The 72,089-nt window shown below is 33.2% G+C and overlaps 1 protein-coding gene and 1 long non-coding RNA gene across 2 annotated transcripts; one reads left to right on the forward strand and one right to left on the reverse strand.

Moving 5' to 3' along the window:
* The first annotated feature begins 41,730 nt into the window (after positions 1-41,730).
* LOC107901919 (heat shock 70 kDa protein, mitochondrial) lies at positions 41,731-45,271 on the forward strand. Its single transcript, XM_041081994.1, has 6 exons — positions 41,731-41,882; positions 42,438-42,511; positions 42,589-42,667; positions 42,790-43,356; positions 43,430-44,050; positions 44,428-45,271. The coding sequence occupies exons 1-6, from the start codon at positions 41,820-41,822 to the stop codon at positions 45,058-45,060; spliced, it is 2,037 nt and encodes a 678-aa protein (XP_040937928.1). The 5' UTR covers positions 41,731-41,819; the 3' UTR covers positions 45,061-45,271.
* Positions 45,272-51,995: 6,724 nt separating this feature from the next.
* Positions 51,996-53,084, reverse strand: LOC107905992 (uncharacterized). Its single transcript, XR_001686645.2, has 3 exons — positions 52,720-53,084; positions 52,372-52,456; positions 51,996-52,256 (listed from the first exon to the last, which is right to left on the reverse strand). It is a non-coding gene; the product is annotated as an uncharacterized lncRNA (long non-coding RNA).
* Between the last annotated feature and the right edge of the window lie 19,005 nt (positions 53,085-72,089).

Below are 72,089 nucleotides of genomic sequence, written 5' to 3' on the forward strand. Positions count from 1 at the left end.
TGAACTATAAAAAGAATCGGCTACCTTGTTATGAGCTAGGGCCGAATGTGAGTTTGGTTGTGTTTGAATATTACATGCTTGGTAGAATGGTGGATGAAGGTGCCGAATGTATGTTGGATTGATAGAGTCTCCAAATTGATTTTATGTGTGTATGCATGATCGAATATACGTGGTCACATGAGTAAGGAAATGAGTTATTTGATATGTGGTAAAAGTTAAGTACTAAATCGAAGGTTGCTAAAATTGCCATTTCTTTAGCCGAATATGTGTTTGATCAATGAAGGAATTGTTGAAGAATATAGGTGAACTTGGTGAGAGTATTCGGCTTAGTGTATAAATGATATAAAGATTTTAGGAAATTGTTTTGGTTAGGTGTATGTATGATTAAGTATATTCGGCAATATACTTAAAGTGGGTACATGATATTACATTATAATTATTGAGCTTAAGTATATGGATATGTGTATATGTGGTCATATAATGACATTTTGGTTTGAAAATTTAATGATATGTGATTGCCGAATGTGATAAATAAATTCATGTTATTGGGTTAAATATTGAATACTCTTATTTGTATTATTTAAGCTCAAGAACCTAAAGGAGAGGCGTCCAACAAGGGGAAATCGAAGGTCATCGAGTAGCCGACTCGGAATTATTTTACCCAACATAAAGTAAGTCATTAAGCATATAGTTGGTATTAATTCAAATGGTCATAACGTTTATGTAATGATGCTGAATGGAATGAATAAATATATATATATATATATGCATGTACGTATGTGATGATGAAAGTGTTGAATGAAAAGAAAAGAGGTGAGATGTATTGAGTTGTTGATCTCGGCACTAAATGTGCGGGTATAAACATTTATGACCATGAGATTGGCGCTAAGTGTGCGGGTTTAAATTGTGCAGCACTAAGTGTGCGAATTGACTATGTAGCACTAAGTGTGCGAGTTTGACTATGTAGCACTAAGTGTGCGAATTGACTATGTAGCACTAAGTGTGCGAGTTTGACTATGTAGCACTAAGTGTGCGAGTTGACTATGTAGCACTAAGTGTGCGAGTCTGATTATGTAGCACTAAGTGTGCGAGTTGATTATATAGCACTGAGTGTGCGGACTTAATATATATTCTTGAATTATTATATAGCCTGAGCTCGTTGAGTTGAGTTCGAGTTCGCTTATGGGCAGGTTACATGATTGCTTGATTGCATATATGGCACTTATGTGCAAGTTATCCATGTATCCGAATTATATTCCGATGTGTTCAACGGGTAAAGTTCTACTCAATGGAGGAATATTCGAGATGTAAAGAGAAGTATTGGTGAGTGATGTGAAATGGTTATTTTGGACAGGTATGTATTTAACCTCGGGTTGAGTATTGATACAACCACGATAAGGTAATAAGATGATGAAAAATGATTAAAAATGTGATATGTGTTTTAGTGATACATGCTAATGTTGATTGGTATGACTGTTTGTTATGTTACTTATTATTTGCATATGAACTTACTAAGCATTTATGCTTACTCCCTCCTTCTTACTCATTGTAGTTTTGGACAAGCCAGCTCAGGAGTCGGGATAGGTCGAAGGCTCAGTCACACTATCCGGAAGACTTTTGGTAATGGCTTGTAAATTTAAGTATGGCATGTATAGCAATATACTTTTTTTGTGTAAATGATCTTATGGTATGGTGATGGAATGGTTGAGGAAATGCTTGATAATGATAAATTATGAAAATATTTAGTTTAGATTATATTTGATGTTAAGGAAAATTATTAAGATACTTAGTGCATAAAAACTCATAAAAGGGATGAAATTTGCCATAAACAGAATACTGCAGCAACACTGACGCGAGTTTAAAAATTTACTAAAAATCATAGAAATTGAACTTGGTGATGGAATGCATATCAAATTTAAGCTTATTATGTCTAGTTTCACATGAAACAAATGAAATAGGTAAAGCAATTATATGTTACAAGATATTTGAATTTTAGTGAAATAGGGTCATAGCAGTTTCTGAATCCCCTGTTCCAACTTTATAAATTCACCATAAATTGTAAAGATATAATTAGGTAGTGTATTTTATATTCTCAGAATCCTTATTGAGTCTAGTTTCATTAGAAAGAAACCTCATAGTCATATGAATTTTTTACAGAGAGAAATGTGGTTCGTAGTAAACAGAGGTCAGACCAGTCAAGTCCTGAAATAGGGGTAACTTTAACTAATAAACTGTACTAATTGGCCCAACCAAAAACTCTAGAAAAAAATTAATAGATAGGTATATGAGTCTAGATTTAGGGAAAATTTACGGATCTTGATTTCGAGTTTTGTAACTCAAGATATGATTTTTCTTGTGACTGTGATGCAAGTAGCTTAAAAGCTGTGAATGTAGAAATAAATAATCCAAAGTTCTAAATATGTTAAATTAAGCTTAGTAACACCTCATACTCGACTCCGGCAACGGTCTCGGGCGTGGGGGCGTTACATTTAGTGGTATCAGAGCCAGGTTTAGTCGGTTCTCGGACTACGTGTTGTATGTACGGATTTTGCTATACATGCCATATGTATGAATTGTGATAGTGTGACGACTTCTGACCTTTTTAAATGATTTTTATATAGTAAATGGATCCCGATCCAGCTGTGGCAGATGAAGTAGAGAGTAATGCGCCAGCTCCGGCTGAAGGGGCAGCACCGACTGAAAACCCACCTCCTACTGTTGGTCAGGGAGGAGGAGAAAGGGATCGGGAAGCCTTTCTCCAAATGATGAGTGCATGGTACTCTGAGTTCGTTCGTACGAACCCAAATGTACGACCTCCCCACCTCCCCCAATTCCTCAACCTGTACCCCCGATGCCTCAAGGTATGGATATGATAAAATTTCACAAAACCCCCGTTGACAGAATTCGTAAACAAGGGCTGAAGAATTTAGAGCAAATATTGATGATGATGCAGAGAAAGCAGAGTTCTGGCTTGAAAATTCTATCCGGGTATTTGATGAATTATCTTGTACACCTAAAGAATGTTTGAAATGTGCTACATCTTTGTTGAGAGATTTAGCCTATAATTGGTGGAAGACTTTGATTTCGGTGGTACCGAAAGAGAGAGTAACCTGGGAATTCTTTCAAGAAGAGTTTCGGAAGAAATATATTAGTGAAAGGTTTATTGATCAGAAATGTAAAGAGTTTCTTGAGCTAAAGCAAGGTAATATGACAGTCTCAGAATATGAAAGAGAGTTTGTTCGATTGAGTAAGTATGCCAGGGAATATGTTCCTACAGAAGCCAAGATGTGCCGACGATTTGAAGACGGGCTCAACGAAGACATTAAAGTATTTGTCGGGATCCTTGAACTAAAAGAAATGGTAGTACTGGTTGATCGAGCTTGCAAGGCTGAAGAACTACTTAAAGAAAAGAAAAAGGTAGAGGCTGAGACTAGAAATTGGAAGAAAAGGCCGATGAGTAGTTCATTTTCACAGCAACCTAGAAAGTCAAGGAATATGAATCCTCATTCCCAAGCTTCAGCTGGACAATTATATGGGAATTATAAGAAGCAAAATGTGGGTCCTAAATCTCAGAATACTTCTGCAGCTAGTGTAGGGAACTCGAGATTTGTTAAACCCGAGTGCCAGCGATGTGGTAGAAATCATTTTGGTCCGTGCAGAGCAAATGAATGTTTTCGATGTGGTTCTCCAGATCATTTTATTAGAGACTGCCCAGAGAGAGCTGAGAAAGAAAAATTTCAGAATGTAAAAGCTAGTGGTGCAGACTCGAGGGGAAGGTATCCGAGAAAAGTTGGAAGTGAAACAAGCAGTAAGAATGTAGCCAGGGATGCACCGGTTAGACCTGAAGGAAGGGCTCCGGCTAGAACTTATGCTATTAAAGCACGTGAAGATGCTTCCTCACCTGATGTGATTACCGGTACATTTTCTCTCTATAATGTTAATGTTATTGCTTTGATTGATCCCGGTTCTACTCATTCATATGTGTGCATGAAATTGGTGTCTAGTATGAATATACCTGTTGAGAACACAGAATTTATGATTAGAGTGTCGAATCCGTTAGGCAAATGTGTGACTATTGATAAAGTATGTAAGAAATTTCCTTTAATGATTCGGGATCATTACTTTCCGGTCGACTTGATGTTGTTGTCGTTTGATGAGTTTGATGTTATTTTGGGTTTGGATTGGTTGACATTGCATGATGCTAAAATAAATTGCAAAGAAAAGGTTATAGAGTTAAAGTGTGAAAATGGTGAAACTCTGCGGGTTGAATCAGATAAATCAGAGGCATTGCCTAGTGTGATTTCTTCAATGTCGGCTCAAAGATATCTGAGAAAGGGTTATGAAGCTTATTTGGCGTATGTAATTAATACAAAAGAAGTTGAAAAGAAAGTTGAATCAGTGCCGGTTGTGTGTGAATTTGCGGACGTATTTCCAGAAGAATTGCCGGGTTTGCCTCCAGTCAGGGAAGTAGAATTTGGTATTGATTTGATACCGGGAACAGCTCCGATTTCGATTGCTCCGTATAGAATGGCACCAGCAGAGTTGAAGGAATTAAAGTCGCAGTTGCAAGAGTTGACTGATAAAGGTTTTGTGAGACCGAGTTTTTCACCTTGGGGTGCTCCCGTGTTATTTGTGAAAAAGAAGGATGGTTCTATGAGGTTGTGTGTTGATTATCGGCAGTTAAACAAGGTGACAATCAAAAATAAGTATCCGTTGCCAAGAATTGATGATTTGTTTGATCAACTAAAATGAGTGACATGGTTTTCAAAGATTGACTTGAGATCTGGGTATTACCAACTGCGGGTAAAGGAGTCGGATGTGCCTAAAACTGCTTTTAGAACAAGGTACGGTCATTATGAATTTTTAGTTATGCCATTTGGGTTGACAAATGCTCTTGCTGTGTTTATGGATTTAATGAATCGCATATTTCGGCCATACTTGGACAGATTTGTTGTGGTGTTTATAGATGATATTTTAATTTATTCAAAAGATGAGACAGAGCATGTTGAGCATTTGAGGATAGTTTTGCAAACTTTGAGAGATAAGCAGCTATATGCTAAGTTTAGTAAAAGTGAATTTTGGCTCCGGGAAGTTGGATTTTTGGGTCATATTGTTTCAGGTGATGGTATACGGGTTGATCCTAGTAAAATTTCAGCCATTGTTGATTGGAAACCACCGAAAAACGTAACTGAAGTTAGAAGTTTCTTGGGGCTAGCTGGGTATTATCGGCGGTTTGTAAATGGATTTTCTATAATTGCTGCTCCTATGACTAGACTACTCCGAAAGGATGTTAAATTTGAATGGACGAAAGAATGTCAACAGAGTTTTGAAGAATTGAAAAAGTTATTAACTGAAGCACCAATGTTGGTACAACCCGAATTAGGTAAAGAATTTGTGGTGTATAGTGATGCTTTTCTAAATGGTTTGGGGTGTGTACTCATGCAAGAAGGAAAAGTGGTGGCTTATGCTTTGAGGCAGTTAAAACCTCATGAGAGGAATTATCCTACTCACGATTTGGAATTGGCTGCAGTGGTGTTTGCTTTGAAGATTTGGCGACATTATTTGTATGGTGAAAAGTGTCGAGTATATACCGATCACAAAAGTCTTAAATACTTGATGTCACAAAAAGACTTGAATTTGAGACAGCGAAGATGGTTGGAGTTATTGAAAGATTATGAGCTTGTTATTGATTATCATCCGGGAAAAGCGAATGTGGTTGCCGATGCTTTAAGTAGAAAGTTGTTGTTTGCTTTGAGAGTTATGAACACTCAGTTGAAAATGTCAGATGACGGTTCGATTCTAGCAGAGTTAAGAGCAAGACCGATGTTTTTACAAGAGATTTCTGAAACTCAGAAAAATGATCAAGATTTGCTAGCCAAAAGAAAACAGTGTGAAGCTGATACGGGATCAGATTTCAGAATTGGTTCTGATGGGTGCTTAATGTTTAAAGATCGGATTTGTGTACCGAAGAATGAGGAATTGATTTAAAAGATCCTACAGGAAGCACATAATGGTTATTTCTCGATTCATCCAGGTAGTACGAAAATGTATAATGACTTGAAGAAAATGTATTGGTGGAATGGAATGAAAAGAGATATATCAGAGTTTGTGTCCAAATGCTTAATTTGTCAACAGGTGAAAGCTGAACACCAAGTACCTTCAGGATTACTCCAGCCTATTATGGTTCCTGAATGGAAATGGGATCGGATTACTATGGATTTTGTTTCAGGATTGCCATTGACTCCGGGAAAGAATGATGCCATCTGGGTAATAGTTGACAGATTAACTAAGTCGGCTCATTTTATCCCGGTACGTACGGATTATTCTCTTAACAAGTTGGCTGAACTGTATATTATAGAAATTGTTAAATTACAAGGAATACCATTATCGATTATTTCAGATAGAGATCCAAGGTTTACCTCGCGGTTTTGGCAAAAGTTGCAAGACGTGTTAGGTACGAAGTTAAATTTCAGTACTGTTTTTCATCCACAAACTGATGGACAATCAGAAAGAATAATTCAGATTCTGGAAGATATGCTTAGATGTTGTGTATTGGAATTTCAAGGAAGTTGGGAAAGATACTTACCGTTGGTGGAATTTGCTTACAATAATAGTTATCAGACGAGCTTGAAAATGGCACCTTATGAAGCATTATATGGTCGTAAGTGTCGAACGCCATTGTATTGGACTGAACTCAAGGAAAATCAGATTTATGGAGTTGATCTAATAAAAGAAACTGAAGAAAAAGTGAAGATAATTCGAGATTGTTTGAAAGCTGCTTCAGATAGACAGAAATCTTATGCAGACCTAAAGGGAAAGGACATTGAATTTCAAGTTGGTGATAAAGTATTTTTAAAGGTGACTCCGTGGAAGAAAGTCCTTAGATTTGGACGGAAGGGCAAATTAAGTCCGCGTTTTGTTGGGCCGTATGAAGTAATTGAAAAAGTTGGACCGGTAGCATATCGGCTAGCATTACCACCTGAATTAGAGAAGATTCATGATGCGTTCCACGTATCTATGTTACGTCGGTATCGTTCGGATCCTTCACATGTAGTTTCACCGACAGAAATTGAACTACAACCAGATATGACCTACGAAGAAGAACCGATTAAGATTTTAGCTCGAGAGGTCAAACAACTAAGGAATAAAAATGTTGCACTTGTGAAGGTGTTGTGGAAAAGGCATGGAGTAGAAGAAGCTACATGGGAATCCGAAGAAACTATGAGAAATCAATACCCACATCTGTTTACTGGTAAGATTTTCAAGGACGAAAATCCTTAAAGGGGGGAGAGTTGTAATATCCCGAATTAGGGCCTAATCGGAATAGTGGTTTCGTGACCATAAATCCGAGATAGAAATAATTATTTTATAATTATTTTTAGGTTTATGATATGATTGCATGATTGTGTGAAAATTTCGTGATGAAATTCTATGCCTAAAGTGCTTAAATTGAAAGTAGGGACTAAATCGAATAAGTTGCAAAACTTGCATTCTAGAAGTTTTTAGTATGAAATTGTTTTGGAATATTAATGAGGAGGTCTTAAATAGAAATTTGATCAATTTTAAGTTCATGGACAAAATTAGGACATGGAAGGAATTTTTGGAAAGTTTAGTAGTAAGGGTATTTTGGTCATTTAGTTATTAAAATGAATTAAAAACAAAATTAAAAGCCAATTTTTGTCCATCTTCTTCATTAGGCCGAAATTTCAAGGGTTCTCCATAGCTAGGGTTTGTTTCAAGCTTCCAAGCTCCATAGTAAGTGATTCCAAGCCCCGTTTTTAATGATTTTTACGATTTTGAGATTCTGGTAACTCGATAAAGCTTATGTTAGCAATAATTTAACCTAGGGTTTATATTTGGAAAAATAACCATAGGTGAAATTTGTGTATTTTGATGTTTTATGATAGAATATGAAGTTTTAAATTATGTTAGACAACTTGTACTACTCGATTTTAAGCAAAACCGAGTAAAAGGGCTTAATCGGTAAAAATACCTAATAGTCACAAGTACATGTTAGAGTGAGAATTTGATGTTGCCATAGAATAGAAAAGTGATCAGCATGTTGTAAAACATAAGAATAAGGAATAAATTTTAATCCCGAGCCTAGGGGCAAAAATGTAAATATGCAAAAGTTTAGGGGTAAAATTGTAATTTTGCCAAAATTTGAGTTAAGGATTAATTTGATAATGTGAGTATTAAATAAGCTAAATGTGTTATTTTAGATCAAGAAAGACGTGGAATCGACCTCAATCGAGGAAAAGAAAAGATTGTGGACTAAATTGCAAAATCTTTGTATTTTGGTACCAAGGTAAGTTCATGTGTAAATAATGTATCATAATGGTTATTTTTAATTTATTGATGTTAATTATATGTTATGCTGAATTTTATTATGAAATGTATGCTTTGTGGTTAATTTCAAATAATATGTAAATTATGTGAACTACTTGTTAAATATAATTGTTACCGAGATTGATTTCGGCATTCTACGGAAGACGGCAAGGATAAGTGTTCGAGGAAAAATCCCGTTTGAACCTTAGGAATAGATTAGGATACAAGTGACATGTCACTAGGATGATTGAGCATCCGAACTCATTGAGTTGAGTCCGAGTTCACTTATGGATGCGAATGTCCGAACTCGTTGAGTTGAGTCCGAGTTCGTGAGATGTAACTAGGCATCCGAACTCGTTGAGTTGAGTCCGAGTTTACTTATGGATGCGAACGCCTGAGCTCATTGAGTTGAGTCCGAGTTCGCTTATGGGCGGGTTACATGATTGCTTGATTGCATATATGGCACTTAAGTGCAGGTTATCCATGTATCCGAATTATATTCCGATGTGTTCAACGGGTAAAGTTCTACTCAATGGAGGAATATTCGAGATGTAAAGAGAAGTATTGGTGAGTGATGTGAAATGGTTGTTTTGGACAGGTATGTATTTAACCCTCGGGTTGAGTATTGATACAACCACGATAAGGTAATAAGATGATGAAAAATGATTAAAAATGTGATATGTGTTTTAGTGATACATGCTAATGTTGATTGGTATGACTGTTTGTTATGTTACTTATTATTTGCATATGAACTTACTAAGCATTTATGCTTACTCCCTCCTTCTTACTCATTGTAGTTTTGGACAAGCCAGCTCAGGAGTCGGGATAGGTCGAAGGCTCAGTCACACTATCCGGAAGACTTTTGGTAATGGCTTGTAAATTTAAGTATGGCATGTATAGCAATATACTTTTTTTGTGTAAATGATCTTATGGTATGGTGATGGAATGGTTGAGGAAATGCTTGATAATGATAAATTATGAAAATATTTAGTTTAGATTATATTTGATGTTAAGGAAAATTATTAAGATACTTGTGCATAAAAACTCATAAAAGGGATGAAATTTGCCATAAACAGAATACTGCAGCAACACTGACGCGAGTTTAAAAATTTACTAAAAATCATAGAAAATGAACTTAGTGATGGAATACATATCAAATTTAAGCTTATTATGTCTAGTTTCACATGAAACAAATGAAACAGGTAAAGGAATTATATGTTACAAGATATTTGAATTTTAGTGAAACAGGGTCATAGCAATTTCTGAATCCCCTATTCCAACTTTAGAAATTCACCATAAATTGTAAAGATATAATTAGGTAGTGTATTTTATATTCTCAGAATCCTTATTGAGTCTAGTTTCATTAGAAAGAAACCTCATAGTCATATGGTTTTTTACAGAGAGAAATGTGGTTCGTAGTAAACAGAGGTCAGACCAATCAAGTCCTAAAATAGGGGTAACTTTAACTAATAAACTGCACTAATTGGCCCAACCAAAAACTCTAGAAAAAAATTAGTAGATAGGTATATGAGTCTAGATTTGGGGAAAATTTACGGATCTTGATTTCGAGTTTCGTAACTCAAGATATGATTTTTCTTGTGACTGTGATGCAAGTAGCTTAAAAGCTGTGAATGTAGAAATAAATAATCCAAAGTTCTAAATATGTTAAATTAAGCTTAGTAACACCTCATACTCGACTCCGGCGACGGTCTCGGGCGTGGGGGCGTTACAGACTCTCTATGTATTGCTTTGTGAGTTTTGTGATGAATAAGTGCAGGAACTTGATTATGTGAATGATGTGTTCATTAAGTGACCAGGATGTGGTGAGGTTATAAACAAGTAAGTTATACATTAGGATGATTTTATGGTGACCTTGTGATCATGGGCCTATACTTGTGATGTATGAAATGTGGTGAAAATGATTTGTGATATGTATGTTAAAATGAGGTTAATACAAAGAAAGTGTGAAAGAGTGAATTAGCAATAAAATTGTTTTGGACAGTAGCAGTGACGTGATTTTGAAAAATCACCAAAAATAGTAGAAATTGAATTAGAGACTGAATGAGATATCAAATTAAATGTTAATGAGTCTATTTTATATAAAAGAAACAGAGAAAGAAAAGAAGTTCTATATTTTGAGATATTTATGTTTTTGTGAGACTGGTTCAGAATGATTACGTGATCCCTTGTTCTGACTTTAGAAAATCACAAAATTTTGGATAAAAATAATTAGAGGCTTAAACTTATATTTTTAAAATCCTTAATGAGTCTATTTTCAAGATAAATTAACAAGAACATTATCCGAGTTCTGTACTATGAGATAATTAATTTTTAGTAAAGAGAGGTCGGAACTGTCAGAAAGTGAAATAGGGGAAACTTTAATGAATAAACTGTACTAATTGGCTAAACAAAAAATTTTGAAAATTTTATGGTGGAAAGATATGTGAGTCTAGTTTTAGGGGAAATTTACATATCTTAATTTGGAGCTCTGTAGCTTGAATTATAAATAAGTAAGTGACTATGACTCGTGTGGATAATTTGATGTGAGCATTTATTAGTAAATTGTGAAATCGTACTTACAAGAATGTTATATACATTAAGGATGTGGAATGGAGAGGAGGAGGAGGAAAATAAATATATGTGGAATACATGGAAACTATGGTATATGAAATATTGATATAATGAAATAAATGATGTGTTTATAAGAAAACAGAAAGAGAATGATATGTATCATGACATGTATATATATATGACTAGTCTCCATGTAATGCTTGTTGGGTATGGAGTTGAATTGGTTTCAGGCAAACATGTTATTTTGCGTATCTGAATTGTGGTATTTTATAAAGATATGATCTAGTTTAAAATATGAATGCTTGATGATTAAGCTGAAGATATTTTGTAAGATGATAATCTTGGTATAAATGTATAAGTGGTACTATAATAAACAAGGTAAAATGAGTATGAGAGACACATGTATGATGACATACAAATGCTATGTTTGTGGTTTAATTGAGAATATTTAATCATTAAATGAATACCATGTTATATGCTTTTGATTTTGTATAAGTGTGTAAGAGATTAAGGTTGACAAAGCTTGGAAAATAGCCTAGGTATATTCCACACAGGCAGAGACACGACCATGTGTCTCAGCCATGTATGGAACACAACTTTGGGACACGGGCGTGTGGAGCCTTAAAGCATGAAATTTCCAAGATTTTCGTAAGTTCTCGGTTTAGTCCCAAACCCTTTCTAAAGTATGTTCTGGGCTTCATAGACTCAAGTAAGGGACTATGTGTAAGTGAATGAACGTTTTGAAATATGAATGAAATTTTATGGCTCGTATTTTAGTTTAATGTTTGTATGTTTGTCTGGTAACGCCTTGTACCTTATCCCGACCTCGGGTACGGGTAAGGGGTGTTACACTTCAACCAACTCACGATGTTGTTCACATAAGCTTCAGAGTATCCGCAACACATGCAGGATCTGAAGCCATCATTACAGTATGCATCACTGATAATAGTACCTGCTAATAATTCACTGGCTTCAAGCCTACTAAAATAAACACCAGCTCATGGCCTTAGAAATAACCATCGGCTCAAGGCCTGCTTAATAGTCACCGGCTCATAGCATGCTACTTAAGCACCGGTTCAAGGCCTACTAAATAATCACCTACTCAAGGCTTGCTAAATAATCACCGACTCAAGGACTCCTAAATAAACACCGGCTCAAGGCCTGCTAAATAACCACCGACTCAAGGCCTCCTAAATAAACATCGGCTCATGGCTTGCTAGATATCATATCACATACTCATTTATTCAACTATCATTTATTTTCTAGTAATTCAATAGATAATACTAACATTAGATTTAATTATAATGAAATGGGTACAGAATAAAAAGTAATATAAACATAGGAATATTAGTACCAACTTACATGTGCAGTGACAACTAGTATCCAACAACTCAACCGTTTTTCCTTCCCGCGTATATCTACAGAACCGCTCGTTTCTTGATCTAATTATAATAACTTAACTCAATCAATTCAGTTAAACACCTTAAAACATTTTATTAGCATAAAATTCTGCAACTTCTTGATTAGGGGAATTTTATGCAATTACCCCCAAACTTTTACATTCTTTGCAAATTAGTCCTTAATATTTTTTAACTTCTAAATTTAAACAAATTAAATTAAAAAGGCTTGTACCAAATCTTCTATAGTCCCTGAACAATCCCTAAATAACTAGCTATTAGCTAGAAACCCTTGAAATTTAGCAATTAAATCAATTAAGCCTTTACCATCAAAATCGACTCACAACTACATTACAAAAACATCTTAAACCATCCTCAAAACTATAAATTCATTCAGAAACAACAAAACACTAAAATTTATTCATGGTAAACTCACAAACTCTTCAGAATTCTACAAAATGACATACAGGTTGCAAGGGTTAAGCTTCAACGATCATTAAAATACAAAAATTAACAAATACGGTGGTCAATTACCCTTACATACAAGTTTCTCATCAACCGAAACTCCCCCCTTTACAGGCTAAAATTTCTTTTTCATCTAATCGGTCTCAAGCTCAAGAAAGATGATGATTTTTCTTCTTCTCTTGTTTTAATTCCACTTATTTGTCTTACTACTAAACTAACCTTTAAAAATTAGTTAAATTTCCTTAAAACCAAAGTTACAACTTTCCACTCATACCCATTTGTGTCTAATTTCCATTCAAGTTCATATGATTTCATTTCCATAACTAATTAACTCCTTTAACTAATAAAACTAACTTTTATAATTTTTACAATTTAATCATTTTTCCCTAATTAACTATCTAAATGCTAAAATTTCCCAACCAAATTTTTATACAACTTTCATACAACTACATAGGAATTAAATAAATGATAAAATTAACTCAATATTCGGAATTGTGATCCCAAAACCACATTTTTTTGACACCACTAAAAATAGGCTGTTACAATTCTCCCCCTAAAGAAATTTTCGTCCCCGAAAATCCTACCAAGAAATAGGTTCGGATATTGTATTGTCATAGCTTCTTCTGGTTCCTAGGTAGCTTCTTCAACCCTATGATGGTGGCAATGAACTTTAACCAAAACTATACATTTAGTTATTAATTCTTTTACTTCTCGAGCCAAGATTTTAACTGGTTCTTCTCTATACGACATATCAAGCTGAATTTCCACATTGACTAGTGAAATCACGTGTGAAGGATCAGATTTGTATCGTCGTAATATCAAAACATGAAAAATATTATGAATTTTCTCTAATTCCAATGGTAAAGCTAAATGATAAGCTACCGGCCCAATTCTCCCAGTAATCTCATTCAGCCCTATAAAACGCAGACTAAGCTTCCTCTTTTAGCCAAAACGTAGAACCTTTCTCTAGGGCGATACTTTCAAAAACACTCTATCACCGACTTAAAATTCAATCTTTCTTTTTTAAATCAACATATGACTTCTAATGATCTAAAGCATCTTTTAAATAATTTCATATCACTTTAACTTTTTCTTTGGTTTCGCGAATCAAATAAATTCTGAAAAGCTTTTCTCGCTTAATTCAGTCCATTATAAAGGAGTTCTACATTTTCAACCATACAAAGCCTTGTATGGTGCCATTTTAATGCTCGATAGATAACTGTTATTATTAGAAAATTCAACCAATGGAATAAAATTTTCCCAGCTACCTTCAAACTCGAATATACAACATCAGAGAAAATCTTCAAGTACCCTAATTACCTACTCTAATTGACCATCCATTTGCAGATGAAAAGCTGTACTGAATTTTATCTTAGTACCTAAAGCTTTGTGTAATTTACCCCAAAACCTTTAGGTAAACCTCTGATCATGATCAAAAATTATTGATAATGGTACACAGTACAACATGACTATTTTTGATATATACAACTCCACTAGTTTACCAAGTGAATAATATGTACATGCAGGTATAAAATGTGCAGACTTCGTTAATCGATCAACTATCACTCAAACCACATATTTCTTTCTTGGTGCCAATAGTAACCTGATACAAATTCCATCATTACACGCTCTCATTTTCACTCGGGAATCATAATAGGCTATAACAATCCGAATGGAACTTGATGCTCAGCCTTTACCTGTTGGCACACAAGGCATTTAGATACAAATTCAAAAATTTCACGTTTCATTCCCGACCACCAATAATTTGTTTTAAATCACAATACATTTTCGTACTTTCTGAGTGTAATGAATAGACACTATTGTGAGCGTCATTTAAAATTTTCTGTTTCAGTTGTAAATCATCAGGTACGCACAATCAATTATGGAAATATAAACTTTTATCCACACCAATACTATAATAAGTTGTTTGACCACTTTCAACCATTCTTCTTTTTACCAACAAATTCGAATCATTAAATTGTATGTAACACCCCTAACCCGTATCCGTCGCCGGAATAGGGTTATGAGGCATTACCGAACAATACACATTGTTCACATACATAACATATACATTTATGCATTCATATATAAGATCCATTCAAATCATTCACATTGTCCCTTATAAGGATCTACAAGACCTTAAAACATGCTTAGAAGTGGTTCGAGACTAAACCGATAACATTTGCAAAGATTGAGAAACTTAGAAAATTTTTCAATATTAAAGGGTCACACGCCTGTGTGAACAGGCCATGTGCCTCACACGGCTACCGAACAAGCCTGTGTCACAGGCCGTGTGAAAACAGAGCATACATACAGACTTGTACCACATAGTTGAAGACACACTCGTGTGCCATGGCCGTGGGAAAACTAAAGAGGTTACGGACTTGGGTCACACGGCTGACCACACGCCCATGTGACAGCCTGCCACACACGGCCAGTAGACACACCCGTGTGTCTAGGCCGTGCCAAACCTGTAAGGTATACTGACTTTAATTCGAAGGGTTACCTCAGGGGACACACGGCCGTGTAACATGACCATGTGTCACATATGGCTGAGACACACGCCTGTATGGACAAAAATAGGCTATTTGGAAAGCCAATTTTCCACCCTTCTTTCAAGCATACCTAGTAACCACAATAGTACCAATTCGTTACATATATAGGCAGCTAAAACATGCCAATTCATACACATATCATGCCATCTATCCTCAACCATTTTAACTACTTAATTCCATATTCAAAAACATACCAAATCAATATACTGAAATCACCAAATTCACATAACTTCTACATGTATTTTCATCACCTTACCATCAACTAAATCATGCCTCTCAGACATAACAATTCATCATCTATAACCTATACCATAATATACCATTCCTCAAACATTTATAACTAACCAAATGAGTTACCAATTAGTCATATCAATAACCATGGCAAACAATGCCAAACCATAAGACATTATATACATCACATGTAACACTTATCCAAAACATAAATTTAAGCCAACTTAAATGGACATACACACCAACATTTACAAGCCAAATCACATGGCTAAAATCATAACTCAAACATACCAATATGACACTAGCCTATACATGTCATATAACATATATTCAAAACTCTCAAAAGTACCAACGAGATGATCAATAGTGTGATAATGTTTCCTGACAATTCCCAAATCTTAGCTAGCTTCGATAATCTATAAAACAGGGAAAGAACACACAAAATAAGCTTCAAAAGCTTAGTAAGCCATATACAAATAAAGTCAACACATAGATATTTGCATATCAATTCAAATATGCTAAACATAGCTAATCACATTCAAATTTACAAACCTTTCTCATTGAACATATATTCAATGCCTTAATCAAGTTCATCTAATACTTTCCCTTTTCAATACTCATATGAATCTCGTACGTACCTGAGTCGTTTAACTCATTCACACATTCTTTCTCGACTTGACTTTGCCCATTGAACCATTCGGAATCGTCAGCAATCACATAAAGCTCGTACAATGCCATATCCCAGATATGGTCTTACATGTTATCACATATCGATGCCACTGTCCCAGACAAGGTCTTACATATAATCAATTAATGATGCCAATGTCCCAAACATGGTCTTACATGTAATCATAATACAATGCCAATGTCCCAGACATTGTCTTACATGTAATTTCATCTCAGTAACCTAATGTCATGACATTAGTATCCTATACTATTCCTAAGGTTCGTACGGGACTTTCGGATGTCGTAACTCTGTAGATTCTTGCTCATAATTGTTCTTTCGACATTCATAATAATTCAATGACAAGTAAACACATATAATTCAATTTAAAGACATTTATTTGCATAAGAACTTACCTCGTAGTCAGAATAGAGGGATTGGATCGACTGTTCGATAACTTTCGATTTCTCACAATCTAAATCTGATTTCTTTCGTTCTTGATCTATATATATTCAAAATCAATCCATTTAATCACCAACTCAATCAATTTAATCCACAACACATATTTGGGCATTTTTTCACTTTAGCCCCTAAAGTTTCACATTTATTCAATTTAGTCCCTATTTCACAAAAACACAAATTACACAAAATTTGACAAAACCCATGCTTAGTTGAATTGTAACACCCCTTACCAAATCTGAGGTCAGGACGAGGTACGAGGCATTACTCGAATTAAACACAAGCACATGAGCATAACCAAATCATAAAAACTCGATAAAATTTAAAAATTTTCAATAATTGTCTATAAGACCTTGACATGGTCCTATGAGGCCTAAATCACGCTGTGAAAATGGTTCGGGGATAGTCTGAACATTTTTGGAAACTTTGAAACAATACTACTTGAAACAGGGGCACACGCCCGTGTGGTTAGTTCGACACGGCCGTGTTGAAGGCCCGTGTGACTCACATGGCCTAAGCAAAATAGGGACACGCCCGTGTCCCTTACCCGTGTGGATTTATTTTCTAATTCGAACCTACAGGGGTTTTCACACGGCTGGCACATGCTCGTATCTATAGCCCGTGTCCCTCACTCAGCCATGACACGCCCATATCGTAGCTTATGTGTAAAAATCTTGACATTCTATTTCTAATGTCAGCAGCAAACTAGGGGCACACGGCCAAGGCACACGCCCGTGGCTAGAGGTCGTGTCCTTTACATAGCTGAGACATACAGTCGTGTCTCTGCTCGTGTGCTTACTACCATGCATACTGACTTACAAATTCGAGGTACAGGGGACACACGATAGGGCAACACGCTCGTGTGCCTACCTGTGTGGACAAAAATAAGGCTATCTACCAAGCCTTTTTGCTACGCTTACTTGCATTAGTTCATACCACATCAAGACAAACCAATTTCATACACAACCACATGGATAAATCAGCCCCCAACCGAACATTCCATACATTAGGGTCACTGTACTTATTTATAAACAACTCAACAACATGCAAAATCATTTAATTTACTCATTCCCAAAAGAAGATCATCATTTGCATTTATCAATAACCAATATTAGCCACCATCCATGGCATTATACAAAATGACTCAATAACTATGACAAGCCACTCGTTTGGCCCAAAACAATGTGACCAATACAAAAGGACTAGTTCCTATACATGCCATAATCAAATGATAAAACTAGCTATACCAAATGCTTCAGGGATAGTGTGACTGGCTTCTCAAACTTAAGGCAATGACCCACGAGCTACTTTGGCGGCACTATAAGAAAACGGAAAGGAAAAAAGGTAAGTATAAAGCTTAGTAAGTCACAAGTAAATAATGAAATAACTACAAATTACCATAAGGGATCATACTCCTAAAATAACTCAATTTGCACATGAAGGTGAGGATTCATAAATATTATTAGTTCGTATTCATCTCTCACCAAGCATATAACGATGATTGAATTTACATTTCATACTTCAGGTAAAATACAAAAGTGATCATAAGCATAACTTGCTCACTTTCCTTCCTTACTAAACATACAACGTAAATGAAGCTCGTATTTCATAATTCTCATTTAGGTACCTCTACCACTCACTACATGGTCATAAGTTCTCTCATTTTGATATAAATCATAAATCTCCCGTTGAACCATTTGTAATACTATAGGATATTCAATAACCCCAAACATGGGATAAGATGTCGACGCCATGTCCCAGACATGGTCTTACACTGGCTAGCACATCAAAGTAGAAGCCATGTCCCAGACAGGTCTTACACTGACTTTCATATATCGAGGCCGATGTCGTGTCCCAGACAGGTCTTACACTGGCTCTCATCTATCAGTGTCGATGCCATGTCCTAGACAGGTCTTACACTAACATATAACAAGCTGACGCCATGTCCCAGATAGGTCTTACACTAGCTCGTATATCTCGAGGCCGATGCATGTCCCAGACATGTCTTATAGTAGCCCAGATATCACCTAATGTCATGGCATGAATATCCAAATCTATTCCTAATGTTCAACCGGGAGTCTTTATTACATTAATTTCTTAACATGCATACTCAGATTCACAATCAAAACAGTTTATACAATATCAATTTAATCACAAATCATAAAAATATAGTTGCATTATTAACATACAACTTACATTGGATTACAAAATGTAGACGACTAGTCGATTTAATCTACTTGCTTGGCTTTCCCTAGGTTTAAGTTCAGATTTTGTATTTCTTGATCTAAAATAATAAAAATTCACTCATTTAATCACTAAATAAATTTAGACAATCAAAATTCACATTTTTGGCAAAATGACCATTTTGCCCCTAGACTTTCACAAAATGACCATTTTACCCTTAGGCTCAAAAATTAATTTTTATCGAATTTCTTCATGTCTTAAGCCTAGCTGAACCCTTTTTTCTCTTATAGCAACCCAAAATTTCCATTATTCCATCATATTACTATCTATTTTATAATTTTTACAAAATGGTCCTATTAGGATTTTCATGAGAAGTTCTTTCACAAAAGTTGTTTATTTCACAACCATAACTCATATTCTTCCATAAAATTTCAGTTAACAACATATATGCTTTCATGGAAAAATCGTAGACTCTCAACCATTTTGCAAAATAGTCCTCTCATTAGTTAGCTCATGCTACAAGGGTTCCAAAAGTACCAAAATCATCAAAAATAACTATCTAAATCACTTACTTGAGAGGAATAAGTGGCTGAATGTTTCAAGATCCATGGCTACTTATTGGGGGGAAAATCAGTGGAAGAAGGAAGAGAAAAAAAAAAGATGACAACATTTTCTCTTTATTTTATTTATTAGTCAAATACATCACCTAATGCCAACAACCTCTTGATTTTTTTGTCTTTCTTTGTCTCAATGGCCGGCTATGCCTTAAAAATTGGCCTATTAGCATATAAGTACCCCTAATTTATAATCTATGGCCATTTAACACCATTTGCTAGCAATTCACAACTTTTTCTCTTTATGCGATTTAGTCCTTTTTCAAAATTCAGCTTCCAAGCGCTAAAATTAATCCATCAAATTTTTCATGCACTCGTATAATCATGCTATACACCAAATTAATAATAAAATAAATTCTCTGACTTTGGATTTGTGGTCCCGAAATCACTATTCCAACTAAACCCAAAATCAGGCAGTTACATGAATTCTCTATAGGTCCTTAGCAGCCCATATTTTTCAAAATTTCACACATTTAACCACACACTTTTATCTTTTCACAAATTAATCCCTAATATGCATTTTTACACAAAATCACTTTACAAAACATGTATATCAAACACCAAGCTTTCATATTTCATCATCAAACATCCAAAAACACATGAATTCATCAATGTCAACTTTCAAAATCATCAACACTTTCAAAAATTGAGGCATGGGCTAGCTAGAACATGAAGCAACAATCACAAAAACATAGAAATCATCAAAAACCTAACAAAAATCACATACCAATTTAAGCTCACAAATGCCAAAGCTAAGGAGCTTCAATGGATGTTTCTTTTCTCTATATTCGGTTGAAAATTGATGAAGATGACAACTATTTTACATTTTGTTTTATTTTATTATACTTAATACATAGTTTACAAAATTAACCTTTAATTAAAAATTAATAAGTCACCTATTTCAAGGCTATTTATGTCCATCTCCACTATCAATTGACTAATTACATCATAAGGATCTCTCATTTAATAAGCCATAGCAATTAGACACCTTTATCAAATAGAATGCAACTTTTGCATTTTACGCGATTTTGGTCATTTTCTCAAATTAACCACTTAAACGATAAAATTATTTCACGAAATTTTCCCACATACATATTCACATATTGTAAACACATAAAATAATTTTTTAACATCGGATTTGTGGTCTTAAAACCACTATTCTGATTTAGCTAAAACCGGACTATTACATTGTAGCTCCCAAATATCCTGTAAAAACAAAGGTTTAGCCCTCAGCTCGACTAAAATAGAACCGTCACACTTCACTTGAAGATGAACATTTATTGCTTGAAGAAAAAAGAGAGATTTACAAATGAAAGCATTGGCAACGATGTTCGCTTTTCCCAGATGGTAATCTATCACCAGATCATAATCTTTTAGTAACTCTAACAACCTCCGTTGTCATAGATTCAACTCTTTTTGTGTCATCAGATACTTCAGGCTTTTATGATAAGTGAAAACATGACACTTTTAGCCGTAAAGGTAGTGACGCCAAATCTTCAATGAAAAACCAACTGCAACCAATTCAAGATCATATGTCGGGTAGTTCTTTTCGTGAGTCTTAAGTTGTCGAGTTGCATATGCAATAACCTTGCCCTCTTGCATTAAAACACAGCCCAAATTGCTCAGACACGCATCACTATAAACCACAAATTCTTTTCCTGATTCAAGTTGTGCCAACACTAGTGCCTCTGTCAACAAATTTTTCAACTGATCAAAACTTTACTGACACTTTGTAGACAATAGAAAACTAGCATCTTTCTATAATAGCTCCGTCATAGGTAACGCTATTATTGAGAAGTTCTTAACAAATCGTCGATAATAACTTACTAAACCTAAGAAGCTACATATCTTAAAAACAGAGGTTTCTAGTTTAGAATAGTAGAGATTTTGCTTGGATCTACTTGTATTCCTTCAGCTGAGATTACATGCCCAAGAAATCTGACTTCTTTTAGCTAAAACTCGCATTTACTAAACTTTGCGTACAATAGTTTTTCACGCATCATTTGTAATACAATCTTAAAATGCTGAGTATGCTCTAATTCATTTTTAGAATAAATCAAGATGGCATCAATAAAAACAACAACAAACCTATCAAGATATGGCTGAAAAAACCCGATTTATAAAATCCACAAATGCTAATGGAGCATTCATCAATCGGAAAGGCATAACTATGTAATGTCCGTAATGAGTTTTGAATGTTATTTTCGGTACATCAACATCTTTCACTATCAACTGATAGTAATTGGATCTGAGATCAATCTTCAAAAACATTGTGGCACCTTTTAGTTGATAAAATAAATCGTTAATACTAGGCAACAAATATTTATTCTTTATTATGGCTTTGTTTAATCGCTGATAATCTATCACAACCTCATCGAACCATCTTTCTTTTTCACAAACAAAACAAGTGCGCTCTATGGTGAAGTACTCGGTTGAATAAAACCTCTATTGATTAGTTCTTACAACTGGGCTTGTAATTCTATTAGCTAGGTCGAGGCCATTCTATATAGAGCAATTGAAATCGGAGTTGTCATTGGCATTAACTCAATAGCAAATTCAACTTCTTGCTCTGGTGTTAAACCCGATAACTTTTTAGAAAAAAACATCTGTAAACTAGCATATAGTTGGCATCTGATCAACTTTCTTTTCTGTTACTTTAGAATTCATAAGAAAAGCTAAAAATGCATCACAACCTTTCTAGACCAATTTTTGTGCTGAAATTATATTTGAAATGCAATCAGACTTCATGGATTCAACTGAAAACAATTCACCATTCTAACATCTTAAATAAATTCTTTTCTGTCGACAATTCCCAATAGCATTATGAACAGTCAACCAATCTATTCCCATAATAATGCCAAATTCATTAAACTGTAGTAACATTAAATCAGTAGGAAAGTTGCAACCCTAAATTTTTAGTGGACACTATTGACATATCATATCAACTACGACACTCTAACCTAATGAATTTGTTACTTTAACAACATAGTTAATTGGTAAATTCTTTTCAGTTACTAACGTAATGCATATATATGAATGTGTTGATCCAGGGTCAACTAGAGCATACACAGTAACATCAAAGATAGAAAAGGTACTAGCCATAACATTTGGGGTTGGGGCCTCCTCACGTGCATGTATTGCATAAGCTCTAGCAGGAACCCAAGCTTTAGACCAAGCAACTATATCTTTGGTCCTACTTCTGTTGACTCCCACAACATCACTATTTCCTAGCCTTCTACCTTTGGGAGCTGTTATGGTAGGTTTTGCATTCTGGTGTTTGTTTGATTCATTACACTTTGGGCAATCTCTTTTGTAATGATTAGAAGATCCAAAAATAAAGCAGGATCCGTCTTTCAATCTGGCTGCCTCCGGATGTTCTAACATCCAAAGTGTGAATACTACAACTGAAGATATAGATTTGAGGCGGTGTTCACAAGCATACGAGTTAGGTTCTAATATAGTTTGTTTACAATGAAACATTGTGTGAGTATTCCGAGGATCGTACCCAAGGGATTACAATTTAGGGAAAATTGTTATTAAGCCAATTACCAAAGATAATTACTAATCTACTCAAGTCACAAATTAGTAGTGTTAATCAAGAAGCAAGATGATAATAATAAACTAAATAAATTTAACTAAACCTAAATATACTCCTAAGCTCATGTATCGACTTTTCCTATTCCTTGTTTTGACTAAGCGAGTTCCTTTTAGGCTAGATCCAATTATTTTTCCTCATTAATTATCGATGTAGAGTTCTAATCAATCAACTAGTCGATACCATAACAGGATCTTCCAATCTTCCACTAGAATAACGATTCAACAAGAACTATTTATCTCTCGACCTTACAGTCTAGAGTGGTTCAGGGTTAAGGTGTTCACGAATAAGGCATACCAATTTTGGGCTAAGGTTGTCAAGCCTAGGGTTTAAGTTCTTCCTTTCCCAAATAGCTGATCTGCTAAGAAACTCTATTACTTAATCAATTAATTAAGTTAAAGAAATCAAAACATTCAAGATATGTAGAAAGCATAAACCAATTCTAATCTTTACACAAACATTCATATAACAATGTTAAAGAAAGAAATATAAAGAAGAGAATAAGGAAAAGCGATGTTCATGGATTTATCGATAAAAGTGTGGTTATGGAAAAATCTCCCATCGCGGAAGTCTTACTTCGAAATAAGATCTTCTAATTACAATAACATAAAATAACCTAAGTAAAAACTAAGAATAAAAGAAAAACCTAAGAATCAAACCCTAAAAATTGTTTATTTAAACTAATTACAATGGCTTTTATATAGGTTAAACTTAGAATATTAAAGTGCTTAAATTATCCTTGAAGTCCTTAGATTTTGACTAGGACAAATACACCTAATTTCCCTTTGAAATGTAATTACAACGTGCAGGAGTTTTTGGGTTGCACAGGACTTGATTGCAACACAGGCTTGCAATGTTGCAACATTAGTGTTCGATGTAGCGACATCGAAAGGCTGTGTCATGACATCGAGGGTAGTTTCACTCCAGAACTTATTTTTACCTTCTGTCTTCGATGTTGAGACATCAGTATCTTGGTGTTGCGACATAAACATCAGTTTTAACCCAAATATTCATCTTTAGCTCCTGATTTGTCCTACAAGACTGTAACAGGCCCTTTTTTAGTTGTGCAAGAAATAGTGGTTTTAGAACCCCAAATTTGACAAGTAAGTTTGTATAATTAATATTTAAATTATATGATTCAATAATAATTTTATATTGAATTTTGATTTGATGAATTTTAACTAATTGATTAATGGTTAGTATGAGCAGTTGTTCTAGAAGTCAAGTGGTTTCGAAAAATGATCTATCGAGACCCTGTTTCTATAAACCTAGCTCTTGAATATTTTTATTAAATATTTACAAAGTTGTATTATAGGTGAATTGAAGTTTGGTCTGGTAATTTTAACGATTCGTTACTTAATTAAGGTAAGAGGATTAAATTGTAAAAGAGTTACAAGTTAATCGCTATAGATTTAAATAGTAAAAGGACTAAAATGATTATTAAACCATGGTCAAAAAGTCCAAATGGGGGTGCATATGATTAATCCACTAGCTTTTGGGCTATTTTCTCATTTAGTCCTAATTAATTTAGGGTTAAATTAAAATAAAGTTTAATTAACTAAAAATTTAAAATAATTGAAAGACTAATTGTAATATCCCGAATTAGGGCCTAATCGGGATAGTGGTTTCGTGACCACAAATTTGAGATAGAAATAATTATTTTATGATTATTTTGAGGTCTATGATATGATTGCATGATTGTGTGAAAATTTCGTGAAGAAATTCTATGCATAAAGTGCTTAATTTGAAGTTAGGGACTAAATTGAATAAGTTGCAAAGCTTGCATTCTAGAAGTTTCTAGTATGAAATTGCTTTGAAATATTAATTATGAGGTCCTAAATAGCAATTTGACCAATTTCAAAGTTTATGGACAAATATTGGACATGAATGGATTTTTAGAAAGTTTAGTAGTAAGGGCATTTTGGTCATTTAGGGGTAAAATGAATTAAAATACAAAATTAAAAGCCAATTTTACTCATCTTCTTCACCATGGACGTGTATACCAAGGGAGACTCCATGGCTAGGGTTTTCGAGCTTCCAAGCTCGATTTTAAGTCTATTCTAGCATCGATTTTAATGATTTTTACGTTTTTGGAGTCCCGGTAACTTGATTTAGCTTATGCTAGCAATAATTCAACCTAGGGTTCATATTTGGAAAAATACCCATAGGTGAAATTTGTGCATTTTGGTGTTTTATGATAGAATATGAGGTTTTAAATTATGTTAGACAACTTGTGCTACTCGGTTTTAAGTGAAAACGAGTAAAAGGGCTTAATCGGTAAAAATACCTAATAGTCACAAGTACATGTTAGAGTGAGAATTTGATGTTGCCATAGAAGGGAAAAATGATCAGCATGTCATAAAACATAAGAAAATAGGATGAAGTTTAATTTCTGAACCTTGGGGCAAAAGTGCAAATATACAAAAGTTTAGGGGTCAAAATGAAAATTTTTAAAAATATGATTTTTGGACTCGTATGAATAGTGTGACTAATTATTAGGCTAAATGTAATATTATAGATGAAGGAAATCGAGATTCAGGCTTAAATCGGGAAAATACAATGTTATGGATTAAAATGGTAAATTGATGTTTCTGGATGGAGGTAAGTTCGTATGATAATAATAATGCAATGTTATGTTTGAATTATATTTCTTACTATTATTGCATATATTTTATGATTTAATATATTGGAAAAGTTGATGGAATGGTGTTTTTGATGTGGAAATATGACATGAAAGAATGTTACATGAAATGCAAGAAAATGAAGATACATGACAAGTGATATATGAAATATGTGATATATGTTATGTAAATTCTTAAAAGCTGATTTGATATTCGAGTTGTCCCTTATTATACTATGAATGGACAATTGGTACTATGGATAGTGAGATCGACACTTCGAGTAAATTCGTACATAAATAATCTATCGATTCTTTTTATGTTATTATATTTTGATATCATATGAAATGTGGCTGCCTATCAAATGGTTATTTGATGTAAATTATGAATTTAAATTGATTACGGACAATTTAGTAAAATGTTGAAAAGTGAGGAATTTCCCGATTAAACCTTCGGAATAAAAACTATACGAATGATCTATTGTGAGGTCGCATGTGTAGTACTAAGTGCAGGCTACTATGCGTACCCGAAAACTGTGATCATGTGTGTAGTACTAAGTGCAGGCTACTACGTGTATTAGATGATGAGGTCACGTGTGTAGTACTAAGTGCAGGCTACTACGTGTACCAGACTGTTGGTTGCATGTATAGTACTAAGTGCAGGCTACTATGCGTACCAGATAGCTTCGGCTACATGTGTGAAAATGGGAAAATGTGCAGGCAATTGTGTATCGGTTATTATTCCGATAAGTTCAACGGGAAATCGATTAAATGAAAATACATGTGAAAGTGATTATGTGATGAACAAGTGCAAGTATATGTTTATTTGAATTTATGAGTAATATGCTCAATATTTGAGCGAACCTCGGTAAAATGGAATGGATTAAGTGAAATTGTGTAAAAGTGAACTTTAGTAGTAAAACAGTATTAGACAGCAGCAGTGCATGACTTTGAAAATTTACCAAAAATTGTGTAAGTTGAATTAAATATAAAAATTTATGGAAATAAAGCTTAATGAGTCTATTTTCACATGAAAGAAACAGGGGAAGCAAAAGAATTCTATATTGTGTGATATTTGAATTCTTGTGAAACAGGGTCTGAATGAATTCGAGATCCCCTGTTCTAACTTTAGAAATTCACCATAAATTGTAAAAAACTTATTGAGAGTCATACCTTACATGCATGGATTCTTTATTGAATCTAATTTTAAGGGAAACAAATGGCATGGTCGTTGGAATTCTGTACAGGGAGAAATTCGGTTTGTAGTGCACAGGGGTCAGAGTAGTCATACCCTGAAACAGGGGAGACTTTAACTAATAAACTGTACTAAATGGCCTGACCAAAAATTCTATAAAAATATTAGTAAGTAGAAATATGAGTCTAGTTTCATAGAAAATTTACGGAATTGGATTTCGAGTTTTGTAACTTGAGATATGACTTTTTTAACACCGGGACTCCAGAAAACAGCCTGTCCTGAATATGTGTAATTGTACAATTATAGTGTTTTATCTTGAAAAGCATGGTAGTAATTGCTTATTATTTTCATATGAACTTACTAAGCTTAAAGCTTACCCATTCTCTCCATTTCTTTAGTATTGGCAGGTCAGCTCGGGGTTGGAGATCGTCGGAGGCAAAATCACACTATCAAACTATCATTTTTGGGAAAATTAATTCAAATATTAGAAATATCAAGTGAGTGGCATGTATAGGAAGTTGGTTTGTGATGTGTATTTTTATTATGATTTTCACCATATGTATCAGTCTGCATTGAGTTATCGTATAAAATCATGAGATGTGGTCCTTATCCATTATGGTTTGTAAGTTTAATTAATCGTGCCATGTCCTATGTTTTGATGTGATGATATAGTTAGCTTTGTTTGTTATGCATGTGTTCGAAAAGTTTTAAATTAAATGAAATTTTATGGCTCGGTTTTCGTCTATGTGTATTGTTAAGTCTAGTAATCCTCGTACTCTGTTCCGGCCTTGGATACGGGTAAGGGGTGTTACATTTAGTGGTATCAGAGTTATGGCTTAGTCGGTTCTCGGACTAACCTAGCATGTGTAAAAGTCCAGCTATACATGCCACTGATCCGTGATAGTGTGATGTCTTCCGACGCGTATGAGCACCGTCTTGCTTAGACAGAGGTACTCTCCAACCGAGCTGCACTGACCATGTTCAATGTGATGCGAAGGTGTTTGAATAAAATTATGATTATGATGAGTCTCAATTTAGAAAAGTATGAATAAAAGTTTATGATATATATATAAGTGATAACACATGAGATGAAAGGTCATGTTGTGATAAATATCTATACTTGCTTGATGCTCATATGATGTAGTGCACTTGGCTTACTTGATAAGATGAACGGGATAAATGGAAATTCATAGAAGTATGAGTAAAAGTTCCAAATATCATGATATGAATGAAAATGTCATTGCCTTGATTGAACGTTGAATGTTGATGAATGTCAATGATATTTTTTATTAGATAAATGATTATAATGAAATGAATTTATCTATGTTAAATTGTTTGGATTGAATTATGTGATTGTAATTGTATGTATATGATGATGCACAAAACGAAAGTTGTGATTGTGATATAAATATCTATGTTTGTTTAACCCTTATATGATGTCATGAGTATGATTTGTTCGAGTAGATGAATGGATAAGTCAAGCTATCCAGAAAACATAGGATGCATGCATAATTATACTTGACTAAATGAGATAACTGGAAAGTGAGCATTAAATCAATATGAATGTTAGTTACTCGAAATGAATAACATGATTGAGATATGATTGCTATGAAGAAAATTGTGTTACATGTATATCTATATGAGAGTTGAATCAGAGGCCCTACGACCCCTTTCCCCTTACCAAAGTGGTGTTTTATAATGGAATTTCATGAGATTTATACTGAATAAGTTTCTGGTTGAGAAACCAAAGAGTTCAGTGCTAGAATAATTATAAATATGATTAGAGATTGAAGAATGAATTGATAAGTAAAGTCAAAGCTAGAAAAGTATCAGATTGGCATAAGGATTATTGGAGTTATGCACTGTTCCAGTTAGAGAAGAAATTTATTTTGATAAATCGAATTACTAAGGTACAAGGTCAAGAAAAGTGCAAATAAAATTTATTCAAAACTAGTCTTCTTTAGTGAAAAGTAATATGAAATTTGTGATGGCAGAAATAGTTGGGGAAATGATATCTGAAATGTGTAATATATGAGTGTGACAGTTACAGTTGGACAGATTTTAGCAGTTTCTTCTAAGATGTTCTATGTGTTTATCCGTTCCCAGAAATATTTCTATGGTTATTGATCTTTTGAAGAAATTTTTGTTATATGGGGATGTTTTCTAATCCTGATGTTAGACGAAAACATTGGTAGCCTGACTGGTTTATAATTTGTATTACTCTATTCCTTCGGGCATTCGATTATATTCTGCCTGATAAAAAAATTGATGAGAGAATATGTATGATACTATGATTCTGTTTCTTCTACTTGATGCTCCATTTGATATGTATATATATGGGAAGATACATTGTTCTTGTTGCATTTGATTCTAGTGAGACTAAATGATGTTTTCTACTGGATTTCTTTTCTCTAAGGAATTATCGGGATCTTCTATACTTTCCTATGAGTTTGGTTTTCAATTTTTCGGCATAGTATCGCATCTTGGGTTTCTTTATTCTGGGTTTTTCTATCTTGGATTTCTTTATTCGGTTTTCTTGTTATCTTTATTCCGTAATTTGTCAACTATGAATCATGTTCGGAGTGCATTCTTCAGCTCGTGATAATCATGTCAAGTATGGCTATACTTTTGATTTGATTTGGGTGATGTGGTGATTTCAGTATTGGGATTTTTCTAATTTTCGTGTAAGGTTTGACAACAGTAAAGGTATAAGTGATAAAAGTGTGAGTTTCAATCGGTATGGTGGATTACTTCTCTCAAGTAAGTCAATTATAGTTAATGTCTTCAATTGAGATATTTTGGTACTTGAGCTAATGCAATTGAGACGGTTTTGATTAACGTAATGAATGAATAGTAAAGGATGGCATGATGAATTTTTTGTAACTAGAAGAAAGGATTATTTTCGAGGTTATATCAGAATTATTTCCGTAGCGGAAAGAGGAAAATGTGATAGTGAGTAGCAAACTAAAAGAGTACAGTGAGGATCGATTTCTGATAATGAATTTTAGAATATATGAGAAATTAAAAAGATATATTGGAGGCACCGCCTGAGTGAAAGTTCTTCAACACTGAATATGAAATTGAGGAATCTAAGTGAAGACCACTTTTCTGGTAAGATTTTCGGGGACGAAAATCCCTAAAGGGGGGAGAATTGTAATATCCCGAATTAGGGCCTAATCGGAATAGTGGTTTCATGACCACAAATCTGAGATATAAATAATTATTTTATGATTATTTTGAGGTCTATGATATGATTGCATGATTGTGTGAAAATTTCGTGAAGAAATTCTATGCATAAAGTGCTTAATTTGAAGTTAGGGACTAAATTGAATAAGTTGCAAAACTTGCATTCTAGAAGTTTCTAGTATGAAATTGATTTGAAATATTAATTAGGAGGTCTTAAATAGAAATTTGACCAATTTCAAAGTTTATGGACAAATATTGGACATGAATGGAATTTTTGGAAAGTTTAGTAGTAAGGGCATTTTGGTCATTTAGGGGTAAAATGAATTAAAATACAAAATTAAAAGCCAATTTTGCTCATCTTCTTCACCATGGACGTATATACCAAGGGAGACTCCATGGCTAGGGTTTCCAAGCTTCCAAGCTCGATTTTAAGTCTGTTCTAGCCTCGTTTTTAATGATTTTTACGTTTTTGGAGTCCCGGTAACTTGATTTAGCTTATGCTAGCAATAATTCAACCTAGGGTTCATATTTGGAAAAATACCCATAGGTGAAATTTGTGTATTTTGGTGTTTTATGATAGAATGTGAGGTTTTAAATTATGTTAGACAACTTGTGCTACTCGGTTTTAAGTGAAAACGAGCAAAATGGCTTAATCGGTAAAAATACCTAATAGTCACAAGTACATGTTAGAGTGAGAATTTGATGTTGCCATAGAAGGGAAAAATGATCAGCATGTCATAAAACATAAGAAAATAGGATGAAGTTTAATTTCCGAACCTTGGGGCAAAAGTGCAAATATACAAAAGTTTAGGGGTCAAAATGAAAATTTTTAAAAATATGATTTTTGGACCCATATGAATAGTTTGACTAATTATTAGGCTAAACGTAATATTATAGATGAAGGAAATCGAGATTCGGGCTTAAATCGGGAAAATACAAGGTTATGGACTAAAATGGTAAATTGCTGTTTTTGGATCGAGGTAAGTTCGTATGATAATAATAATGCAATGTTATGTTTGAATTATATTTCTTACTATTATTGCATATATTTTATGATTTAATATATTGGAAAAGTTGATGGAATGGTGTTTATGATGTGGAAATATGACATGAAAGAATGTTACATGAAATGCAAGAAAATGAAGATACATGACAAGTGATATATGAAATATGTGATATATGTTATGTAAATTCTTAAAAGCTGATTTGATATTTGAGTTGTGCCTTATTATACTATGAATGGACAATTGGTACTATGGATAGTGAGATCGACACTTCGAGTAAATTCGTACATAAATAATCTATCGATTCTTTTTATGTTATTATATTTTGATATCATATGAAATGTGGCTGCCTATCAAATGGTTATTTAATGTAAATTATGAATTTAAATTGATTACGGAAAATTTAGTAAAATGTTGAAAAGTGAGGAATTTCCCGATTGAACCTTCGGAATAAAAACTATATGAATGATCTATTGTGAGGTCGCATGTGTAGTACTAAGTGCAGGCTACTATGCGTACCCGAAAACTGTGATCACGTGTGTAGTACTAAGTGCAGGCTACTACGTGTACCAGACTGTTGGTCGCATGTGTAGTACTAAGTGCAGGCTACTATGCGTACCAGATAGCTTCGGCTACATGTGTGGAAATGGGAAAATGTGCAGGCAATTGTGTATCTGTTATTATTTCGATGAGTTCAACGGGAAATCGATTAAATGAAAATGCATGTGAAAGTGATTATGTGATGAACAAGTGCAAGTATATGTTTATTTGAATTTATGAGTAATATGCTTAATATTTGAGCGAACCTCGGTAAAATGGAATGAATTAAGTGAAATTGTGTAAAAGTGAACTTTAGTAGTAAAACAATATTAGACAGCAGCAGTGCATGACTTTGAAAATTTACCAAAAATTGTGTAAGTTGAATTAAATAAAAAAAATTATGGAAATAAAGCTTAATGAGTCTATTTTCACATGAAAGAAACAGGGAAGCAAAAGAATTATGTATTATGTGATATTTGAATTCTTGTGAAACAGGGTCTAAATGAATTCAAGATCCCCTGTTCTGACTTTAGAAATTCTCCATAAATTGTAAAAAACTTATTGAGAGTCATACCTTACATGCATGGATTCCTTATTGAATCTAATTTTAAGGGAAACAAATGGCATGGTCGTTGGAATTCTGTACAGGGAGAAATTCGGTTCGCAGTGCACAGGGTCAGAGTAGTCATACCCTGAAACAAGTGAGACTTTAACTAATAAACTGTACTAAATGGCCTGACCAAAATTTCTAGAAAAAAATTAGTAAGTAGACATATGAGTCTAGTTTCATAGAAAATTTACAGAATTGGATTTCGAGTTTTGTAACTTGAGATATGATTTTTTTAACACCGGGACTCCAGAAAATAGCCTGTCCTGAATATGTGTAATTGTACAATTATAGTGTTTTATCTTGAAAAGCATGGTTGTAATTGCTTATTATTTTCATATGAACTTACTAAGCGTAAAGCTTACCCATCCTCTCCATTTCTTTAGTATTGGCAGGTCGGCTCGGGGTTGGAGATCGTCGGAGGCAAAATCACACTATCAAACTATCATTTTTGGGAAAATTAATTGAAATATTAGAAATATCAAGTGAGTGGCATGTATAGGAAGTTGGTTTGTGATATGTATTTTTATTATGATTTTCACCATACGTATCAGTCTGCATTGAGTTATCGTATAAAATCATGAGATGTGGTCCTTATCCATTATGGTTTATAAGTTTAATTAATCGTGCCATGTCCTATGTTTTGATGTGATGATATAGTTAGCTTTGTTTGTTATGCATGTGTTCGAAAAGTTTTGAATTAAATGAAATTTTATGGCCCGGTTTTCGTCTATATGTATTGTTAATTCTGGTAATGCCTCGTACTCTGTTCCGGCCTTGGATACGGGTAAGGGGTGTTACACTAATTGTGCAATTAAACCTTCCTTAGATGGTAGTTAAACCATATACTTATATTATGGACATGATTTGGTAATTTTAGAAGTTGTAATAAAAAGGGTAATTTAGTAAATAATTAAAATTAAAGAAATTAGATGATAATATGAACATTTTCTTTTCTTCTTCATGGAAAAAAAAACTCGAATAGCCATTGTTAGGGTTGTAAAAGCTTCGTTCAAGCTTTAATCTCTTTTTGGTAAGTGAAATTTCACCCGTTTTTAGTAATTTTTATGTTTTTGAGCTCATATTAGCTTAATCTAGCTAACCCAAGGACCAATTCATAAAACTATCAAACGTTATAAAATTTTCCATTGAAGAGTTGAGTTGTTTCTTGAATGTTTTTGGAAGATTATTAAGCTTTGTTGTTAGATTGGACTATTTTGTAAAGTAATTTTTGTTGATTTTAACGTTAAATGACTAAATTGTTAAAGATAATTGATTACAAGGATTTGTTGTGAAATAACAGAAAAAAGGAGTTGTAGAGAGGCCCTAAGAGATTTAGTCAAGGTGGGTTTAAAATAAAAATGATTAATTTACATGTTTATGGCCTAGGGATTAAATTGAATAAAAGTGAAATGTTGAGGGTGAATTTGTAAATTATCAAAAATGACTTACTTGCATGAAATGATTTTTTTTACTGATATAGTTAATTGAATGAAATTATTATTCTAGATCAAGAACGCGTTGAGAGCCGCGGAAAAGAGAAAATAGTGGAATAGTCATTATACCTTCGTTGTCACTGCGAATTAGTCTTATAGGTTCGCTCGATTTAAATCTAATACTTTTAATTTCATTTTTGGATGAATTAATTTGTTGTAATTTGGATATTACTGTTATGTATGCATATGAGATTTGGATGACAAATCATTATAGTATTGAAAATCGTTAAAATCTCTTGAGCCGATGAACGTAGGATAGAGTACAAATGGCATGCCAATAGGTTATTTTGCGTGCGATATGAGAACAATATGAGATGTAATGATGAATTTGTATATCTTCTGTTTACTGAATATACCGAAGTCCTGCATTTGTTGCTAACTATCATGTTATGTTTTAGTGTTTTTCTGGTGTGTTATCGGGGGGCAAACATTAGCATACAAGCTACGCACTTGGTGTCGGGGCGTGTTATTAGTTGGAATAGCTCATATGAATGTTTGGCGTGTTCTCCAGTGGTTAACCATGTACTCATATCTGTGTATTGTTCATCAGGCATTGATTGATAGGAATATTGTTATTAGTCTTGTGACTGGAACTCTATTCATTAATCTATTATTTGAATTATTGTGTTTAAATTCGGTAAGTTATATCGTTTTATCAATGAACTTACTAAGCTTTACGTAAGCTTACTTGTGTTTTTGTTTTCTTTGTAGACTATGTTTTGTGGAACTGAGAGATCGGGTCAACTTAAGAAATCACACTATCCAGAAACTCTTTTGGTAGACTTCATAAACATCTTGGCTTATATGGCATGTAATAGGAGTTTAAGTTGTGTGTAGTGATGATTTAATCGCTTGTTTGTGTAGATAGCTTGCTTATGCATGGTTGTAGTTTAAACTTTGTTGCATTCTTTGATGGTGTCTATTTAAGTTCAAGTGATGGTTATATGTATCAAATGGTAAATGTTAATTTATATGTGTGCTAAGAGTAATGAAATGTAATGGTATGGAAGTAACTAAGTAATAATTTGTTGATTGCTTGAGTTGAAATAAGTTGGACTTGGTTTGAATGTTAATGATTTGGTAATTAACTTGTGGTGTCAATAAGGATACATTGGTTAGATATTAAGTGTTTAAATAATTGTTATTAATGCCTTTTATAGTAGGTGAGTTTGATGCGAATTGAATATTGATAAGGTGAGATTTTACCATTTCTAAGAAAAGTATCGATACTATGGCAATTGGTATCGATGCTTGACCAAATGATCAGTTTTAAATAAAATAAATAGAATGCTAAAATAGAATCAATTTTTACTTAAGTGTCGATATTGTTTCATAAATATTGATACTATTAAATAATTATTGATATCCATTGTTTACAAAAAAACATAATTGAACTTTGGTATCGATTTCCAAATATGTATCGATTGGGTATCGATACCTACTATAATTTTGGAAAATTTACATTTTTCTCCCTGAATTCTTTGAGTTTTCGAATTGGCCTCTAATTGTTTCTAAAATAATTTTTAGAGCCTTATAGGCTTGATTTAAGGTCTATAGATGCATAATTTATCGTAAACTTAATTATTCAGGAATTTATGTTAATTTTTTTATTGTAAATCACAATGCTATCTATAATGAAATGTTCTGAGTTGTACAGTAATACACTGTAACCTTAATCTGTTGACGGGTATAGGTTATGGGTGTTACAAAGGCCATGTAAGCTTATTTAGATATATAGAATGTAATAAAAATTACTAAAAAGCATAAATTACTACTTTAAACATGAAAACCTAAATATATACTAAGATGCTTTGATTTAACTACTAAATAAGCTAAAGTGAAGTGTAAAAAGGATGTAAACAATAGTGTATTTCATGGCAAATCACAACCTACATTCACCAAAATGATTTCAGCCACAATGACTACATTCTGGTTTGTTTGTATTTCGAACGTTACCCACATTAGTTGCTAAAGGCGCCAATGATCTCATATTGTTTTGTCTCGATCGGTCTCTTCTTGAAAACTTGGATGGTTTAGAAGAACAATAATCATATTCTTTCATTTTCTTCTGTGGAGGAGTAGAAAATGTTTGATTTGAATTTCATTTAAGGAAGTCACGAGCTTTCATCTCTTTCTGTTTCTTATGATTGTATACCGCTTCCATTTTCTGAGCTCTGTCAGACAAAACCACAAATTCTCTAATTTCTATTGCACTCACTAAAAGCTTAATCTCATCGTTTAAACTGTCTTCAAAATGAATACATATTTCTTCTTCAGAAGATACAATCTCACGAGTATACTGATACTCCACTACTGATCTATTACCTTTCTTTAACTCAAGGAACTCATTCTTTGTCATATCAAGATATCTCTTATTGACATACTTCTTTTGGAACTCAATTTTGAAGAATTCTCAATTCACTCGTTCTTTGGTACAATCGCAATTAGGGTTGTCCACTAGTAAAAAGCTTCTTCTTTTAACATGGATGTTGCACATCTCAGGCAATCCTCATGTTGACACAACATTTCATCTAAAACCCTTTGTGTGTGCTTTAGCCAATATTCAGCTTTTACCAGATTATCATTTACATTACCATGGAACGCTTGAACCCTACACTTACGGATCTTATCAATAGTAATTTTACGAGTATTTAATCAAACAGGGCTAGGAGAATGAGGGGGTAAAGGTTGTTGAGTCACAGGATTAGCTCACATATAAGCATTAAACATGTCTTGCATTATATGTAAGAAAGAATTAAGAGCCACTTCTCTAGGCTCCTGAAACTCAAGTACGTTAGAGCAACCCTTTGATCGGTGGCTGGAACATTACTTTGTATGTTGTTGGATACTATTCGATTGGAATCAGTTGACATCTTTAATCTATTAGAAAATGAGTCAAACTAATCAAGAGTCGTCACACTATCACAGGTTATAAAATGGCATGTATCTCTAGACTCAATAAATGTTACGTTCAGTCCTAGAATCGACTAAACTGTAGCTCTGATATCACTAAATGTCATTCCCTATACCGGTTCAATCATAGTTCCAAGCTATAAGGTTTTCAAATTTTAATATAATTCATAATTTAAAACAAACATAATTAAAATAATTCATCATCAACCATTTAAGTGATTTTCAAACAATTTGAGATTTAAATCAAGCTTACAGAAAATTTAAAATAAACTAGGATCAAAACTGGATTAAAATGAAATTTTAAGTGAAAGGTGAAAACAGGGGTCGCATGGCCGTGTGGATAAGGCCAGCCCGTGTGACCCCAAACATGGCCATGTTTTTACCCCACACACCCATGTGCTTAAACCATGTAACTAATTGTGCTCGTGTTTTTCAAGGTCACACGACTATATCCCCAGGCAGTGTAACTCACTGTGCCCGTCTGAACCAACCTGCAATGAAAATTACAAGACACACAGTCGTGTGGCAGCCCATGTCCCAGGCCATGTGTACCTAGAAATGACTTAAAAATCAATGCAACTTCCACCTATTTCTTCATAACAAACCAAACATTTTTATACCTTAAAATGCATTCAAACAGGTTCAAAACATGACAAAACACACGACTTAAGTGTCAAACCAATGTGCCCTCTATGACACCACAATTAAATTACCAACCAAAACCACATTACATACCAAATTGGTTTGTATACAAATTTCCCAAGCGCATTCATTTCATCCATTAGGTGCCATGAATCAACAACATTGTCAACTAAATGCCATTTCAAAAGTGACAATTAACATACCTTAACAAAAGGTCAACTTTAACAAAACATTCAACCACTTTACACATAAAGACATTTAAAATCAAAATACCAAATCTTTCACAACCTTAACAAAATGTTATCCTATGTACATGCCATTTATAACTGAGCCAAAATTAATAAAAAACTACCAAATAAGATGTCAGATAGTGTGATCTCCAACGACTTCCAATCAACATCAAAAGTCCGACAACCTACAAAAACATACAACCAAAAAAAGTAAGCTTTCAATTAGCTTAACAAGTTCGTAAAACAAACATCACATACCTTTTTCTTGATTATAAAACATACAAAACATGAACTATCAATGCTTACTAATATACCATCATTTTATCTTTTCGAAACATTTAAAACTAGAAATTTTACATCTTTAAGATACCATATGATATATGATCATAAAACAATTCATCATTTTGTTATCAACTCACTTCAAATGATTAGAAGAACAATATTCATTCAAATTGACTTCAACCAACTCACGATGCTACTCACATAAGCTTTAGAGAGTCTACAACACATGCAGGATCTCAAGCCATCATTACAGTCTGTATCATCGATAATAGTACCTGCTAATAATTCACCGGCTTAAAGCCTACTAAAATAAACACCGACTTATGGCCTGCTAAATAACCACCAGCTCAAGGCCTGTTAAATAATCATCGGCTCATATCTTGCTAAATAATTACCTGCTTAAGGCTTGCTAAATAATCACCGGCTCATAGTCTACTAATTAATCATCGGCTTATAGCCTACTAATTAATCATCGGCTCATGGCCTGCTAGATATCACATCATATACTCATTATATTCAACTATCATTTATTTTCTAGTCATTCAATAGATACTACTAACATTAGATTTAATTATATTGAAATGGGTACAGAGAAAAAATAAATATAAACATAGGAATATTAGTACAAACTTACATGTGCAGTGACAATAATATCCAACAACGTCTACTCAGTCGCTTTTTCCTTCCCGTATATATCTACAGAATCGTTCGTTTCTTGATCTGATTATAATAACTTAATCAATTTAGCTAAACACCTAAAAACATTTTATTAGCATAAAATTCTACAACTCTTTTATTAAGGGAATTTTATGCAATTACCCCCAAACTTTTACATTTTTTGTAAATTAGTCCTTAATATTTTTTAACTTCTAAATTTAAACAAATTAAATTACAAAGGCTTGTACCGAATCTTCTATAGTCCCTAAACAATCCCTAAATAACTATATATTAGCTAGAAACCCTTGAAATTTAGACATTAAATTAATTAAGCCCTTATCTTCAAAATCGACTCACAACTACATTATAAAACCATCTTAAACCATCCTCAAACCTATAAATTCATTCACAAACAGCAGAACACTTAAATTCATTCATGGTAAACTCACAAACTCTTTACAATTCTACAAAATGAAATACGGGTTGCAAGGGTTAAGCTTCAACTATCATGAAAATACAAAAATTAGCAAAAACGATGGTCAATTACCCTTACTTGCAAACATCTCAGCAATCGAAACTCCCCCCTTAACAAGTTAAAATTTCTTCTTCTTCTAATTTGTTCCAAGCTCAAGAAAGATAATGATGTTTCTTTTTCTTTTATTTCAATTCCAGTTATTTGTTTTATTACTAAACTAACCTTTAAAAATTAATTAAATTTCCTTAAAACCAAAGTCACAACCGTCCACTCATAACCAAATTTGTCTAATTTCCATTTAAGTTCATATGATTTCATTTCCATAACTAATTAACTCCTTTAACTAATACAACTAAATTTTAATATTTAATTATTTTTCCTTAATTAACTATCTAAATGCTAAAATTTCTCAACCAAATTTTTATATAACTTTCATAAGAGTAAATAGGCTTTAAATAAATGATAAAATTAACTCACTATCTAGAATTATGGTCCCAAAACCATGATTTTCTTACACCACTGAAAACAGGTTGTCAGACAATGTCAATTGAATAATGTATTTAAATAGATGATTGTCCAAAATGGAAAGAAACAATTGAGGCGGAGTTAAAATCTCTTGCGAAAAGAAATGTGTTCAGATATGTAGTTCGTACACCTGAAGGTCTAAAACCTGTGGGATATAAATGAGTTTTTGTAAGAAAGAGAAATGAAAAAGGAGAAATTGTGAGATATAAAGCATGTTTGCACAAGAATTTTCACAAAGACCTGGTATTGATTATGAAGAGACATACTCTACTGTGGTGGATGCAACTACTTTTAGGTTCTTGATTAGTCTAGGAATAAGAGGACATGATTTATGCCTAATGGATATAGTTACAACCTATTTATATGGCCCATTTGATAATAACATTTGCATGAAACTCCAAGAAGGTTTTAAACTGCCAAAGGCAGCAATTCATGTTCTCGAGAACATTACTCAATCAAATTAAATAGATCCCTTAATAGACTGAAACAATTTGGGTGCATGTGGTATAATCGCCTTAGTGAGTACTTATTGAGGGGAGGCTATAATAATGATCCTATTTCCCCATGCATTTTTATAAAGAGGTTTGAGCCAGGATTTTTTATAATTACTGTGTATGTTGATGATTTAAATATCATTGGGACTTCTGAAGAGATTTTAATGACAATGAAGTGCTTAAAAAAAAGAATTTGAAATGAAAGTCCTTGGAGAGACAAAATTTTGTCTAGGGTTACAAATTGAGCACCTAAAGAATGGAATCCTTGTGCATCAAACAACATATATAGAAAAAGTGCTAAGAAGATTTTACATGCTAACGTACATCCGTTGAGCACCTTAATGGTTGTTAGGTCACTTAATGTAAATAAAGACATTTTCTATCCTCAAGAAAATGATAAAGATTTTCTTGGTCCTGAAGTACCATATTTAAGTGCTATTGGTGCATTGATGTATCTTGCTAGTTATACACGACCAGATATATCATTTGCTATCAAATTATTAGTAAGATTTAGCTTTTGTCCAACCCGAAGTCATTGGAATAGGGTCAAGCATATTTTTCATTATCTTCAAGGTACAAGAGATATGCGTTTATTTTTCCCTAACCTACCCAAAACATAATTGGTTGGATTTGCAAATGTAGGGTACTTACTAATCCTCATAATGCTCAATTATAAACTGGTTATGTTTGCACATATAGTGGTACTGCAATTTCTTGGCGTTCTATGTAACAAACAATTGTTGTTATTTTTTCTAATCATGTTGAAATTTTTGCAATCCATGAGGCTAATCGTGAATGTGTGTGGCTAAGGTCTGTAATTCATCACATATGAAAAAATTGTGGTTTATGCTCTGAAAAAAAAGCTCTAACAGTCTTATATGAAGATAATATAACTTGCATTACACAACTTAATGAGGGATAAATTAAGGGTGATAGAATAAAACATATATCACCAAAAATTTTCTTCACTAATAATCTACAAAAGAATGGAGATATAAATGTTCAATAGATTCGTTCAAGTGAGAATTTAGCAGATCTTTTTACTAAGGATCTCCCTACTGCCACATTTGAGAAGTTAATTTTCAACATTTGATTGCGTTGTCTCAAAGATCCTAAATGATACTTACATGAGGGGGAGTAAATTTACACTACATTTTTTTTTGTTGTGATATACAATGTATCAAATGATTATATACTCTTTTTCCTAATAAGGTTTTTAATTAGGCATATTATTTATACAATGAACATTCAAGGGGTGTTTTGAATGCTATTAAGTGGATGTTCAACCTTTCACTTTTCATCGCCCTCAACCTTCCACCTTTCATCTTCTTTAACCTTAAACATTTCATCTTCACATTTCATCTTCTTGTAACTAATTTCCTATTTATGTATTAGAATATGAAGAGTCTAATCTCCCTATATATAGAGAGAGAAATATACTACTTGTACATATGATGAAAAATATAGAATGCAATAGAAATCCACATATTCATCTTTTATATATTATTTTTGTTTATAATACATATATCATAATAAAATATATATTAATAGTTAAAATACTAAATTAAATATTTTCAAAATATAAATATCATATTAAACATTTTATTAAGTATTTCACTAAATAAAAAACCCCTAAAGATATTGAGGGATTAGTTTTGCTCATATTTCTTGTTGCCCACGATCCCTAACTTTTGAACGTTGACATATTCTAATCGTATTCTTATTTTACCCTTCCAAGCCCACCAACGGAACCGTCCTTCTCAAAATTAGGCAAGGGTAAAACAGTCATTCAATCACAAATCCCTTAATGTTAAATAAAGCCCACCAATCAGATTTGCTAAAACCCTAGCACAGCCTTTTAAACCCTACGGTCTTCATCATCTTGCTCTTACCATGGCTGCTTCTGTTCTCCGCCGTGCTTTACAGCGCCGTGAGCTTCACTCCGCTTGCAGATCCGTAAGTTTCTCTTTATCTTGGGTCTTTTGCGTTTTCCTGTCTTTGTTGCTTTTTGGTTGATGTGATTTATTTTTTTCCATTTTCTTTTTCTTTCATGTTAACTCATTTTAGAACTCTGTAATAACTTGATTCCTCTATTTCTGGGGAACATGGTCGAGTCTTTGCCCGCTTTTTTCGTTTGTTTAAAGGCCAAAGATTTTATGTTGCAATACCATCAATGGAGTTTTTTTTTCTCATTTCTTTCATTTCTCTCATCTTTTTGGGTCTTAGCCTAGCCTTTTGATCAAATTATATCAACTATATAAAATAAAAAGCTTTTAGGACTTATTTTGGGTTTAAGTTAAACTTCGATTGGTTCATCATTAGTTAGGCAACAGCTGTTGAATTGTTATAATTGCTGATTACAATGTGTTTGTGGTTATGAAAGATTCTGGGTTTACCTTTACTTAAAGAAATTGAAATATTGTTGTTTCGTTTCTTTCTGATGAGATATTGCTGGTGGACTTTTTGTAATTGGCCACTGAAGCTTACTAGTGTTTCTTATTCTTAATATAGTTGACTGGAAATGCAAAGACATCCTTGGCTAGGTCTCCACTGGTCAAATGGGCATCCTTGGCAAGATCCTTCAGGTATTCTTAAATATCTTCAAAACATTATCAAATCTCAGTGGCTAATTATTTGCTAAGATGTTATTCCTGCATTACAGCTCAAGACCTGTTGGTAATGATGTTATTGGTATTGACCTGGGTACAACCAACTCATGTGTATCAGTTATGGAGGGAAAGGTAGATTATTCTTCCTGACTAATATTATTGATCTTTGTTGAAGTATATATTTTGGATTTCTTTTTGTGAAAATGGGAACTATTTTATTCAGATTGTTCAAGTCCTTTGTATGTATTCTGCAGAATCCTAGGGTAATTGAGAATGCTGAAGGAGCTAGAACCACACCATCTGTGGTTGCCTTCAACCAGCAGGGGGAGCTAATTGTTGGAACACCAGCCAAACGGCAGGCTGTGACCAACCCAACAAACACATTTTTTGGAACAAAACGTCTGATTGGGAGACGTTTTGATGATGCTCAGACACAGAAAGAAATGAAGATGGTACCTTACAAGATAGTTAGAGCTCCCAATGGGGATGCCTGGCTTGAAGCCAATGGAAAAACTTATTCCCCGAGCCAGATTGGTGCATTTGTTCTAACAAAGATGAAGGAAACCGCAGAAGCATACCTTGGTAAAACGGTGACCAAAGCTGTTATCACTGTTCCTGCATATTTTAATGACGCACAAAGGCAGGCCACCAAGGATGCTGGGCGGATTGCTGGGTTAGATGTCGAAAGGATTATCAATGAACCAACTGCTGCCGCGCTTTCCTATGGGATGAATAACAAGGAGGGTATCATAGCAGTATTTGACCTTGGAGGTGGTACTTTTGATGTTTCTATATTAGAAATTTCGAATGGTGTTTTTGAGGTATGCTTGTATTTCTTTATTTGTTTTATTCATGCTTTGCTAAATTGATTGACTTGGAGAGCCTTTTTATCAGGTAAAAGCAACAAATGGAGACACTTTCTTGGGTGGAGAGGACTTTGACAATGCACTATTAGAATACTTGGTGAGTGAATATAATAGAACTGATAACATTGATCTCTCGAAGGACAGGCTTGCCCTGCAGAGGCTACGTGAGGCGGCCGAAAAGGCTAAGATTGAACTTTCATCTACATCCCAAACTGAAATCAACCTTCCATTCATAACTGCTGATGCTTCAGGGGCAAAACATTTAAATATAACGCTAACCAGATCCAAGTTTGAGGGTCTAGTCAGCAGCCTGATTGAGAGAACTAGAATTCCGTGTAAGAATTGTTTGAAGGATGCCGGAATATCCCTCAATGATGTGGATGAAGTATTGCTTGTTGGAGGAATGACTCGTGTTCCCAAGGTGCAAGAAATTGTATCAGAAATATTTGGCAAGTCTCCAAGCAAAGGGGTTAATCCTGATGAGGCAGTTGCAATGGGAGCTGCTATTCAAGGTGGTATCCTTCGAGGTGATGTTAAGGAGCTGCTTCTGTTGGATGTAACTCCTCTGTCACTTGGTATAGAAACACTTGGAGGAATTTTCACCAGGTTGATCAACAGAAATACAACTATCCCTACAAAAAAATCACAGGTCAGTATTATGATACATTTCTGTGTTGCCTCGGATATATTCATGACTTGAGAGTACAATAACTTCACTGGTAGTATTTAAAACTGTTCCAATACTTAAAGTGTGAGAGCAGCTAATTCTCTCTATCGGTAATATAGCCCGCAACAGAATATGAAAAAAAAAAATTGTTTTGATAATGCGCACATGTTTGCACAAATGAATCTTGCCATCTTATGTGTGCAAGTGTTATTGTTGTGCCAATTGATTGCATGGTCTTTCTGCTTGCTGGTATTGACGGGTGTTGTATTTTAATTTGTTAACCATCCTCTCAGTTTACATATTAAGATGTGCTGAGATCCCTTCCCGGCAAAAATTTACACTGGTTTTTGTGGTTTCAGGTTTTCTCTACTGCAGCAGACAACCAGACTCAAGTTGGAATTAAAGTTCTTCAAGGTGAACGTCACATGGCAGCTGACAATAAGATTTTGGGTGAGTTTGATCTTGTTGGTATTCCACCTGCACCTAGAGGGATGCCACAAATTGAAGTCACATTCGACATAGATGCCAATGGGATTGTAACTGTTTCTGCCAAGGATAAGGCAACTGGAAAAGAACAGCAAATCACAATCCGATCATCTGGTGGTCTTTCTGAGGATGAGATTGATAAGATGGTGAAGGAGGCTGAATTGCATGCTCAGAAAGATGAGGAGAGAAGAACTTTGATTGACTTGAGAAATAGTGCTGACACAAGCATATACAATATTGAGAAGAGCTTGAATGAGTACAGAGACAAGATTCCGAATGAGATTGCTTCAGAGATAGAGTCTGCCGTGGCAGATTTGAGGAATGCAATGGCTGGGGACAGTGTAGATGAAATCAAGGCTAAAATGGATGCTGCCAATAAGGCTGTTTCAAAGATTGGAGAGCACATGAGTAAGGGTTCTGGTTCTGATGGTGGTTCCTCTGGCTCTGGAGGGTCCACGGGTGAGGATCAGTCCCCCGAGGCAGAATATCAGGAGGCTAGGAAGTAAAACCTGAATAAGAACACATGATACTCGACATGTTTCTTCCAATTACTAATTCGATCATATTTCAAGATTGATTTATAGACGTTACATAAAAAAACTCAAGCTGCAGGATTGTGGATGCAATCCTAGGATTTTATGTTCATTTTGCAGTATTGAATATGTTTTTATTGAGCACTCTATTCTTTGAAGGTAAACGAAGCCATTTTGACTTGCATATTATGTGTCGCATGTTATGAACGAAATCTACTTGAAAATGGAGCTTCTTATACTAACTGATGAATTGATGCTATGGGGTTTTCATTATTTCATTATTTTTACTAATTAATTGTAAGAATTTTACAAGTAATAAGGTTTTGTTTAATTATGCCGTGAAAATGAAAACTTAATAGTAATGATGTCTCTACTCTTCTCGACATTAACATTAACTTAATGAATTGGGTTTGGGTTTTGAAATTGGGCAACTGAGTTTTTTTAGTTTTACAAACTGAACTACAACATCGATACATAATTATTATTATTTTTTATAAATTGTTAAAATGTTATTAATTGTTGGGCATTTTGCAATGCAAAGCAACTTCTTCAGGGTCATGAAGTGTGGATTTTTTCATTTTTACAGCAGCGCTACAGGTGATAAATTCAACCAAAATCTTCTCACAGAAACTACAGAATCTTGTACATGGTGTTTATCTGATTATTGGTCCTTTACAGAGAAAACAAACAATGTAAGGCTGATTCAAACTTCTGGAAAATAATTTAATTTTTTGGAAAAATTAATATTTTCTAATGTTTGGATGAATCTGTCTAAAATAGTTTTTATTTTTGATAGATTTCTTAAAAATATTTCATAAAATTCAAGTTCGTTACAACGTCATTTTTTAATTATATGACTACCAAGTTAGTATTTTTTATTTAAAAACATGACATTAACAAAATTAGAAAAAATTTAATGATGTTAATAATTGGACTTGATTTTTAAATTTGAAAAGTAAAGGGACTAAATTCTTGAAAATAAAAGTATAAAAACTAAATTGTAAATCTGTGAAGTGTACATAGACTTACGATGTATTTTAACCTTTATACTACAAAACATTTATTATTAACATATCTATAATTACAATAAATATTTATTATCAAAATATTAATATTGAATATTTTCAATAATATATGAATAATATTATCTAAAATTATTATTTTTAAAATCTATTATTAAAATAAAATTGAAATATTAAATAATTAATAATAAATTATATTTATTATATTAATAATTTATTATATGACTAAATATAAATAATTAAATATGAATATTTAATAATATTAAAAAATATAATATTTTTAATATTTTTAAAATAAAAATAAAATTTATTATTAATATAATAATATTAAGCTTGATTTAAGTTATTTTTTATATAAAAATAAAATTATCTATAGAGGAGCTCTTTTTTAAAAAATTACTTGCGCTTTTAGAAAAAATAATTTATTTTACATTGACCTGTTAGTTATTTTCCGATAATCAAACATTTTTTGTGAAATAAACATAGAAAAATGTAAAAAAAATATTTTTCATAAAACTTTTTACATGTAAACAAATGAACCCTAAGTGTGTAATTGCAAAATGGCAGCCATACGTTTAGTATTTTCTCTCCATTTTATTTATAACATGCTAAAATAAATAAGGAATTGAATGCCCACCATGACAACTGTTTTGAGTTTTTTCTGTGGCTATAATAAAGCCTTTCCTTCTCAAACAATGCCCGCATGGCCACATGGAGACCTTTCCTCAAGGTACTAGCTATTTATTGATAAGTTAATAATTTGTACTAGTTCTCATGTTTCGTGTGTTTTATACATGATTTTATGTATTTATTTTTAAAAATTTATTTACTAATTAGATGAGAATTAATCTAATTTGCAATAAAAAAGTATTAATTTTAAAAAAATAATTTAGAGAATAAATAACATTTTAAAAGCAATGAAAATAAAAAAAATGAAAAACAACCGATAGTAAAATATTAAATGATCAAATAAAAGAATTTGTTATTTGAATATGAGTCAAAATCAAGATAGTCAGTACCGTATCAACGGATGTACTATTTTCCTACTAATACTGGTATGTACCAATATTAGTCTATTTCGGTGTACGGTTTCTAATGTATCGCTATTTTTTAAAAATATTTGATATATGTGTATAAAAATATTTATAAATATCAAATAATGAAATTAAATAAATCTCAAATATAAAATACTCATAAAAATAAAGCTTTGGTTGTAGTGATAAAAAAATATTTTAAAGATGCTAGTGTCATTGATTCAAATATTATAATATGTAAATTTTACGATACCAAAAAATATAAAGTACTCATCAATTCTGTATAATATTATTTAATAAGATTCAAAATTACAATCCATCATTAAACAACCTCAAAATAAACAAATAAAAAAATCATTTCATAACTTAAATAATAACACGGTCCCATAAAAAAATTCCATAACTTAAACAATAATTTGATCCCATACTATGCATATGAATTCCATAATTCAACAAATCCAAAATAAATAATATTTTAGGTTTTTATTTTTTGAAACTTACTGGTATATCATATTCTGATCAATTCGAGTGAAATCAACTAGTACGATAAATACCAACCAAAATTTGCACCAAAAAAGAACCTAAAATTTTTTGTTCTAGTTACTATTGAAATGGAGCATTTCAGCCGCTATCGGAACAGAATTGACTTTCATGGTCAAAATTTTATCCACAAAGAACTTTTATTTTAATACTTCATTGCCTTTGACATTATATTTCACAACATAACGATAAACAACATTCACAATTATATGTAATTATTATTAAAATCAAATAATAGTAAAACTATCAAATCTCAAATAATAATAAAAATTATATATTTTTTGGTGATGGAAAAACAATAAAGTTAATCAGTTAAAGCGTATTGGATTTGAGATTTGGCAATTTTCATCAGTTCAAAAGTTTGTCCAAACTTATGCTTTCATATATACTAGTTTCTAATGTCACATGTGTTGTATGTGATTTTACGCGTTTAATATTTAATCAAATTTTTTAATATTGTATTTCTAATTGTATTAATTAATGTAAAATAATATTTCTTGTTTCAATTATTGAATATAATTAAAATATATTAACTTATCAATTTAAATATTATAATATAAAAATTTCTAATCATAATTAAAACATTCTTAACATATTCAACATATAATATAGTTTTAATCTATGTGATTAATACAAGATAACATTATTCAAAATAATAACTAATTAACATAATTAACTCTAATATTAATTAAGTGATAATTAATATGCTTAGAATTCTATTCAGTAACAACTCTATTTTACATTAATAAAATTAGTGCTCTTCTTTTCTTCATCAAATTTTTTAAATAATAATTATAATTATATTTAATTTCTTTCCTTCATCTTATGCTTATATTTAATAACTCTATTTTAAAATTAACACAATATCTCTTAACTAATAATGGTAAATTATATTATAACTATTTTTAAATGTGTAATTATCACGACTTCAACATCTACTAAAATATAATTACTTTTAAATTTATAATTATAATAACTTCTATTTAAAATAAATAGTATTATCGTCAGTTATATTTTTTTTTCAAACTTGTGCTTTTATATATACTAATTTCTATTGCACATACGCTACATGTGATTTCAAACATTTAATTCTTAATTAATTTTTAAATAACATATTTTAATTATTGTTACCTTTCATTGATAGTGATAGTTTGTTTTAGTTTTTAACTAATATACAAATTCGAAACTATATAAAAAAAGTAAACTATAATATTAATTTGAAAGAAACAAAAAATAGGTAAAGCAACATACAACAATTTCTATAATAGTTCATGATAAATACGAAAATATTCACAATTAAAAAAAAACGATTTTAAAAATGATTATTTCAAACCATATAAACAACTTATAGAAAAGAAATTTTAAATTACAAATGAAATTATACATAAAAATATATGCAAATTTATAAATTAAAAATATACATGATTATGTACATAAAAGTATCGATAAAATGTACATAAAAATTACATATGATAATATATAAACAATGTTATAAAACAACAATACATAAGAATATACACAGGGTTATGCATAAATATATATAAAAAATACATAAATAAAATAACATTAACCTCAATACATTCATAAAAATATACATAAAATTATCATACTTATTATCCTAAAGAAAGAATTTACCATCATAAACTATTGCCGTATATATATATTATGCATTATATAAATAAAAGTTATATATTGTACATAAATTCAACACAAGAAGTTTATTTTGTAAATCAACAATTATAAATAAACTATACTTATGGTATAGTTATTAATCATATCAATCGTACATCTATAAAAAAACAGTCTACGTCATATATATATATGAGAAAATTAAAAAAATAATATAAAATTAATTTTATCGAGATACATAAATATGAAATCTTAACATTAACAAAAATAATTGGGACAGAGTGATATGAACGATACTTTTGTAATTTCAAGATTTTAAGAGTTTAAAATTTTTTTAAAAGATTAAAAATATAATATTTAATTTCCATGTCATTAAGAATTTCAAAAAAAAAAAAAAATTCTTCACACCTACCATTTTAACCACTACACTCAACCACCACTCAATTCGCCATCACTAGTGGAATAACCATTGGCCTTCACCATCACCACAATTTCTAACTATATCCACCATCTTCCCCATCATCACTACAACTTGCTACACCATCACCTCATTACCACCTCTCCTACAACCCAAATCCCAATAGCCACCACCATAAAAGACCCAAAACCCTATCAACACCATTATGTCACGGGACACAAATCAAAGCCCATGATCATTGCACATAGAACATCTCATGGAGATCAACTAATTAGAACGTCTCATGGAGGTCAACTAATTAAATGAGGCTTATTTGACCCACTTGAACTGGCCTCACTCGTAGAACATATGGAGAAATCCATTTATTTGAAGCCTTAGTGGTCCAGTGAAGCAGTCCAGTAAAATTAGAGTTACTAGAGAAATTAATGTAAATCCTAAGGGATAAAGATGTAAAGAGTTTAAATACCTTAAGACTCTTAATTGTAGAAATGTTCTGATATTGACCGTCGATATAACTCAATCTGTACCGTTAGTTTTGGGGAGCTCAACTATAAATAGAGGCCTCCTCCTTCCTTTGTAATAATCCTATTGAAAATTAAAGAATATATTTAAGAGCATTTACTTAAATATTTGGTGTGAATTGCTTTCTTGTGGCCTTTTTTCTATTTTCTCGTTGCTCTTTCATTTCGAATTCGCTTCCGCTATACTTTTCGGTGCCTTAGAGAATTTTCGAGAGAATTCTTACTTTTTAAGTTAGGTTGACTTATGCAGATTTGAAGCAAAAAAAATCATCTAAGGAAACCACACTTAAGTTCTAGCCCCGTGACAATTGCTTATCCTTCAACAACCATACCTAAAGCCCTTACAATCAAAATCTTTATTACTTAATAAAAATGAAAAAAAGCCCAAATTAGAACTTGAAAAAAAAAAGATTAGAATAAGTCAAAAAAGAAAAAAGACAAGGGAAAAAAATAAGAGGAGAAAATTCAAAAAGAAAAAAGAAAACATAAAAAGGAGACTCATCTAACAGAATCAAAGCCTCCAATGCTCTCCTTCCAAATCTAGATGATGGGTTCAGCATCAAGACCGAGAAGAATGGCATAACTCGGAATTGAGGCAATCAGATAACTGGAGAAGGAGATCGAAAGATATTAAGCTCTTGGTTTTAAGATGAAAGTTGAAGAGTTTATAGCCAATCAATGCAAAACTAACAAAAGATTTGAGATTAAGAGAAAGAGAGAAGAGTTTTGATGTGTCTCGTAGCTAGAAAAGAGACGACGATAGCAAGTTGGAAGAGGCAAGAATTTGATTTTTGTTTGAGAGGAAGAATTATTTTGGAAAGCTAAAATTTTCATGTAATTAGAAAAAGGAAAATATAATATGATGTGGAAATTTTATAATTGATTTATTAATTATAAAAATGCTAACTCAAATTTTTGTTAGTCAAAATACCTTAGTGTGGCTAAATGAAAAAAATTGGTAACGGGAGTGCTTAAAATGAAAACTTAAGTATATATATATATATTATGAAAATATTTGAAGTCTTGTTAGTGGAGTTTGTAAACTTCATCAGTAGGGTTAATGATTGAGAAGTGTACTATAGAGACATAATAAAATATTAAAAAAATAAATATTTTATTAAAAGAGATACATGAAAAATTTTTAAGTACGTTGAATAAAAAAAATATACTGTCAATGTATCAAATATTAACCTTATATATATTTGAATATGAAACTATTTACATGACTATAAAATTTAAGTAATTTTATATTTTTCTATATTTTTTATACAATTAATATGTTAACAATTTTACTATCATATTCCATAAAATTTTCTAAATATTTATTTTTATTAAAAATTTTCTAACAGTTTATTATAAGCTGCTATGATTTTTTATTATAAAATTTTTTATGCTAAACTTTTTTAACATTAATTTCATTATTGATTTTATCATCTGTTGCATTTGATACAATGTTTAAAATTATTTATAACCCCTCCTCTTAAATAAGAAGATAATACATTTCAACACACTCAAACCTACGACTTTCTACATTGACAACAATACTAATACCAATCGAGCTAAAACTCAATCAACATGCTAAAATTATGTTCTCACTCGGATTAATATTAAATAATTTAAAACGATTTGATCAAATAAATAATCATTATTATAAGTTATGCTGTTTTAATTTCTTTTTCCCGTAATATATTTGTTCAGCACCCCTGGTTGATATGCATAACTTCTTTAAATACTTAAAAAGGAATTTTTAGAAAACACTCATATTTAAATGAGAAAAAAATGTCAAACACTAAATAGAGAATTACAGGGATAAAGACACATCAACATCTTCAAGAATATACCAGAAGCCCAAACCACAAAATAAAATAAACACCACTGATATTTATAAATTATTAAAAATATTTTTTCCATGGGGGTGCACTAGAGAGATGATCAACTCACAAAGATGATGGAAGGATCACAGCAGCACTCATCAATTAGACAGCAGCAACACAAAGTCGCAAGACTGCAAACAAATTCAAAACCAAATATTGATTTAAATTAAAACATATCATAAATTGATATTCTTTTTAAATTGAAGTATTGAATTATGAGCAATAGAAATATATACACAGACATACCAGCCGTCAAGGAAACCAGGCTCTCTCCTTGGAGGTGGAGCAGCATACTGGGGTGGTGCCATCACTGGGGGACCTTGATAATAACCTAAAACTTTCAAACATCAATCAGTAAATAAAACCCCCCAAAATATTCACATTAATTAAAAACAAGAAACCAAAAGAAAAACCAATGATCATGAAACATAGCAAGGGAGAAGAAAGAAAAAAAAAGAAAAAGTTAAAAGCCTAAAATGTGAAAAAGATGAAGCAGTTTTTTTTTTTTAAATTCTTTAGCAGTAATGTAGAAAGTGAAAAGTTTACAACTTTGTAGAGTGTAAAATCTAAGGGAAAAGCAGAAGAGTACACTACCTTGAGTAGGGTAAGGATAAGCGTACTTGGGATCACTCATATTTGGAAACTATAAAACTCAAAGATACAAAACACACAGAGACAAGGTTGTAGGTAGGAGAAATATAGATTAATAGAAGTGGCAGTATCAGAAATTGAGTGGGAAGAAGGGTTTTATATGTCAAAAAGGGAAAATCCTCCCCCCCAAAAAAATTCTGCTTTTTATGTATGGTTATATTTGTGTTATTAAACATATATAACTTAAATTTTATATATTTTCAAGGGAAAATATGGATTTCTTATCATGTAAATATTAAATAGGATAGCATAAACTTAGAGAATTGATAGGAATTTATTTCTATGGTTTTTATTTTGATTTTATTCTCATTGTTTCCTTATTTCAATTTGTAATTTATAGTATTCTTATATTTTAATATCGGTAGTCTTGATTTATCATATAATAATTTTTTTGGTAAAAAGTAAAATAAAATTGTACCAAATCATTTTTTCAAAAGCATCATAAGTTTTATCTTGTTGAAGGGCCCCCATCACCTCATAAGGAGGCATATCGAAAATTTGTAAGCTTGACTTCCATATAAGGCAAACTTTAGCCAATCGGTCCGCAATAATTTTGTTTTTCTAGACACAACTCTGATCCCCACTTTCCTTCGAAATGCATAATCCTTTGAACCCTTCTAAGAACTGTGATGCCTTAATCTTCCAGCCCTTTATCGGTCAATGCCTTAGCTATGTATAAATTTGTCTATCTGAATTATGACCCGTTTGTATCCTTTATTTAATAGAATGAGAAGCCCATCTAGAATGCCCCAGAGTTCTGCCTCAAAAGGAGTACAATTGCCTAAGTATCGATTATATCCCAAGATCTAATTACCGGCCTGATCGCATATCAATCCTCTGACAGAAGCATCCCTAGTGACTCGCTCCACTGCATTATCAGAGAATAGATAGACCCACGTTCCTTCAATGTGCTTTTCATATCCCAATTTTAGGAGATTGGGCTTATAAATGTTTTGACATGATTCGAATTATTGTGCCCAACTAAGAGAAGTTTTGACAATTTCAAAAGTTGACCAAGTAATGTTCTGAAAGATGAATAGATTTCTATTCTTCTAATTTCACCAGGTGATAAGACCAAAAAGACATGACTAGAGAACTCCACGTTCCTGCAATCTCATGTGGCAACAAAGATTAGAATATAACCAAATCTAAAAAGGATCAGACAAAAACCTGTTTTGTTGATCAATTGGAACAACATGCTTCCACACTTCCTTTGCAGCCGAACAATCTCAAAGTACATGAAGAGTGTCTTCTATTTTGTGGCCACATATAGAGCAAGGGCTGTTGTGACCTAGTCCCCTCCTAGTACGTTTCGAATTAGTTAGTAATCTCTGCTTCTGAACTAACCAAAAGAAAAATCAAACTCGCTGAGGCCCTTTATACTTCTAGGTATTCTTCCAAAATACATATCTATTATTTTAGGAATTTTGTTTTAAGGACTAGAATGCGCTACAAACATAAAAAAAAAACTTGAACTTGAGGAAGCGACCCTATCCAAGCCCGATAAAGGATGTTGATGAGGAATACTTACAATTCGTTGGATCATCTTTTCAGATACCCACATACGAAATAGATCAAGATTCCAAGTTCTGTTGGAAGTAACCAAATAACTAAGGATGCAATCCAAATCTAAATTGGCATGCGCGAGAATATGGAAAGTAAAGGGCCGACTCCCGGAATCCATGAATCCTTCCAGCATCGAATACTTGTACCATTCCCCATTAACTAAGCTAAGTTCTCACATAAAAAGAGTCATACCTTAGAGAGGGACCGCCATAAGTGCGAACATTGGCCTTTGGTAATGGAGTTCGGAAGATGTTCTTTTAGCCCGTATTTCATGCAGAGGACTCTTACCCATAAGGAATTATCCTTAGTGACTAAGTTAAAAAAACCAATCTTAATAAGAAATGAGTTGTTCTGGTTATGTAAATGCCGAAATCCCATCCCACCATGAGATCTTGGCTGACAAATGGAATCCCACCCAACCAATGCAAGTTTCAGATGACCACTAGCATAACCCCAAATAAACTATTTTACAATTTTCTCGATCTCTTCACAAACTCCCTTTGATATCATCATGGTCTATATAAAGTAATTCGGAATGGCAAGGAGAATAGATTGGACTAGGGTGACTCTTCCGCAATGGATAACTTTCTTGCTTCCCAACTTTGCAGTTTGCACCTCTTCTTTTCTACAACAAAACTCAGGGTACTTTTAGTAACCTTATCATGAAGAAGAGGTACACCTAGATAAATGCGAAGGTTTTAAACAACCTAAAAGCCAAATAATTTATTGATCCGACAACAAGTATCACCTTCAGCTCATTTAGAGAAATAAATGTTGCTTTTTCGAGTACTAACCTTGTGCCCAGAGAAAGCATAGAAGTGTTTCAAGATGTCTGCTAATAATTGAGCTTGTTCCAACTCCATTTTACAAAAAATGACCAAATCATCTGCAAAAAATAGATGAGATATGTAACACCCCTAGCCCGTGTCCGATCGCCGGTATAGGCTATGAGGTATTACCAAGCTAAACATTTAATTTCAATCACATAATCTACCAACACAAGTATAAATCGAACTGAATACATACAGATTTATAAGTCATAAGTGTCATTTTCTGTAACACCCCGTACCCGAGACCGTTGTCGGAGTCGAACACAAGGTGCTAACCGACTTAATTAATTTACTTACACAGTCCACTTTTAAAAATTTCCAGGCAGTTGGCTAACTGCGTCACTGTCACCTTAAAAATAATATCTTGAGTTCCAAAGCTCAAAAATCAGTTCCGTAATTTTTTTCCTGAAACTAGACTCACATGTCCATCTACATATTTTTTTCTAAAATTTTTGGTTGAGCCAATTAGTACAGTTTATTAGTTAAAGTCTCCCCTGTTTCAGGGTTCGACTACACTGACCTTTGTGCATTACAACTTGAATATCTCCCTGTACTGAGCTTCAATACTGATGCCGTTTGTTTCTATAGAAACTAGACTCGAAAAGGAATCTGTACATATATGGCATGACTTATAATTATCTCTGGTTAATTTATAATGAATTTCCAAAGTCGGAACAGGGAATCCAGAAACCGTTCTGGCCCTGTCTCACGAAAACTTAAATATCTCTTAACATACTATTCATATGATCGTTTTGTTACTTTCCTATGAAAATAGAGTCATCAAGGTTCAATTACATAATTTATTCACTATTTAATTCCATTCCTACTATTTTTAGTGATTTTTCACATTCACATCACTGCTGCTATCAGCATCTATTTTTAAGGTAAACTTTACCTATTTCATGATCCTCCATGGATCAACTAGAGTTTGTCATACATATACCAAAAGTGATCATGAATGACCATTCCCATGGCTAACCGTTACCAACATTTCCATACCTCTCGACAAACAACATACAAAACGATTTTAATGCTATGATCAAAGTATATTTAAGCCATTTTCGCATGGCTATCCAAATTTACACAAAACCGAAGGATACATGACCAACAACAAAAAGGGTAGTCCTATACATGCCATTTTCAGAGTTCAACCAAAAGTGTACCAAAAGGGCTTTGATAGTGTGGGCGACTTCGACTTCAATAATCCCGAGTCCGATAGCTGACGAACCAAAATCTATAAAACAAAGATTCAAAGAACGGAGTAAGCATTTAATGCTTAGTAAGTTTTAAGCAAAACAAAGTGTTCTCAATCACTATCATTGGTCATTCATTTCAACTGTTCGATGAAGTTAATCTAGAGCTTCATCTCGATCTATAATATCATTAAACGCAACACTTGGCTGCCACATATATACTTTCGAATAATGATGACCTAGATGGTCAAATATTTCCAAAGCACATTCTTCATTGATTTTCAACTTTCAATAATCCTTTCCACTTGTTCATAATCACATCCATACTTTTAAGTATTTCAACATGACAAGTACTAAATTACCATAGGCACATAAAGAACCAAACATATTCCTTATCACATATACGTAAGCTTACAAATCATAATCCTTACCTTGTACTGGCACATCTAGCTCAACCCAACCCATACTCAAATCATAAGGCTTTTGGGCAGAATATGCACTAATACATAAGAATATTTCATCGCATACTTTATTATACAAACATACCATTACCAATTAGATCATTCTCATATTTGGAGTTATAATATTAATCACATTTACCTACCTCTTTGATACTGATAATTCACTTCGAAATCACTCCACCGATGAGTAAGTAATACGTACCTAAACATCTTAAATACATAATACTTATTTGATGGTAACTTAATGCAGATACTCAATATCAAAGTCTTACTTGAATCCTAGCATTTAGCCGTCGGGTCTTTAAAGCTCGGATATAGTACGAGCACGAAGCTTACGGACATTAATCAGGATAATATTCTCGCATAAAGCCTGCGGGGTTTTAACCCGGATATAGTACTGACACAAATGCCCTTCGGGACTTATCACATTTATACACTTTCACATCCATCACATTGGCCATTCGGCCTTATCACATATATACACTTTCACATTCATCACATTGGCCATTAGGTCTTATCTCATATATACACTTTCACATTCATCACATTGGCCATTCGGCCTTATCACATATATACACTTTCACATTCATCACGTTGGTCACTCGACCCTATCACATATATACACTTTCACATTCATCACGTTGGCCACTCGGCCCTATCACATATATATATACTTTCACATTCATCACATTGGCCACTCGGCCCTATCACATATATATACTTGTACATCAATTTCATCATAACAAAATTGACTAGGTATACTAGTCATTTGTGGTTTATAGCTTCAATTTAATACGGATTTGGTACTTTGATTACCAATGTTTAATTGATAGCTTATAAGCAACTCAAATGGTTTTATTAAGGTTTACAACAAAATCCCAAATTCAGCACAAGCTGTTTTTCCTGAGCAACAGTCATTAAATTATTCGTAAATGGAGCTACGAAACTCCAAATGAAGTGCCGTTAATTTTCCCTGAAAATAGACTCATACATATCTTATCCAGAAAATTTTCAGAATTTTTGGTTTGGCCAATCAATACTAGATTTTTCTTAAAGTTTCCCCTGTTTCACTGTTTGACTAATCTGACCACTCTTCACTACGAATCAAATTTCCTATTGTACGGAATTCAAAATGTGTTCTATTTGATTTCATTTGAAACTAGACTCATTAAGGAGTCTAAGCATATAAATTTTATCTTATAACCATTTTTGTACAAATTATAATGATTTTCTAAAACAGAACAGGGGATTTCGGAGTCATTCTGACACAGTCCCACACAACTTTAAATATCTCTTTATAGGAAATTTCTTTGCTTCCACGGTCTCTTTTATAAGAAACTAGACTAACTAAGATTTGATTAAATATTTTATCCAGCCTATAATTCCACACCAACAATTTATAGTGATTTTCTAAAATCACGTTACTGCTGCTGTCCAAAGCAAATTATTACAATTTGCTCTTAAATTTCCAAGTCCAAACACTTATGAACTTACCTTTTGAGTTTAAGACATATCATGGCCACATCATATCTTATTAACTCAACTCATTATGTCCTATTTTGATTGAATTTACTCAACGTTTGATCACTTAAAACTTACCTCGGAAGTGGTCGACGATTAGGTATCCACGGCTATTCGTTTACATTCTCTTTTTCCCCTATCCGACTTTGATCCTCTTTGCTCTTAAGCTAAAGCCGCAGAGCACTTTCGAACACCATCACTCAGCTTGGATTGAAGCATCGGATACAAAAACTTTAACCTTCATGTATAATTAATTTCGGCATTCAATCCCCTTAAATTTCAGCTTGTAAAACAATTAATAGCAGTTTTAGACATCATAGTCTTCACCCATTTAGACAATATTCTTTAACATCTAAATAGCTCATTTATATATCATTTGTTCATTAACAACTTCAACCATTATTAATATAAATTTACAATCACTTAGATAACATTAATTGTCGTCTAAACAACAAATTTTTTGCTGCATTAAAACACTAAACAACAGTCCTTAAAACAACATAAATACACCACTATCTGAACGTCATTAACAACACAATATTCAAACAGCATCAATACCACAATCAGATAGCATAAGCAGGGCAGCAATGAACAATACCAACAAGGTAAAATTCGGACAATGATTTAACATTTTCAACAATTGTCAAACATAAGAGAATAAAAGTTCAAGGAAAGCTCACTAAGGTTCCCAACACCGATTCTACCTATTCAATTTGCTCTTTCCCTTTTCTACTACAACCTTCTCCTACCTTGTTAGCTAAATACAATCAACCCCAAAGTTACAAAAATGGATTATAACAACACAAGCATTCACTAAATTCTTTTAAAACAAGTGAGAAACTCTTCATCTACTAGACATGCAACATTTGCAACTAGAAAAGAAAATCTTCTCTTCTCCCACATATTCGTCAAGCTCAAATCAACAATGCAACCAGAATTTGTCAACGAAAAGCTATGGGCAAGGGAGAGTTTAGAAGAGTTACCCTTCTACTTGAAAATTTTAACTTCTAAGCAAACAAATTTAATGGTTTTCCACTACATGCAGCTGCCCTCTCCTTTCTAGCTTCATTCCTTTCTTCCTCTTTTCATTTCGGCCAAGAAGAACCAATTTCTTCTTTTCTTTCCTTCTCAAGTCACGGCAATGGGGGGGGGACATGGATGAGACAACTTTGTTCTCATCACCCCTCCATTTTCATTTCTTTATTACTAACCCTTTATTATATTCTTTCTCCCATAACACACTAACACAACATGTTTCCAACATGTTTCACCCCATAACATTTTGTCCACTCTCATGCTCATGGCCGGCCACTACTAATTAGGGGGGGAAATTGACATGCAAGTCCACCCTTTTTATTTCATGCACTAATAAATCCTTATGTTTTGACCTATCACATTTCAAAAGTGTCACACATAAGTCCTATTGACTAAATTCACATGCAATTTACTAAATCAAAGCTTAAAACTTTCACACATTCGTATTCACATATAATAGTATAAAATATGATGGCTAATTATTTTTACGACTCGATTTTGTGGTCCCGAAACCACTTTTCGACTAGGGTCAAATTAGGGGTGTCACATTTTCATACGGCCAAGATAATTACAATTTCAAAACATATTTTTTTGTTTTTTGTGTCAACAGTCCAACCTATACATGCCATATCGAGTCCAAAATATAACTGTACAAAAAAGATCGATAGTTTGAAGAACTGCTGACGATCCCCGAGTCGATAGCCAAATTCAACAATCTATAAAACAAAGAAATAAGAAACAGAGTAAGCTTTTGAGGCTTAGTAAGTTTTAAGCAATTCATACTATTAATGCTCATCATTAAAATTGAACATTGAGTATCACAAAACTTGTATTCTAATTGTAATTCACTTGACCAAATAAACATCAGTACATTAGTTACAAACCCCTTGGCCGAATATGTATGTATGTATACACAAGACGTCTTGCACATATTTCACTATTTACATAGATTATACTAATACCTTTAATCACATTCTTTCATATGGAGACTTACATTAACCAATTATATTATTGCCTTATCCTCAAATACCGAATTCATTCGCACACACACACACACACATATATATATTTCGTGCTTTGATCTATTAAATCACTTAAAAAAAATCAATTCAAATATAAGCACATAACACGAACCTTAACATGTAAAACATATAATACTTACGCAACGATGTTTACCACTGATATTCGAAGTCGAAATCTTATTTAACTTACTGGCATCGGTTCTGTCAAATTTTAGAGCTCGGAATACATTACTAGCGCAAGCCTACGGGTCTTTAACCCGGATAATTTCCTAGCACGTAGCCTACGGACCTCAAGTCCGGATATATTTCTAGCATATAGCCTGCGGATCTCATGTCCGGATATATTTCTAGCATATAGCCTGCGGATCTCATGTCCGGATATTTCCAATCTCATACTCATTTGATCATAACACATGTCATTCACCTTATCACTTAATAGTCGTATATTACATTCGAGTATAAACTCGATACGCACATCATCATTCACATTTCAGCTCAATGGTTATATCTCATATCGCTCATTCTATTCATCATTTAATTTTAAATTCAAAGTGGCCATCAAACTATAAGTCATAGACATGCATTATCTATTATACATCTTAATTCAAGTGCAAGCCAAAGATCACAATTTACCTACTATACTCTTATAGTGGTATCGTCAATTATATGCTAAAGGAAACTACTTAAAACTTACCTCGGATATATTTGAACGGTTGCGAAATGGTTACTCGGTTACTTTCTCTTTTCCCTTATTCGAAGTTGCCCCCCTATGCTCTTGAGCTTTAATTCAACAAATTTTAAACTAATCATTAATCGACTATTCAAATATTATTTTTAGAATATAATACATATATATTCGAATTTCACACATACTGATTATAGTAAGCTTATAAGAAATCAATAAGCAATTCATTAGCAAATTTTTTTTATCAATGTTTACAATATAATCACAATTTCACTCTATGCTGACTTCCTGACCAATAGTCATTAAATTATTTATAACTGGAGCTACGAAACTCTAAATCAGTTTCCGTAAATTTTCCTTGAAAATAGACTCATTTACCTTTTATCCATAAAATTTTCAGAATTTTTGGTTTGGCAACTCAAAACCAGAATTTTCCTAAAGTTTCCCCTATTTCACTGATTGACTATACTGACCACTCTTCACTACGAATCAAATTTCTCATTGTACAGATTTCAAAATATGTTTTTGTTTATTTCATTTGAAACTAGACTAATTAAAGGTCTAATAATATAAATTTTATCTTATAAAAATTTTTGTACTATTTATAATGATTTTCTAAAAACAGAACAGGGGATTTCAGATTCATTCTGATACTGTCACACACAACTTTAAATATCTCTCTATAGGAAGTTCCTTTGCTTGCATTGTTTATTTTATAAGAAACTAGACTCATTGAGCTTTGATTACATATTTTATTCAGTCTTTAATTCCACTCCAACAATTTATGGTGATTTTCAAAAATCACGCTACTGCTGCTGTCCTAAGCAGATTATTACAATTTGCTGTTAAATTTCCAAGTCCAAACACTTAAGAACTTACCATTTGAGTTTAGAGCATATCATCATATATAATTAGCTCAACCTTCAATAATTCAATTTGCTAATTAAAACATAGAAATTTATAACCAATTCAAAATTCCTTAACAATGGCCGAATATCAAAAGGGCTATCAAAGGACATCATCAACTGACTAACAAGCTTCAATTGTAATTCAAAACTTAAGTTCACATTCGGCCATTATCAGCAAAACAACCATTCAAAGCTCACTTCAATTATTTAACAAATAATACTAATGTTTAATACTATCTCCCAATTTGGTATGAGTTACCGAATGAAATTAAACTCCTAATTCATGCACTAAAATCACATTCGGCACAAGCAAACTTCATTTCAATTATGCCACTCTTAAAATTATCTATAATACCCTAAGTTCATTTAGTAGCTAGGCAACAATTATACAAAAACAACAAGCATTTAACAACAATGTACTTAACCAATTCCTTAAGCATACATTCGACAATATATATATTAATGACTAAAACACTTAGGCCGATTCTAAAACATCCATAAATCTTCATAATAGCACATGTAACTAGCTCAAATCTCAAACCATCTAATATACTATCCAAATATATATAACATTACAACCATTCTCTTTAACATCTTAGCCGAATGTTCATATCACCATCAACTTCAAAATTTTGGCATGGGCTAAGTAAGGAACTTAGGATCTAGCTTAAACTATGCTAAGATTTAAAAAAAAAAACTTGAATTTCTTACCTTAATTTCCAGCTCAAAGGTGACCGAAATACTTAAGCTATTTCCTCTCTTGCTCTCTTATTTTCGGCTAGAAGGAAGTAAAGATGAATTCTTTTTTTTTTCTTCACCCATTTTCTATCTTTAATAACCTTATTCTATATTATAAAACCACATAATAGAAATAATGCTAATATAATAAATATATGTTATATAATAATTAACAACATGGCCGGCCACTAACTAAAATGGACAATTTGACATGCAAGTCCATACTTTTATAACATGCATTAATAGACCCTTACACATTAACCTATCACATTTTAAAAATGTCTCATATAAGTCCTATTAAATAAATTCACATTCAAATGAATAAATTAAAGATTGGAACTTTCACACATGCATGTTCACGCACAATAAGCATAGAAAATAATGGTTAATTATTTTTATGACTCGGTTTTGTGGTCCCGAAACCACTTCCCGACTAGGCTCAATTTAGGGCTGACACAACTCTCCCCCGCATAAGAAATTTTCGTCCCCGAAAATCTTACTAGTGAATAAGTTAGGATATCGTTCTTTCATAGAGTTCTCGGGTTCCCAAGTAGCTTCTTTGATCCCGTGCTTGAGCCATAATACCTTTACTAACGGAACCTTTTTGTTTCGCAACTCTTTTACCTCGCGAGCTAGGATACGAATCGGTTCTTCTTCATAACTTAAATCAGTTTGGATTTCAACCTCTGTTGGATTAATTATGTGCGATGGATCGGATCTATAACGTCGAAGCATCGAGACATGAAAAACATTGTGAATCTTTTCAAGTTTAGGGGGCAAAATCAATCTGTAAGTGACTGGCCCAATTCGTTCGGATATTTCGTATGGCCCAATGAACCTCGGACTCAATTTGCCTTTATGACCAAATCTGAGCACCTTTTTCCAAGGTGAAACTTTAAGAAACACTTTGTCTCCGACCTGAAATTCAATGTTTTTCCGTTTTAAATCTGCATACGATTTCTGACGATCTGAAGCTGCTTTCAGACTTTCACGGATTACTTTTACTTTCTGCTCAGCATCTTTAACCAAATCAACCCCGAAGATTTTACTTTCACTAAGCTCGGTCCAAAACAACGGTGTACGGCATTTACGACCGTACAAAGCCTCGTAAGGTGCCATCTTAATGCTTGATTGAAAACTATTGTTGTAAGCGAATTCAATCAAAGACAAATATTGTTCCCATGAACCACTAAACTCAAGGATGCAACATCTCAACATATCCTCGAGTATCTGAATGATCTGATCGGATTGGCCATCAGTCTGAGGATGAAAAGCGGTGCTAAAATGCAACTTGGTACCTAATGCTTCTTGCAACTTCTTCCAGAATCGCGATGTGAATCTCGGATCTCTATCCGACACAATAGAAATAGGTACCCCTTGTAACCTCACAATCTGAGAAACATACAACTCGGCTAGTTTGTCAAGTGAAAAATCCATACGTACGGGAATAAAATGAGCCGACTTTGTCTGTCTATCAATAACAACCCAAATTGCATCTTTCTTGCTTGACGATAATGGCAACCCAGATACAGAATCCATCGTGACTCGATCCTATTTCCATTCAGGTATCATGATCGGTTGAAGTAATCCTGAAGGCACTTGATGTTCTGCTTTCACCTGTTGCCATACCAAACACTTGGAAACAAAGTCAGAAATGTCTCGTTTCATACCAGGCCACCAAAACTGACGTTTCAGATCGTTGTACATTTTCGTGCTACCAGGATGGATCGACATTCGGCTATCATAAGCTTCGTTCAAAATCATCGGAATAAGTTCTGAATTTCTTGGAACACACAATCGACTTCTGAACCTCAAACAATCGTTGTCGTCAATTTGAAACTCTGATCCACATTCGAAACACATTCAGCTCGTTTAGCCACCAATTCATCATCGACTTTCTGAGTTTTACATATTTGATGAGTCAATAATGGTTTGACTTTTAATTCCGCTACTAACGCATTATTGGATGAAACGGACAAGTGAACATTCATCGCTCTCAAAGCAAACAGTGATTTGCAACTCAAAGCATCGACAACCACGTTAGCCTTTCCAGGGTGATAGTCAATAACAAGATCATAATCTTTCAACAATTCAAGCCAACGTCTTTGGCTCAGATTCAAATCTTTTTGAGTCATTAAATATTTGAGGCTTTTATGATCTGAATATACATGACATCTTTCTCCGAACAAATAAGGTCGCCATATTTTTAAAGCAAAAACTATGGCAGCTAATTCGAGATCATGAGTCGGATAGTTTTTCTCATGTGACTTCAATTGCCTCGATGCGTAAGCTACAACTCGACCCTCTTGCATCAATACACAACCCAGCCCATGTAAGGATGCATCACTATAAATAACAAACTCTTTACCAGATTCGGGCTGCACTAACACTGGAGCTTCCGTCAAAAGCATTTTCAGTTGGTCGAAACTTTTCTGGCACTTTTATGACCATTTGAACTTAATATCTTTCTGAAGTAGCTTCGTCATTGGTGTAGCTATCATCGAGAAACCTTTTACAAACCGTCTGTAGTATCCAGCAAGTCCCAAAAAGCTCTGAACTTCAGTAATATTTCTCAGGGGCTTCCAATCAAGTATGGCGGAAATTTTGCTCGGATCAACTCGAATTCCCAATGCGGATACTACATGTCCCAAAAAGCTTACTTCTCTTAACCAGAACTCACATTTACTGAACTTAGAATATAACTGTTTATCCCGTAAAATCTGCAACACTAATATCAGGTGCTCAGCATGTTCGTTTTCATTTTGCGAGTAGACCAAAATGTCGTCGATAAACACAACTACAAATCGATCTAAATACGGTCAGAAGATCCGATTCATCAAGTCCATAAATACCGCAGGGGCATTAGTGAGCCCAAACGGCATCACTAAGAACTCGTAATGACCGTATCTCGTTTTGAAAGCAGTTTTAGGTATGTCTGAGTCTCGAACTCACAACTGATAATAACCCGATCTCAAATCTATCTTTGAAAACACTGAGGCTCCCTTCAGTTGATCAAACAAATCATCAATTCGCGGTAACGGATATTTATTCTTTACTATCACTTTATTCAACTGACGATAGTCAATGCACAATCTCATGGTTCCGTCCTTCTTTTTCACAAACAATACTGGTGCACCCCAAGGTGAGAAACTCGGTCGAGCAAAACCTCTATCCGTCAATTCTTGCAACTGGGTTTTCAAATCCTTCAATTCCGTTGGTGCCATATGATACGGAGCTATCGAAATTGGTGTGGTACCAGGTACTAGTTCAATGCCGAATTCTACTTCACGAACAGGTGGTAACCCTGGCAATTCCTCAGGAAAAACATCTGGATACTCGCAAACCACTGATACTGATTCAAGCTTCTTTTCTAATTCTTTACTATCAAGTACGTACGCAAGATACGCCTCACACCCCTTTTTGACAAAATTCTGAGCCAATATCGAGGATATAACTGCCGGTAACCCGTTCATATCAGTAGACTCAACCCGGATTATCTCATCATTTGCACATCTCAAATCAATAGTCTTTCTTTTGCAATTCACCGCTGCATCATGGATGGTCAACCAATCTATACCGAGAATAACATCAAATTCATTAAACGGTAGAAGCATCAAATCAGCCGAAAAATAGGAACCTCGGATTATCAGGGGACATTTCCTACACACTTTGTCGACTAACACATATTGACCCAAGGGATTTGACACTCTGATTCCGAACTCAGTAGACTCAACAGGTAGAGTCTTACTGGATGCTAAAGTTTCACATACATATGAATGAGTAGAACCAGGGTCAATCAAAGCAATCACATCAGTATCAAAGAGAGTAAAAGTAACGGTAATAACATCAGGCGAAGAAGCATCCTCGCGTGCGTGTATAGCATAAGCTCTAGCAGGAGCACAAGCCTCAGATCTGGTTACAGCATCTCTAGACCCTCTCTGACCGCCACTAGCATTCCCTGAATTCCTAGGTGGTCTACCTCGTGCTGTAATACTTGGTTTCCCACTTTGGTTCACATTTTGCTCCGATAATCTCGGGCAGTCTTTAATAAAATGGTCGGCTGACCCGCATTTATAACAGGAGCGGTCATGAAATCTACAACTCTCTGAATGCCATTTACCACAATACTTGCACTCTGTCCTGTCTCGACGATCATTTCTAACACTGGCAACTGAAGTGGCTCGTGTACTCACAGGGGGTCGATCGTGGTCTCGTTTGGAAAAACCTGAAGTATTCTTTGATCGGCCTGAATCATCTCGAAATTTCTTCGATTATTACTGAAAAGACTTTCTTGAAGATCTTTTACGAAATTCTCCAGCTTCGACATCAGCTTTCCTTTTTTCTTTACTAAGTTCTTCGGGTTTGCAAGCTCGTTCGACAAGTACTACGAACTCTCGTATTTCAAGAATGCCAACAAACATCTTTATATCTTCATTCAGCCCATCTTCAAAACGTTTACACATGATAGCCTTAGACGATACACATTCCCGAGCATATCTACTGAGTCTGACAAACTTCCGTTCATAATCAGTAACTGACATGGAACCCTGTTTAAGTTCAAGAAATTCTTTTCATTTCTGATCAATGAACCTCTGACTGATATATTTTTTTCGAAATTCAGTTTGGAAGAACTCCCACGTCACCCTTTCTCTAGGTACAACAGAAACCAATGTGTTCCACCAATAGAAAGCAGAATCGCGTAGCAAGGATATAGCATATTTCAGGCATTCATCGGGTGTGCAAGATAGTTCATCAAGTACTCGAATAGTGTTGTCCAACCAAAATTCAGCTTGCTCGGCATCATCACTATCTATAGCTTTAAATTCAGTAGCCCCGTGCTTTCGAATTCTGTCAACCGGGGGCTTATTTAACCTCGTCTGATCAGTTACCGGAGGTATCGTAGGTGCAGGGGGCGTATTATTCGGGAGTGGGGGTTGTGGGACAACTGTATTAGTTCGAATGTATTGGTTGAACCACTCATTCATCACACTATAAAAAGCCTGTCTAGCCTCGTCGTTCTGATTACTTGCAATAGGTTGAAAGTCCATCGGTGCTGTCCCATCCGCGGGAGCAGGCGCTACACTCTCAACATCATCGGCTACCGCTCGATTGGGATCGGGATCCATTACTATATGGAAACACATATTTAACTGTCAGAATTCATCATACTATCGTATTAATACTATATGACATGTATAGCTAGACTTAAACACTCTACGTTAGTCCTAGAATCGATTAAACCTGGCTCTGATACCAATAAAATGTAACACCCTTAGCCCGTGTCCGATCGCCGGTATAGGCTATGAGGTATTACCAAACTAAACATTTAATTTCAATCACATAATCTACCAACACAAGTATAAATCGAACTGAATACATACAGATTTATAAGTCATAAGAGCCATTTTCATACGGCCAAGATAATTACAATTTCAAAACATATTTTTTTATTTTTTGTGTCAACAGTCCAACCTATACATGCCATATCGAGTCCAAAATATAACTGTACCAAAAAGATTGACAGTATGAAGAACTGCTGACGATCCCTGAGTCGATAGCCAAAATCAACAATCTATAAAACAAAGAAATAAGAAACAGAGTAAGCTTTCGAGGCTTAGTAAGTTTTAAGCAATTCATACTATTAATGCTCATCATTAAAATTGAACATTGAGTATCACAAAACTTGTATTCTAATTGTAATTCACTTGACCAAATATACATCAGTACATTAGTTACAAACCCTTTGGCCGAATATGTATGTATGTATACACAAGACTTCTTGCACATATTTCACTATTTACATAGATTATACTAATACCTTTAATCACATTCTTTCATATGGAGACTTACATTAACCAATTATATTATTGCCTTATCCTCAAATACCGAATTCATTCGCACACACACATATATATATTTCGTACTTTGATGCTATTAACTCACTTAAAAAAAATCAATTCAAATATAAGCACATAACATGAACCTTAACATGTAAAACATATAATACTTACGCAACGATGTTTACCACTGATATTTGAAGTCGAAATCTTATTTAACTTACTAGCATCGGTTCTGTCAAATTTTAGAGCTCGGAATACATTACTAGCGCAAGCCTGCGGATTTTTAACCCGGATATTTTCCCAGCACGTAGCCTGCGGACCTCAAGTCTGGATATATTTCAAGCATATAGCCTGCAGATCTCATGTTCGGATATATTTCTAGCATATAGCCTGCGGATCCCATGTCCGGATATTTCCAATCTCATACTCATTTGATCATAACACATGTCAGTCACCTTATCACTTAATAGTCGTATATTACATTCGAGTATAAACTCGATACGCACATCATTATTCACATTTCAGCTCAATGGTTATATCTCATATCGCTTATTCTATTCATCATTTAATCTTAAATTCAAAGTGGCCATCAAACTATAAGTCATATACATGCATTATCTATTATACATCTTAATTTAAGTGCAAGCCAAAGATCACAATTTACCTACTATACTCTTATAGTGGTATCGTCAATTATATGCTAAAGGAAACTACTTAAAACTTACCTCGGATATATTTGAACGGTTGCGAAATGGTTACTCGGTTACTTTCTCTTTTCCCTTATTCGAAGTTTCCCCCTATGCTCTTGAGCTTTAATTCAACAAATTTTAAACTAATCATTAATCGACTATTCAAATATTATTTTCAGAATATAATACATATATATTCGAATTTCACACATACAGATTATAGTAAGCTTATAAGAAATCAATAAGCAATTCATTAGAAAATTCTTTTTATCAATGTTTACAATATAATCACAATTTCACTCTATGCTGACTTCCTAAGCAACAGTCATTAAATTATTTATAACTGGAGCTACGAAACTCTAAATCAGTTTCCGTAAATTTTCCTTGAAAATAGACTCATTTAACTTTTATCCATAAAATTTTCAGAATTTTTGGTTTGGCCAATCAAAACCATAATTTTCTTAAAGTTTCCCCTTTTTCACTGTGACTATACTGACCACTCTTCACTACGAATCAAATTTCTCATTGTACAGATTTCAAAATATGTTCTTGTTTATTTCATTTGAAACTAGACTCATTAAGGAGTCTAAGAATATAAATTTTATCTTATAATTTTTTTTACTATTTATAATGATTTTCTAAATACAGAACAGGGGATTTCAGATTCATTCTGACACTGTCACACACAACTTTAAATATCTCTCTATAAGAAATTCCTTTGCTTGCACTATTTATTTTATAAGAAACTAGACTCATTGAGCTTTGATTACATATTTTATTCAGTCTCTAATTCCCCTTCAACAATTTATGGTGATTTTCAAAAGTCATGCTACTGCTGCTGTCCTAAGCAGATTATTACAATTTGCTCTTAAATTTCCAAGTCCAAACACTTAAGAACTTACCATTTGAGTTTAGAGCATATCATCATATATAATTAGCTCAACCTTCAATAATTCAATTTACTAATTAAAACATAGAAATTTATAACCAATTCAAAATTCCTTAACAATGGCCGAATATCAAAAGGGCTATCAAAGGACATCATCAATTGACTAACAAGCTTCAATTGTAATTCCAAACTTAAGTTCACATTCGGCCATTATAAGCAAAACAACCATTCAAAGCTCACTTCAATTATTTAACAAATAATACTAATGTTTAATACTATCTCCCAATTTGGTATGAGTTACCGAATGAAATTAAACTCCTAATTCATGCACTAAAATCACATTCGGCACAAGCAAACTTCATTTCAATTATGCCACTCTTAAACTTATCTATAATACCCTAAGTTCATTTAGTAGCTAGGCAACAATTATACAAAAACAACAAGCATTTAACAACAATGTACTTAACCAATTCCTTAAGCATACATTTGGCAATATATATATTAATGACTAAAACACTTAGGCTGATTCTAAAACATCCATAAATCTTCATAATAGCACATGTAACTAGCTCAAATCTCAAACCATCTAATATACTATCAAAATATATATAACATTACAACCATTCTCTTTAACATCTTCTATAGCTGAATGTTCATATCACCATCAACTTCAAAATTTTGGCATGGGCTAAGTAAGGAACTTAGGATCTAGCTTAAACTATGCTAAGATTTAAAAAAAAAATAACTTGAATTTCTTACCTTAATTTCCAGCTCAAAGGTGACCGAAAGACTTAAGCTATTTCCTCTCTTACTCTCTTATTTTCGGCTAGAAGGAAGTAAAGGTGAATTCTTTTTTTTTTCTTCACCCATTTTCTATCTTTAATAACCTTATTCTATATTATAAAACCATATAATAGAAATAATGCTAATATATATATGTTATATAATAATTAACAACATGGCCGGCCACTAACTAAAATGGACAATTTGACATGCAAGTCCATACTTTTATAACATGCATTAATAGACCCTTACACATTAACCTATCACATTTTAAAAATGTCTCATATAAGTCCTATTAAATAAATTCACATTCAAATGAATAAATTAAATATTGGAACTTTCACACATGCATGTTCACGCACAATAAGCATAGAAAATAACGGTTAATTATTTTTATGACTCGGTTTTGTGGTCCCGAAACCACTTCCCGACTAGGGTCAATTTAGGGCTGTCACAAGATAAAGTAGGACCCGATCTTGAAAGATGAATTGGACATCACTTACCTTTATCAATTTTCACATGAATAATGTGCCTTAACCATTCCATATATAGCATAAATGGTAAGGTGATAATGGAAAACACCATTTACCTTTATCAATTTTCGCGTGAATAATGTGCCTTAACCATTCCATACATAGCACAAAAAGGTAAGGCGGTTATAGAAAACCCTGTCTGATCCTTTTAGATGGCTTGAATTTTTGAGTCGGGACTCCATTCCAGAGAATTTGCATAGTCGAAGAAGAGATGGTTGCCATGATTACTTAACTAAGAAAATCCGAGACCCTTACAATTTGTATCGAAGCACTGACAAATTTCCAACTCACTATATCTATCATAAACCTTTTCTAAATCCAACATGATCGCCATCCATTTTTTACCATCTCGTTTTTTCCGCATAAAATGTATTAACTTCTTGTGCTATAATAACATTATCCGAGATATTACGTCTAACAATGAAATCGGCTTGTTCCTGCAAGATAAAGTTAGGAAAAACAAATTTAAATCTATTAGTAATTACTTTCATCACCAATTTATACATTATCGAGCACAAACTAATAGAGCAAAATTGGCTAAAGTCCTCTGGGTTGTCTTTTTTCGGAATAAGCATTATCAGTGAGTTATTCAACTTTGAGTCATTACTATTACCAGCGGA

The sequence above is a fragment of the Gossypium hirsutum genome, chromosome A11, assembly GCF_007990345.1.
Source record: "Gossypium hirsutum isolate 1008001.06 chromosome A11, Gossypium_hirsutum_v2.1, whole genome shotgun sequence".
NCBI classification, from domain to species: Eukaryota; Viridiplantae; Streptophyta; class Magnoliopsida; order Malvales; family Malvaceae; genus Gossypium; species Gossypium hirsutum.

Coding starts and splice junctions, on each gene's coding strand:
- LOC107901919 (XM_041081994.1), top strand. CDS start 41,820: ATGGCTGCTTCTGTTCTCCGCCGTGCTTTACAGCGCCGTGAGCTTCAC. Junction 42,512..42,588: donor TCCTTGGCAAGATCCTTCAG/GTATTCTTAAAT, acceptor CCTGCATTACAG/CTCAAGACCTGTTGGTAATG. Junction 44,051..44,427: donor TCCCTACAAAAAAATCACAG/GTCAGTATTATG, acceptor TTGTGGTTTCAG/GTTTTCTCTACTGCAGCAGA.